The 72,089-nt window shown below is 40.6% G+C and overlaps 2 protein-coding genes across 6 annotated transcripts; one reads left to right on the top strand and one right to left on the bottom strand.

Annotated features, from left to right (window-relative positions):
* The first annotated feature begins 18,976 nt into the window (after nt 1-18,976).
* On the top strand, nt 18,977-26,015 carry shha (sonic hedgehog signaling molecule a). Its single transcript, XM_046053750.1, has 3 exons — nt 18,977-19,276; nt 23,055-23,316; nt 25,336-26,015. Exons 1-3 carry the CDS (start codon nt 18,977-18,979, stop codon nt 26,013-26,015), a joined length of 1,242 nt encoding a protein of 413 aa, XP_045909706.1.
* Nucleotides 26,016-29,660: 3,645 nt separating this feature from the next.
* Nucleotides 29,661-60,084, bottom strand: rbm33a (RNA binding motif protein 33a). 5 transcript variants are annotated; one of them, XM_046043760.1, is made up of 19 exons: nt 59,875-60,084; nt 55,387-55,465; nt 53,036-53,084; nt 52,546-52,619; nt 52,082-52,397; nt 50,057-50,215; nt 48,409-48,571; nt 48,006-48,220; nt 46,307-46,625; nt 44,757-44,818; nt 42,079-42,208; nt 41,267-41,631; nt 40,350-40,613; nt 39,797-40,081; nt 38,689-39,453; nt 36,806-36,982; nt 35,791-35,976; nt 35,312-35,400; nt 29,661-31,450 (listed from the first exon to the last, which is right to left on the bottom strand). In XM_046043760.1, exons 1-19 carry the CDS (start codon nt 59,891-59,893, stop codon nt 31,351-31,353), a joined length of 3,816 nt encoding a protein of 1,271 aa, XP_045899716.1. In that variant the 5' UTR covers nt 59,894-60,084; the 3' UTR covers nt 29,661-31,350. The 5 variants fall into 5 exon arrangements, with proteins under 5 accessions (XP_045899716.1, XP_045901317.1, XP_045900510.1 ...); XM_046045361.1 differs by having other exon boundaries at nt 41,279-41,631; XM_046044554.1 differs by having other exon boundaries at nt 46,307-46,622.
* Nucleotides 60,085-72,089: the final 12,005 nt, after the last annotated feature.

The raw sequence follows: 72,089 nt of genomic DNA, 5'->3' as shown, positions 1-72,089 counted from the left end.
TCTTCAGCTTCTGTATAGAGAAACATGTCTGCTGGAGCCATATGGGAGAAAGACAGGAGGAGAAAAAGGACTGCATTTAATGCTTCTTACTCACACATTCATACAAACACCAAGGGCGGCAGATCTACCTTGAATTTGTAGACAGGAGAAGCTTGAAATTGAACCACCATTAGCATTAGCATAGCAATATGTGGTGACTCTACTTCCTGCCTATCACCTGCTTTGATCCACTGTCAAACTCTCACAGGAAATGAAAAGGTGCCGGGCGTGTGCAAATATCATGTTACTGCTGTGAGGCAGACAAGACGTTACATGACAAAAGTAAGTGGATTCTCAGGACAATACTTCACACATAAACACACACACACACACACACACACACACACACACACACACACACACACACACACAGACTCACACTCAGACTTACTCCATTGCAAAAAGTGCTTTGTCATTTATTATTTTTGCAATTTATAATCCGTAATATACTTTCCTCTTTGGCAAAGGCAGAGCACTGGGTTCAAGCGAGGCATTTCTGAATTATGAGCCAAGTCAAAAAAAACAAACAAACCAAAAAAACGGTTTTAGAACTTGGCTGAAATTAAGTTTGCTTCGATGACCTCATTACACAATTTAAGTAATCACTGCAACTGAGTCACACACATTTAGAATAATGCTACTGGGAAGGCAAAGTATTGATCTTTCATTTTCATTATTTTGTAAATTTCTATTGAAGCGTCTTGACAAGACCGTGGATGAAAATGGCTATGCCCGAGTTAATTACTCAACTTGGAAACACATCCTGTGTTCAAAGGTTGGAGCAGAGAACATAAAAAAATCAGGCATGATCATGTATGTAAAACTTCACAGTAGCCCTTCATCTTCGACAGCAGCCAGCTCTACTTAGTAAGCCACAAGAAAGTGTGGCTGACAGTGTGCAGGAGCCCTCCTGTAATTCTCACTGATACCTGTGCATTACGCTACCTCTCCCCAGTGGAAGTATACATCAAAAGGAGATTAAAATTAAAACCAAAAACAAGGCAATCCAATGTATGGTTAAGTCTGCAGATGATAAGCTCTAACCGGAAACAAAACAAAACCCAGACTTGAACATTACCATAATGGAAGTGTACAAAACTGTGAGTGGTTGTTGTTTTTTCTCCAGCGTTCTGCAGGTGCCATAAATGATGCAATGTGGACAACCACAAAATATCAAGTGACCCTTTCTTCACAATGCATGACCAATACTGGATTCAGAGATGATGTCTGTTTGTTGTCACCCAAACCGAAAGATCAGAGAGGAAGAGGTGGAGGGGGGGGTCAGCAACAACATGTTTGTCTGGCGGAGTAAATTGATCACTGTGTGGATGTCACAGAGCTTGTGTTATCCCCCTTTTGGAGCCACAGAGAGGGTCATTGTTGTGTTGTGAATACATGAATACAGATGTATGGCTTCCTTCAGGGTTTTCTTAAGACCCTGAATGCATCAGTGCAGACTGTAAACATGCCCGGTCCTGTGCCGGAGCTCAAACATACAGGAATTATGAAGGGCAAAACTTAAAAATGTGCTGCCGCGCTGATACCCCCAGACACCATTCAACCACACAGCCATAATTAATACTTTATTCCTCAGCAGTTGCCTTCATGAGGAGCAGATGCAGGGAAGATGACCTGAGATTGGGAAACCACATGTGAAGAGGCAGCATGGAAGCCAGGTATCATGTTTACTTTCATAAATATGGCAATCCCCCCCAATCATCCCCCCCTCCCCACACCCCATTCTCCACCTAGCAATTAAATCCAGTTAGAGATTACTCTCAGCTGCATCCCGGTCTTCACAGGAGTCTCCAGCCTGGACTGATAATAACTATGGTCTGCAGTGTTTCAGCCATTCATTTGATAAAGTGCTCTTCCCCTTGCGGCTTTCATTATTCACACACCAGAAAGTGTGTGCATGTGTATGTTTATTTGCTCTGCTTGGAATGAGCTTATTAAACAAGTGTCATGTCATTACTCTGTAATCAATTTTCAATTATGATTGAGGCTCTATAATGCTATAATGGAAGGTGAACTCGGATCTATACGGGAGCAGCAAGGTGATTAGACCTCGCTGGAAGATTTCCAGAGAAGAAAAAAAATAGGGAGAGGCTTTTTTTTCAGAGTTAGATCGATCCTGTTGACTGAAACGGCCTTGGTTCATAACAGACCATGTCTGCTAGCAACAGCTTAGCTGGTCCACTGAGGCGTCTGTCCGCACATCTTTTTGGGGTGTTCTTTAAAGACGGTGAGTAAAGCAGTCTCTTAGAGAAAGAAGGAGAAAAAGATGTTTATTGTGATGACCCTGCTTGACACTGTGAGGCTGCTTCCATGGTGCAAAAACATGCTACTCCAGGGCTAGACTTTCAGACAATCTGCAAGACTTCTGAAACTATATTAACATGGGTATGAAGCAGATCACCTAATTTTTACATTCATGATATCTTCTTTTTTTTTAACTATATTAATGTATGAACACTCACCTAATTTTTACATTCATGATATCTTCTTTTTTTTTCAAGTTTATTCATTTATTCTATGAAACAATCTTTACACTAAGGATATCTAAAAATACATCTTCTTTTAACTTCCACCTGCTTAAAGCTGATTAGTGCTTCTTCTTCACGTCTGCAGCTAGGCAAACATGTTTTATCATATAACAGATCCTTGTATGACTGAAAAATGTGTCATAAGAGTTTACAGAGTGCCTTCCTAGTTCAACTTTGACCTACCATACTTACATTGGGTGTGCACAGTTTTCCTGTATGATGAGTGTGCTTACTTTTAGTTTTACCTCCAAACAAAGGGAATTAGATTAGATGAATAGATAACGTGTCTGACTGTCTGAACCCTCGTGTATCTTGCCCTGCGTTGCTGTGGTTCCAGATTGCAGCAATTACAGTACAGCTACAAAGTTATCCAAACCGCCAGGAATTATGGCCAAAACTATAAAATACTGTAAGACCCAAGTTGTGATTTGATTTAAAGAAAATGTATTTTCTTAATCCTACTATAAGGTTTTTTTTTTCCAACTTTAAACAGTTTTGGTTACATCACATGAGAGATTTTTATATTTGTGTTTTTGTCCTTGCTTTTCTCATTGGTTTGAAGTGGGCGGGGCATACTTGGAAAAAGGTGATGTCATGCATTTCTGTGCATCAACCAAATGTAACATTGATGCTTATTTAGTAATGAATTCAAAAGTCTTCAGTTGTTTGAAAAACAAAGTTTCAAATCAAGCCTCGACAAGACATATTTTCTTAAACTCATAATCTACAATGTAAGCATGGTATTAACATTCATGTACTGTTGCCTTGCAGACAACGAGCAGTGCCAACCTCACATATTAAAACAAAGGAACAGGGTGAATGATTAGCTCTTTAAGAGGGAAGGTTCAGCTATGGCTCGATTATGAAACACCACTAAAAGACAAATTGGAAAAACAAGAAAACAGCTCAATCGTTTCTTTAACCTATACTGACCAGTATCTATCTGACCAGGAGAGATGAGGAAGCACAAAGGTGTGACCGGATGTCAGCAACTATCATTTATAACCCTATTACACCCCTTCCTCCCCCCACAGACAAACACAGAGTCACCTCACACATAACTTGCTCCTCCTGAGAAATATTGCTCACTGTAATGGCATGAGTTAGCAAATAATTGCTAGTCAGGGGAGGAGGAAGCTTATAATATGCATTGGGAATTTTAATCTTGACTTTTAATAAGCTTTTGACCTTCTTGCGTCTGCAGCCTATAATTAGAAATTCTGGCTGGGCCAGATTGACAGAATGCTGTGTCTTAGGGGAGGTAAAACCTTGTGCCACTGTGGTCAGCAGACCTTCTAAATCATGCGGCTGCATGAGAAATGTTTAATCTAACAAATTGGTTTCTGTTTCCTCTCCTTTTTTCGTTTTTTCATGCAGCTGGTATTCTGAATATGGAGGTGATGTCATCGTCTCATCCTTTTAAGAGTGACTGTGGACCATATATTCTGAGTGGGAGGCAGAGAATAAGAACCTAATGGTCTTTCCTCCTTCAGCCAAATCTAATTGTGCCCTTATCTTCTCCAAGTTTAACTACCCCATTGAAGTAGATTGAGCTGTCTGGACTTTAACTGTTGACTTGCCTGTGTGTGTTTTTGCACATGTGAAGTAACATATCAAACTGGGCAGCAGCTCTTCATGATATTTCTGCTATTGACAGCGTGCAGGTAACCTGGTTTGAACCTCCTCGAACAGCTGCAGCTGCAGACTTCTTGTATCTGAGTTAAAATGAACTCTCCTCTTCTTCTTTGGGCTTTTGCATCTGTCAGGCAGCACTAAATTTAGCGGCTGGCGTTTATTTTCTTTATGTCCTTGCTGGTGTGTCCTTGCTAAATGAAGGCGAACAGGACTGTCATCATCCGGAGGACAGCGTTGCCCAGACCCTCGGGAGTTGATGAATAACGGGGGATGTATACTCCTGTGTGTGTGTGTGTGTGTGTGTGTGTGTGCATGAACAGAACAAGAATATACATGTGTGCAAATAATCTATGCACACACACTCCCTCAGCACGATTACTGTTTGCAGTAATCTACTCAGATCATACAGCACAGGAAGCTGGGTGCATGACCAGCCATCACAACAGGCCTGTGTGCCTCCAGTTATACAGGTATTTGAGTTTGCAGCCTGTGAAGGTATTCGCCTTCCAATGTGGCATAGTGGTATTTGCACCTTTGCTGTTTCTGTGTGTCGGTGTTGAGCGCTACACAGTCCTATGGATCAGTGCCTCTGTATGGATCCCCTGGAGCAGCCTCTTGTTCCTTTAACATTCCAGGTACATCTACGCCAGCTCCTTCCTGTCGCTCCCCTTGTGTGGCGCTGATTGACAAGCGTCCGCTTCTCTCAGGCGCGTAATCAATCTGCTAATTGGTGTCGGAGGGTCGGTTTCTGTTGAAGCATCCCCCACTCTTTCTTTGGCTAATTTATCTTTGTCACCGCCAGACTCGCAAAGTACATTAGTTGGGAAAGTTCAGTTTCTTCAGAACCTTGTCTCCCTCTCTCTCTCTCTCACACACACACACATAGTATGCTACTGTGCTTTGTTCATCCTTTTTTCCCCTACTGCAATACATCACACAAAGGAGTGAGGGTAAATGTTAGCCTTGCACTGTTTCCATTGGTAACCACAGCTCATGAGAAGGAGAGCAGGTCAGTCTCTCTGTGCAGGATAATTGGTGACAACAATGTGCTTTATCATAATTCACTACCGCAAATACATCACAGAAGCAGAGTGGAGTTATAATTAGATGGAAGGCTTCTCAAAGTTGCTGAATAGCATGAATAAAGTCTGATAATGATCAGATTTTATTTAAAAATTGTTAAAACTGCATAAAGAAGGGTACATATGTAGGAAAATGAACAGTATTAAATGCATGTGATTCCTGATGGAAGCAAAACAACAACAACATCTATACTTACAGACAGCTGACTGAGCCCTTGAAGCAGCACTTCACATCTGACTGATTTACAGGCCGTTTCTAACCAGGGTGCCAATCAAGCCCTGATTAGACATCACTGACTCGTTGATGATGGTTCAGACAGCGGTTGTTGTGTCCGCGGTCTCACCAAGCAGCAGAAGATTGATTGCACAAGGCCACCTTGCCCCAGATTAATCTCCGCAAATGACACAAGAGTCGTGAAGTTTTCGATTCTGTCAGTTTACCAGTTCAAAGTAGGTTCAGTTTAATAGTGGGGAAGTAAAAGGAAAGGCATCTGTGTGTTACTACTGCTACTGCTTGCTCCCAAACTTGTGGATTAGGCCCCCAGTGCCCCCTATTGGCCCCCAAATCATCTGTTGATCCTCTCACACACTGATCCTCCACATTCATGAGGGAAAACAAGACTTCACTCCTATGAGAAACCTAAGAACCTATGAATGAACTGTGAAAAATGATTACTTAGTGTTCAACATGACATACACATGCATCCATTTGGTATTGCTATATAACACAAACTAAGGAAATAAAATGCTTTTATGTATTCTTATTGACCTCTCTGTCTACATCTTCTCTTTTTTATTGTCATTTCTGATTGCGTCTGCTTTCTTTCTCCCTTTTTTTCTGATGCAGACATATATATATGTGCAGAAGTGAGGGTGGAAATTATGGCAAGCAGCAGGGGAGAAGTCCATATTCTAACCCTGCCAGCTGCCTTGCTCGCTACATGACAAGACTGGCGGCTGCACACTGATCAGACCCTCATTAAAGTTGTTCACTTTCTCCTTTTTCACTCTTTTTTTCTTTTTTGATGCACTCACTGCTCTTTAAGTGCTTTAAGCACTGCGGCAGTCGCCTCTCGAAAAGTCTGTCTCTGAGCTGTTAACAACCACCTTTTCAACAATGTCAGGACTATCAGAAGATGATTTTATGCAAACTTCTTCCGAAGATCGATCCACCTCCATTACCTCCACTTTTATTCACTTGCTACTTTTATATTAGTGCCTTAAATGGCTTTTCAATGCAAAATAAGGCTCTTAACATAGCTTTGGGATCAGAACAGCGCTGATATTCACATTATAATTATTCATTGCTGTGCTGTGAAAGCCTTACAACTCCAGTTTGTTGATTTTCAAGTTTAATTGTTACTTTTTGACTTTCAGTACTCCCCCCCCCCCGCTGTTAAATTATTGACATACAGAATGTGATGGCAGACGATTACATTCATGTTTTACGGTTTTTACAGCCAAACTTTAAGGTACAGAGTACAATAAGATAAGATTGAAAATAACCGTTTATAAAGGAAAACCGCTGTAAATGTAATGAGAGTTCGGGAAGACATCAAGGTGCTTCTTGTTTCACATCAAAAGACATAAACTACAACAGACAGCCAACGGGTCAAGACCAATGCTGAGGCCAGATAGCTTCAAGACACCTCTGATCTGCTGTGTTGTTGCCTTTTTCTGCCTGCTATGTGTCACACTGCATGTTATTTCAACCCTGACCCAGACATCTAGCCAGACAAACACACTGATACTGACAAGACAATACAAATCAGTGTTTCCTACTTTCATGCAGGTCTTATAAAAACTGCAGATTTAGATAAACTAGATTATGACAGACAAACAAAAAAATCACTGAGCTGTCCCTGTCATTAAAACACAATTAAAACCACCCTCAAGTTTAAGTCCTATTGACCGTTTGGACAATAACCCTTCTCTATGTGTCTCTGACTTTCAGTGTTTGAAAGAAAATAGCATTCAGGGCAGTAAATTCAACACATTTTTGAATGCCGAGCTCCAGTCCTTTCGGCAGCATACTCAACAATGTAGCAACTGAGTGAGTTTTTACACACTGCCCTGTCAGTTTTCAGGGAGCTACGCAAGCGGAGGACGTGGTGAAGTCTCACACCGGCCCCGACCTTCCCAAAAACTCAGGCGGTTGGAAGCCGGCCTCTGATAGTTTGGTGAGATTATAGAGGAACATAAGAGGGGCTGAAATGAACAAAAACACTTGAAAATCGGTAAAAACAGCAATGAGTCCACGTAGCTACTGAAAAATATCCTATACTATGACCATAATGTGGAATGTTGTTATGAGAAAGGACTGAGATGACGTTTTTGGAGAAACAAAAGAGGACCTACAGTGGGGAAACACCTTTTCTGCAAGAGCAGAGCATAAACATCAATTTGAGCAGCACTAAACAATAATCAATCTGTGCTACTATTAAATAATAAGAGCCTTGAGCGAGATAATCTCTGTGAGATTGGCTGTACTGCAAGGTGTAACTATCATCCTCACTCTGAGCAAGTCCATTTCCTGTGCTTTTGATCTGCAGATATAACACATCTTCACAAAGCTGAGAGATAATGTACAATATGATATTATGTTCATATGTACATGGTACTAAAACAGCCTTCAGTACACTACTCAAACACCTGCACAGTCTCCTCTGTGATCCCCTCACCTGTGATCTAAGCCTTTTATAAACCTCTCCACCCTGCAGTAGCACAGTCGAAAAAACTTTCAACCCCATAAACTCCTCCCCTGTGCTCCTGACGGTTTTCTCAGGCAGTAAAGATAAAGGATGAGGATTTTCCCACCTGCAGACAGGAAGTGGGGAGAAGTTCAGTTACAACCAAGGCTGCCAGACACAGGTTTGATTGTACTTTCACCTCTTGGAACTTTATCCTGTCCAATTTAAAATATAAATCAACATCCAGGACGACTGTTGGGCCAACAATAAAGTCTGACCTTCTCTGATAACACAATGAAATATGATGTTTGGGATTTGTTCTGACATGCCCGTGCAGCCCCTTCTTCCCCATTTATCCCACCTTAAGCAATGTTCCAGTTTCTTGTTTGTATTGTTGAATTAGCTCTTGGGGTTTTATTTGCAGTGGCAGTACGGGATTAGTCCCAGCTTACCAAGCTGTTCACATACGCATCGAGAAAGAGAAGCCGTCAGCTCTTTAGACTGCGTGAACCCTGTTGAAGCATGAAAGAATGTAACCAGTTTCAAGTTGTACACAGGTAAAGGGACAAATAAAGTATACAGATTATGTAATTTCATACATATCATGATATTACGGCAGCCGAGAGACCTCAACGCACTGCAACTTAAAGCTGCACTAAACGCTATTGTTTATATTAACAATGAATGAAATCAGTGTTATGTGAAAGGGATCATAGTGACAAACCCATTAGGCATCATCACCCAACTCTGCTTTTTGGAATATTTCTTTCAGCTCATTGTTTTGTGTTTCAGCCTAAACAGGCAGCTGTGTTAAGTGAAAAAGCTTTGGTAAACCCAATGTATGATTCCTGGACATGGCAGACAGACAAAGTTAGCAACTAGATAGTGAACATAGAGGAGCGCTTAGCAGCAGATAGATATTTCCCAGCTGGTAGAGACCAAAACACAGATTAAAGATGAGTGAACATTGGAATTATTCATTAAGTGGCCAGAAACACAGATGGTGCCCAGCAAGATGTTTAAATAGGCTACTGTTTGCTAACACGTTAACCATATCAAGTTTATAAGGCAGTAATATCCTGTTTATAGCCCATTGCGCTACCCCAAGTGACCATAAAATTAATGAATGCAGGTTTAAGATAATACAACCAAACAGACAAAACATTAGTAGATGAAGAAAACGACATAAAGCATGCCACATTTAACAAACGCTGGAAATATGTAAAATGCAAGCTAAGTGAGAAACACATTCACCAATGTCACCTGGCATACAGAAATGCACTATAAACACAGAAAACAAAAGCAAATAAAGAAACGTGGCAAGTCATCCACAAATCAAATCAAGGGATTTTAGAATTTTTATACATAGGGCCTACAGTTAATGGAAAATCTGAAAACATGTCAACCCTTCTACTTAATGGAGATGTTCCAAAAGTTACAAAGCCCTCGAGCGGCTGTGGGAACTATGACAGGAGCAAAGGAGGAAGTTAAGGTGGCGTTTTATTATAGGGTGACAAACTCATTGTTGGGTGAAGGTTGGGATGAATCAATGAGTCAACAAAACATCAATGTCATATTGTTGGCTAAATACAAGTCAGAACTGTCCCCCTCTGGGTGACGTTAGTAATGACCTTCCTATGCACTAACTCTAATTTACCGAAACTAAAAGACAAATCATATGAATGTATTGTCATATTGCCCAACACAAGGAGAGAAAGACAGATTTCCCCTTTTATGAGGTTATTATCATAAGCTGTGTGGTAAGAGGAGTGCGTCTGTTTTGTAAATAGACACACCCAAGAGTAATGCCAGAAGTCTGCTGTGATGTCTGAATCCATCATCCATCCATCCATCTATTGTATCATTTTATTGTATGTCACTGTAATCTATCAGACATCAAAGAAGTTTTAAGGCAGGTCAGTGACCCACATTTTCTCTCAGGGGACACAAACAGAAGCCTCCGCCACATCAGATAATTAACCCAGAGCCTACACAACCACGCCGGCTAAACAAATCATAAAAATAGGTATGAGAGCCCAGCGGCTGATTGTTTGGCACCTTTTTATGAAGCTGCCATAAAGAGATTTGGTCCTTCCTTCATTTATTTGAAGTTTCTTAGGGAGTTTTCTGCTTGTTAAAAAAAAATGAATGAAGATGTCTTGAGGTGGATTTTTTGTTATTCAGGGTGTCAGTGGAGGAAGAGGTGGGAAAGGCAGGGGTCATCGCCAAGGTGCAAGCGAGAGGTGCAGTGCACTCTGGGTGCTAATCAGACTCGTCCTCCGGAGTAGCGTTTGACATTTCCCATCAACACCGCCTCCCAGCTCTCTCTTCTCTCTCTCTCTCCTCACCTGGGCTCTCTCAGACGCTTAGCTCCCAACCAGACTGTCTTCCATACTCTGTTGACACAGTCAGGCTGCTCTGTCAGTCACTCGCCTCATTAACTCCTGTTGGGCTGTTATTGCCTGTGCTATAGTCGTACATGCACGTGCCCTCGCATATGCACAATCGCGTACATCCACTGAGTCGAAGTTTCCTGCTTGGAGGCAGTCGAGTGTGTGTCAGTTTGCACATTTTGACATGTTTTGACGTTTTGCTGCTTGTGTGAATCACTACAGCTGCAGAATTCACTTTCGGTCTGTTACCCTCTGATCAGATGAATTGATTTTGGAGTGTGCTGACAGGATAAGTGTGTAGCTTTTTCCTTGTCTGTTTGGATTAAAGATAAATAGATACATAACTTTTTCACTCTGACATAGATAAGGAACTGTACAAAAATGATTAGGGGGAGGGAAGTTCAGAAAAGGGGGAAGGTTATCTATTTTTTTTCTTTTGGCTAAAAGGCAAATTTTGGTGGGAGAGAAGGGGAAAGTCTTAGTTATTGAAATTTATCTCTCCCGAGAGCACATCATTTATCACTATTGTTGTGCAGCCCCTACCTTCCCTTTATTCTGCATCTCAAAAGAAAGCAAAATAAAAATTTTAATGTGTGGCACTGACAGCTGTTAAAAAATGAAGAATATTAAGTAAACAGGATGCCGAATTTGCCATGCCATAAGTTTGGCAATTTCTAATTCAACTTTTATTGTGCAAATTGGTGGCTATATGTAAAAAGTGCTTAACATATTAAAGGTGAACACAAGTCAGTTTCAGGTCTAGGGGGAAACGACTGCACATGTGAAAAAAAGCTGAATTAAGCCTTTTGTGGCGCTGGAGGGAGCTGTGTGAAATCTGATAAATTGCCTCAAGTGATGTCACTTGAGTAAATGCCGGTTGGTGCTGAAGACCACAAGTCTGAAAATAAAAAAAATCTGGGGGTCTTAAGTTACCAGACCTCTGTAGCCCTCTCCTCATCTCTGCTCGCATCTCTGAGACTAGCTGCTCGGGGCCAGAGGTGGGTAGTAAAAAGTTACATTAACTCCATTACCTGTACTCAGGTAACTTTTTTGAGTAAATTGTACTTGTCAGAGTACTTTTAATGCATCATACTTTTACTCTTACTAGAGTAGTTTTTAAGAGAAAAATAATTTACTTTTACTCGCTACTTTGCTACTTATTTATTTATTTACCGCAGTCAAGCATCCACATGACTCTGTTAGAGCAGAATAATGGCTAAAGCTACAGTATGGTAGTATGGCTTTCAAATAGCGCAAGCAGTGTACGAGCAGTGTGCATTTCACTAGTAATGCTCACTGGTGTAGCCTTATGAAGACAGACCAAATTATGCACACACAAAAAAGACAAACTACTATTATTTCATGTGGATGTGACTGATATAAGATGATCTTCCTCAGATAAACGTGAAGAAGTGAACACACCTGTATTTAATAGGGGAATAAATTATGAAACATCACAGCATTATCTCCTAAAGTGATTTGTTTGCCAAATCATAATTTAATATTGGGGATAACAAGAAAATAATTTACATTTTTAAACAATCTTTACTTATTGGAGTACTCACAGACTATAATGTTAATGCAATAATCAAACTTGATGGACACAGACTGGGAATATTGTCCTGGTGCGTATGTGGCAGGTTATCTATCTAATCAGGAGATGATATCTGGTCATTTCCTTACAAATAAGTGCATGTTCGCTTCTTTACCTTTACCTGAGGAAGACCATCTTATAAAATTCTATCAACATCCACATCAAATTAAAAAAATGACCCATTGTTTTGTATTTTCTATTTCTTAAGTTAATCACTAAGTTACTCGCTACTCAGTTAACTTTTTAGTACTCACTTACTCATGTAGTTACTCAAGTAGTTATTTTGAGGAGCACTTTTACTACTTGAGTAATTGGTTTTGCAAAGTAACAGTACTTTTACTTGAGTACAGTTTTTGGTTACCCACTTCTGCTCTGGGCTAGATTAGCCACTGCTAGCTTAACACAGCTGAATCCCCAACCGAAATGTCGGTGGTCGAGTTGCATTGTGAGTAATGTAGGTGCCAGGTTTTGACAAGGAAGGAGAGAATGTGTGGAATATAAAAGACAATATTTCTGAATATACTGCATCAAATTTTAACTTTTTAAAATATATATCCATTGTGCATCCAACAACTCCACCGTTTCAATAGTGTTAAATACCTTTTACATATTATGGGAACAGTGTTTTTGAAGTGGTTTGTTCAGAATAAGTTGTTTTACCTGGTATTTATCAGCCAAACCAGGTGCATTAACAATAAACCATCAGATTTGTGTAGCTTGATGTGTTTAATCTCCACATTTCAATAAATCAACCGATACATGCCAGAGGAAAATATCTGATTGATTGGGTTTCTCATCTCTATCATGCCACAGAGGGCACTGACAATCATGCAGTCCGCAGTTTTCAACACAAAATGAATTGCGCAGTATTCAACACAAACTTATTCGCCGCTTTCACTTTGAAACGCCATCAAATATCCAGCTGACAAAGATCTGTGTCCATCTGAAGTCACAACTCATAATTAGATATGAGTCAGTGTCACTTTTGTTCAGCTTCCACTTTGATCAGTGGCATCAATTTCCTGGATTAGTAAAGTTTGAATGAATGCACAGAGTGGGAAGGGTAAGTTGCTCTGGAAATGATCACTATCAACTTTGATTTAACACAAACTGTGACACCACCAAGCGTGCCAGCACTTCCTCTTCTTGATAAATGGGGATATCTGCAGCAAATCAATATGAAAGTGGTTTAAGTTAAGGGGAAAATGAAAAGTCAGAGCACAGGAAATGACGTTTATTGATACAAAATAAAGTGTGGAAAAACAAAATCCATACTGGAAGATGGGAAATATGCAAGTACTGTGTGTCACTTTCCTGACAAACGCAACGTTTGCAGACATGATTAAGGCAGATGAGAAAGAGCTGATTGAGGAGAAGGAATGCCTGAGCAGCACGTATAGCATATCATAATTGACTATGAGCCACATGGGTGGTTACTGTGGTTAGCATGGGTAGTGTAGTAGCCTGCTAACGGGGTGTGATTAAGTTTTCCTGCTGTTTGTTGTGTTCCTACACTCATTTCAGTCAGAAGGGAATTATAACCTCCATTTTTGTAGCCCGGGGTGAAATGGCACACACTCAAAAAACTCAGGGCTCATTAGAGAGATAGAATCAATGTCCTTACTTTAATGAAAACGAATGCTGAAGAGATCATGTTGGAGCATATTGCGAAGTACATTTGCATAGCTGATCTGCGCACAACTTCATGTCTTTGATACACTGGTGGTGTTTTGATTGAAACTGTTTCCTGTCACTTTATTGATCAACACATTGTTCTGAGTGGTACTTAAGGACAGACACACACAAATATTACAAAGGCACTCATATTCAGACTTTAATTAATTCTACTAGTACGGTGAGAACATTAATCTGCTGTCAGATTTTCTAAAAATGTGTGTCAACATCTTGAAACAAAATGTTGGAGTTCAGATTGCTGCTCTATAGTGTCACTAAAATTAATAAAGATAATTAAATAATCTCACACTAGGCAAATATTTTTCCAGTTTGATTTAAAGGGGCACACAACAGAAGGCTTGTGTTGATGAAAGAAGCAGGCATTTATCAGGCTGTGAGTGTATAAGAAAAGATGCTATATAATAGCACTATGGGAAGTGCAGGATCCATTATTTTTGGAGCATGACTCATACTAAATGCCAAGATATCAATTTTGACCATTCTGTCTCTTGGCAGTCCTCCAACTATTCTCCCAAGAGAATAAAATATTAGGGCTCAAATAAGAGACAAATCTACTTGTTAAGATGTACATTATTTGTCATTTCTCCTTAGATATTGTTAAATTGTAATGAACAAATTAAACAAATCAAAAATCTGCCACAAAAAGTGTCAAGAAAAGGAAAGTTTCATATTTAAGGTAAAGATGTGAGAATGGCATCAATCTTGTCATCTAACGTGAAAGCAAATTAGTCTATTTCCCAAAATGTCTAAATATTTCTTTAAGATGTTGATTATTTACAATGTATCAGAAACTTGTACAGTTATGAATAGAAGTGATATGAAATCAGTCACAAGAATATGAAACTAACAAGTTAACGAGTTATGGTAGAAGAAGGTGGAATAATCTTCCATTTTTAAATTTAAGACAATTCTGGAGCTCAACAGACAAAACAGACAAATCCTAAGAAATGTTCAGTTCAGTTATGTCTGAAAGTAAACAGCCACATTTACATGGCAATGAGCTTGTGCCCTTCCCTTCTCTATCATTGTTGCCACAGATTGTAATGGTGTTGCACGGCGGCCAGCACTGACTCACCTGGTGGAGTATCGCTCGCACACACGCCCCCCGCACACCACTCACTCACCTCCTTCCCCTCCCTCTGAGTTCACCCTGCACTGCAGTTCAAAGTGGTTTTGCCTGTCTAGCCTTGGCGTTTAATGTTTAAGTATTGGGAGCGGCTAGAGTGCAAATAAAATGCCTTGACAGACTCCGGGGCACGCCGAGGGCTGTGATTCCAGATACTGTATTGTGAAATGCTCTATTGTGCTTGACAGAGTATAGCCTCAGGGCACCTGAATGTGTTCTGCCGAATTCTGACTCTTTGCTTCTTCGTAATGCTTGATGCGTGCGGCTTAGATAAACCATTTAGAAGAAGATTATTCAAACTTTTATTATGCTTACAAAAGAGTACACATGTTCACGGGATAGACGGCAACGTGTCTGTGCTATAAAGCGTTTGTCAGAAGTTCAGAACAGGACAAAGGTTTGAATGCCGACCCCACCTGCAAGAGAAAACCACAATGAGTTGTGGTATTGCCGGCTTTTCTGTTGGGCTGGAAGAAAGGAAACCCGATTTGCAGCAAAGAAAAACAACACAGAAAGCCTGACACTACTTATATGTTTGTGCGTGATTATTCTGTAGTTCTAATCCGTCTAACAATGTTACAAAACATTCAGACAGGAGGAGGCTTTAAAAGCAGTAATTGGGGGGACTTAGACTGGTAAAACTCAGCTCAACCACTTCTAGTTGCATCTCGCTCGTGCTTGATCGAGACTGTGGCACAAGAAATCAAACATGGGTGTGTATTTAGTCTGATTTGAAGCATATCTCTTAATTCCCTTGAATGTTGAGCTGAAGAGGAAGTAGGAGAGTAATAGAGCAGACATCTCAGACTGGATAGAGTGTTGTGTGAGGGGATGTGGGGTCTGTGCGTTTTTTTTGGGGGGGGGGTACAGGTCTTGATGTGACACAGAAAGAGCCAAAACTGTTGACTCATTTTCACGCCTTACGCTGGATTAGCCATCACATGCAATCGGCTTCTTAATGTGAATTGCGTAATGCCCTCAATCCCTGCTGAATTGTTTCATAAAATCAGCCTCTGTTTTGCTGTGTCACCTTTATGCAAAACCCAGGCCAATGTAAATAAATGTAAATTTAACAGAACGTCAACATAGCACTAGACATATGGAATTTAGGAAGCTGTTTATTTAGTAAAGGCTTTCGTTTATGCTTTGCTTGTGATGTTCCGATGGCTTTTACAACAGAGAGGTTTCCCAAAAACGTGGGTAATGTTGTTGTATGGTGAGAAATATTCACTTTGTTTGTTCTAACGTAAATTGCAGGATTATGTGCTCCTTTGTGGTTTAGCTGTTGGGGTTATAAAATCCTTTCAAACCCAATTTGGCAAACTGAAAATGTCTATTTTGAAGCTAAAACCTAAATTGTCCATAGGTGTGTGACAATAAAAACTTGGTGTGTTAACCCTATGATTGTCTGGTGGCCTGTCCAGAGTGTTTACATCCCAGCGTGCGTTCACCCTGAACAGGATTAAGGCCAGAACAGGAATTAGCAGGTTTTGCAAATATTTTTGTGTTTGTCTTACGATGTTTTTACAGCATTAACACAAGTTCTCAATGAAAAGTTCATATACTGAATTGACCTCAGGTACTTTGATTAATTGTCTAAACTATATGCTGTGATCACCTTTGGTTGCAAACTCCACCCATCTGGCACTGGAGGCCAAAATCAAACAATGAAGTGTAATGTTTGCAAATACTATTTGCCCCAGGTCTGGCTGTTTTCCTCTGTGGAAGAAACTCAAGTTCAAATGCAGTCATCAGCACACATTGCTCTTTAGATGAATTATTCATTGCATCACATTTCGTCACTTGGTTCATTTATAAAGAACCCCTTAAAGTCTGTACAAAAATAATAATAATAACAATTACAACAACAACAAACTCGCATCCTTTTATGGATGTGAGGATGGAGGCCTCAATGGACTCTCACTGCCCCTCACCTCCCCCCATCTCTGTGGTTTTGAGGCGTTTGTGTGGCATGCCAGGTTTTATTCCAGAGCTGTGACACTTGAACCAAGACTCTGACCTGGGGCCAAACAGTGCCTCCAGTGGCCCTACGGGCACCGCAACTGCTGTCAGCTCAGTGTTTGAGTAGTGACTCTGAAACAGCACCAAAAATAACTGCTAAAATGTGTCTATTAAAGACATCTTGAGACATTTAGCTAAAACAGGGGGAATTCAGTGATATGTAGACTGAAAGCCATCACTGGAAGCAGAATATCTTGGTCTGGGTTACACAGTAGTGTGCCAAGTGCACAAACCATCTTTTGGCCAAGGCTTGATATTCATAGTCTCAGTGAGCGGCAGGTAGTCTCACCTGCCCTGGTTGCGGTGCCACAAGCCTGGCACAGACTGAACCAGACTGGAGGTCAGCCAGTGTGAGGTTTAATGAGACTGAAGCCACACCAAAGGCTGGGAAATCTGTCCTCACTTCAGAGCACCTGTGCCACACTGTCAGTGTGATGAGAGCTAAAGTTGCGCCACAACAGCCCTTCTTCCTGTAATTATTCTAACAGTTGGTTTGTTATCACACAAATAATTTGCCTTCCTGAAAGATTTGAGATACCTGTTTTTGTCTGGATGGATGGGTCTTTTATGTGTGATGGTGCCATGCAGTTTTTAATCAACAACACTAACATATTGCTTAATTGGCTCTAATCACATTAATAAATATGTGTGTTGGGCTAAAAACACACAGGAAGGTTGGAGATTGACATCCAAGGAACTGAGAAAAAAAAAAAATCAAAACACAAGTGGAGAATTAATTACAGAAGTGCTGGGTGTTACTGTTTGCTATGAGTACAAGAAGCCCTCCTCTTCCCTCTCCTTTAAAGGGGAAAGAGAAAGTTGCACTCCTAATGCAGGTAAATACAGTGCTTAGGAAGGTATAATCTGTCGATGAAGTGGACTTTGGAAGCCAGACAGTGTGTAGGGCAGCCTATGGGTGATCCTTGGCCCATATCAGATGAAGGCAGAACATTTTAGGTGCTAAATAGGCTGGTTCCAATAAGAGCTGGCATTGGATGAGTCGGACAGGCCTGTATCTAAAACCTCATGTTGTACTGTAAGTCAACTTTGTGGCGTGAGTCAGATTTGTGACAATATGTACTGTAATTTGATGAATATCGGACTAGATATAAAAATGAATCGGATTAAATAACAATTTAAAGAACCAAACCCGTGTTTTGATGCGTAAAAAGAGGGGTGTAACAAGGGCGCACTGCGCGGTTATTAGGTGGTTTATCATCATTATTATTAAATTTTACTAAAGTTGAATAAAGTTTGACCATTGTCAAACCAAAAGTAAATTGCGTTATGTTTGCTTAAGGTTTCTTTAGACTTTTATAAACCTGAATGGTACGAACCGTCTCCAAACTCATTTTTGTGCGTCTATTCACTTTGGCATGCAGCTGTTCTACAAGGGAAACGAGGTTCGAAGTCATTTCTTATTTAAATCCACCAATCTAATCATCTGTACAATAAGTAAACTCTTAATTATGCTTATGCGTGTATTTGGTGGAAACAGGGTCACAGCAAACACCATCCAGCACAAGCGTGCACAGTGCGCGTCCACGAGCTGTTTTATTCTCCTGGGAAATGCATTCTCTGAGGAAAGTTATCCCATTACCGCACATACACTGAACTCACTTCACCTAACTACGCTGCCACTGATTTGAGCCAAAGTGCTCCCCTCTGTCCTGCCTTCCCTGTGAAATCTGGAAAATGGGAGGGGGAAAAAGACGGTTTATAATTGATGTTTTCCCATGGAACAGCCCCTCCTCCCCGCAACACAGACTAACCCTCAGGTGAAAGAAATCTTTTAAGATTTTTTTTGGGATATATCAGGACATCAGGAGGGTTTGTCCACACGAGCCAATCAAATCCCTCCCCTGCAATAGATCGTTGCTATAATACAAAGCAGTAAAAGCAGTCGCCTCACACAAGCGGCTGCAGCTCGACTAGAGATCCCGTGGCTTTTAATTCCCTCAGTACTTTTTTTTTAAACCCTCCTTCGATGTGCCCCGTTATTAGCATTTGTCTGAGCCGTTCATTTTCGCACCTGCCACACTAGAGACCAGGCGAAGGCAAAGTAGAGGAGGAGACAAGGACATTGCGAGAGCCGGGAGAGGCAGACGGTAGAGATAGTAGCGGCGACTCGTTTGAGATCTTAAAAGGACAAAAATGCTGCTCTGGACCAGAATCGTATTGGTCGGTCTCATCTGCTTGTCCTTGGTGTCCTCTGGGATGGGATGCGGACCGGGCAGGGGCTACGGCAGGAGAAGACACCCGAAGAAGCTGACACCTCTTGCGTACAAGCAGTTCATCCCCAACGTGGCCGAGAAGACCCTCGGGGCAAGCGGCAGATACGAAGGCAAGATCACGAGAAACTCCGAGCGATTTAAAGAACTGACTCCCAATTATAACACAGACATCATATTCAAGGATGAGGAGAACACCGGTGCCGACAGGCTAATGACTCAGGTAAGGAGACAGAATAACCTTTCCCCCTTACTGCCAGTCTCCTAACGCACCATCAATGCGCACTGCAACAACCTCCTTGTCAGACTGATTGCGCACCTTAAGTGAAGTCTGTTTTACCCGCTGCTGAACTCTTCACACTGAGTCTTTTAACTTCACTGTAAAAGCAGATGCGCTTTATGCATCAGCATGGGAGTTTTCAAAGGCTGCAGGCTTGATGCGAATGTAGAAGTGATGTGCAGGCGGACAGTCAGGACACTCGGCCTTCATGATTGTGACAGTGTATTTAAAATATTAATGTGCCCCTCTCCTCATATCTATATTTATATCTTTGTGAGACTCTATATGTTGTTTCGCAGGCGCACATTCGTGTTACTTTACGTCACGTGAACACATTCAGTATATGGTTGCCTATTTAAGCTTTAAAATTGCAGCTTGTTTTAAGCGCATTTTCTTTATTCCGGCCATTAATACAGAGAGCTGGCGATGCGCACCGCTTCAAATAGCCGGGCTTATTCAGGCATGGCGTGGTTCATTCAGACATTTTCTCGCACAGGCTGCTGCAATTTAGCCTTTCGCATGGTGTGCATCAGTGCATGAAAACGGTGACATTTCTCTAAGAGTGTTCTGAACACTATCAGGACTTCATAAATGGGTGGGACTCGGTCAATTATAGGAGCAAAGGCGCACAATGGTGGTGGTGCCTTACTTGCACGGATGATGACATATTTTTTTAAATACCTCATCCTCATGTAGGCAGTTAATTATCAAACCTCACAGCTCGGTCTGTACAGATAAGCAGGGGCTCACAATACATCACAGATGCAGCCTTGATTTCTATCCAGGCTGCAGAATGCCGCGTCTCTTCAGCATGACTTTTAGCACTCAGATGCTGGTGAATTATTAAAAGCGCTTGGGTGATATTGGCTCAGTAATAATAAAATGCCGGTGCTAATGGTGGTGGTGATGAAGCCATGCGCGCGCTGGAGTCCCTGAACCCGTGCCTCGCACCATACATGAGCACGAGCTCCGATGAAATATTCACTGTGCGTGCGGTCTTGGCGTCCCTTTCAAGCCCTCCCCACATAGCCTCTGTGATACACCTATAGGTTCTCATACCCCACAGATCATGAAATTGCAGGCGCGTGGGGAAGTAATGACCGAACTGGTGTTCAGGGACCCCCCTCACGGATCCTTGAGGATGCGCCAGTGTCGCCAGCAAAAAGGGGGGCTAGTTTGATTTTACATTTCATTCATTTCTGAGAATGTTGAGTAACACACGTCTGCAAGGCTTTCCACTTGCTGTATGAACCGTTGTGTTTACAGGTTTGTATAAAATCATACAAACGAAGAGGGAGTCCTTCGATAAAATGTGATCTGTGGCTGAAGATTGTCTGTTTCCAGGGCTTACAAAAACAGGTCTGGGAACTTCACTGTGGTTTTACAGATTTATAAAGAGGGTCAGTAGTTGATGCTTCTGGTTCATCATTTGCTCTCCACTCAGCATCCTAGTGTTTACAGAAAACACAACAACAGGCTCAAAGTGTGACATGTACATGAAAGAGCTTTTCAGGCACCCCTCACTGGGCCTGAAACACAATTTGAACTTATGACCTTTGGTCAGCGGGAGGCCATAGTAAGTTAAAACAGGTGATATTGTCCCAATCGTACATGTCATTGCAAAGCCATCAAATTAGGGTTGTACATGCAAAAAAGGTGAGTGTAGTTGTTCTGTAGGCTACCCTGCCAGTGGCATAAGCATTATCACATGAGGATTTACGCTGTGCCAACGGTCTTTGTGCTTTTCCACGGCTTTACGCACGAACCTAGTAGGTTTTTACGCACGAATAATACTTAAGACTATAACGACTGATAGCTCGCTTTAACAAGCATCTACTCCCTTAAATATTAAGACACAACTCACTCATCAGGAACGTTGCCAACAAAGGCGGTTTTACAGACATATGTAGAGGGTGTTTCCTGAAGTGAGGGGGAGCTGAGATGAACAGGAATATCACTCTCATGCGTAAAATATTATCTGTCTCTGTACACGTCGAAATTGTATCTTGTGGAGCCGTGAGATTGCCCAAAATCCTCAATTCCACGTGTTTCCAATCAAGTTTGTTTCAAGGATTGTCCAGATACAACTTGTAAAGCAAGATAAGGTGTTGAGTAGTTTTGTGACTGAAAATTCCAGACCGTACTAGGTGAACTGGCTTTTAAACGCAGATTTGTTGTTTGTTTTTTTGTTTGCAGCATAGCACTGTTAGGAGCCTACAGTCTCTGCCCACAGTGCAAACGCGTCGGAAAAGAGATGAGCTGGCGGCTTGTTTGCACTGACAGGTAGCTGATAAGTGTTTCCTCTAACCAAATCATTTGTGAAAGATTAAGAGGGAGGCTGTTGAACAACTTTACCCGAGCACAAAGCGCCGGTCTAGGGCGCCCTGCTGTGCTTCACGGTGACTGAGCAGAATTTGGTTTGATTTGCGGCACACGACCTAATGAATTAATAAATAGGTTAAGCTTTACGGCTCTTGACTCCGACAGACCCACTCAGAATGTGGAAGTTTTTTTTTTTTTTTTTGGGGGGGGGGGGGGGATTTTTGTCCAACACATTCTACAAGTGTGATATCCTCATGAAACACCCACTGAAATATGTGGAGCTCCTTTTTTCCCTTTTGGGGGACTGTGTGAACATTCTTGCTGCAGGACACACATGCTGTCCATAAAAGGACAGTGGGTCGCACACATATACGCTTCTCTGTGCGCCCACACCACCCCTGGATATTTCACAAGTCTGTCAGTCAGCAGCCGAAACACCTCGACTTAAGGAGGCATGTCACGTCTCCAAGACTTTGCAGGAGGGGAATAATGAAAGTTTCCCTCCGCGTTTGGACTGAAAAGACTCTTTGTGATGTTTTATTTGACATATTGCTTGAGTGTCGAGAATAGTTGTCTTGGAGAAGGCCAAGCATCTTCATTGAGAGCGCGGAAAGGTTGGGGTTGCGACGATTTATTTATAGGACAAACTCCAGATTTTTTTTAAGGCAGCAGCTGCTCTTGAAGATCATCTTCATATCATCTGCATATCAATTATTGATTTAAAGAAAACAGACAAGTTGCAACCAACAAAGGACTCGCTCATTCCATGGCTTAATACAAACTCATGCATGTATGAATGTTGTGTTCGATGCAACACTTTTTAATAGAAAGGGATGCTGCTCGCACCTTTCCAAGACCAAACACCCATATGTTATAGGCCAGTGAAGCGAATGCGGTGCCTTATCAATATTTCATCAGCAGCTTTCTTATCCGAGATGTGCCCTCTGACGCTGCTGCTGCTGCTCACACTGACAAATGTAGCTCAGCCCGCAGTGTTTCACCTCAGCTGGGAGGAATCAGGGGCGTCAGATGGGGATGGAGAAGTGTGGGCGAGGCCTCAGTGAGTCCAAATTAGATTTTTTTTGTTATCGTTTTCACCATAATGGACAGCAGATATCAGGCAAACATTCCTGATATGTACTGGGAAGAGCTGTTTCTAGGGGGAAACTTCCATGTGTGGCGCATGCGGTCTAATGCTTTACTTGTCTGACCAAAAGATGTAATATTTTTGTCAATTATAGGCACCTGCTACTCTTTGCAATAGAAATGGTGTCAATATAAGAAAGGCTTTGGTGGCAAATTCTGTTCTAGATTCATACTTTTCCGCATTTTACACGCCTGGACATCTGCCAGCCATGACACAACAGGTGACTAATTGGTCCATTTCTCCTTCCCGCAGAGATGTAAAGACAAGTTGAACTCTCTGGCCATCTCGGTGATGAATCAGTGGCCCGGGGTGAAGCTGCGGGTCACCGAGGGCTGGGACGAAGACGGACACCACTTCGAAGAGTCGCTCCACTACGAGGGTAGAGCCGTGGACATCACCACCTCGGACAGAGACAAGAGCAAATACGGAACTCTGTCCAGGCTGGCGGTGGAAGCCGGATTCGACTGGGTCTATTATGAATCCAAAGCCCACATCCACTGCTCTGTGAAAGCAGGTATGGCTGCAAGATTGAGAGAAAACCCACCACATACATAGAGAAAATCTGTCATGCACACTGTGACGGCTGGCTGTGGGAGAAAATAACCAGATATATCCACCATTTCCCGTCAGATGCGATTGTAATCATCTAAACGAGCAGGTGCAGCTCTGGGAAGCTGCAGTCCTGCTTTATCTTGTAGAAAAGTTCCATGCACGATTAGAGTTCCCTCAGCAGTCTGCAAGGGGAAAGTACATTACACTAGATGTAATGAAGGTATCAGAGTCAAACAAGATGAGGCCAAAGAAAATGCATAGCCTGCAGGAAACTAAGCGTAACAGTAGAAATGCAATAAGACGTGATCCGTTTAAATGTGCAAAAATATAAATGCCATGCTTATCATTGAAGCCAAAACTATTATTCAGTTATAGAATAATCGCGAGAACGTGTAGGCCTACTCAGTGTTTATCTGATGAGGTTATCTGTTTGATTCTATCCATTAGTCTCGACGAGATGTTTCAATGAGGAAATACGTTTATATGAATGCTGTATGGGGCACATGCCAGCTTGTGGCGGTATATGAGCGTTTCCCATACAGCTTATTTCTTGATCTTACATCGCCCCATGCTGTCTCCTGGTGGGAACCACGACCATAATCTAACAAGGCTCTTCGGTGTGACTTATAAAACTCAGATCATTCTGTTTCATGGGATTTTGCGCATCAGTGGAAGCCAAAATAAAATGGTGTGATGATAGGTTTGGGGAATTAGGTGATATTTGGGATTTGTTCATAAAATGGAAAAACGAAAAAAAAAATTGCTTGTCAAAGCATTTTTCCCCCGGATTTTTTAAAACACAGCTTTGAGATGCAGTTTTTAATTTGATTTCATTTTGGCTATTTTTCTTTTTGTTAATAAAACCTTACAGGCTTTCAACTAAACTAAAGGACACCTTTAGGAAACATTTCTTCAAGCTGATTGATGAACCGTGGCACTTTTTCTCAGCTCAGACTTTATTGATAAATCCCTTACTTCTCATTCAACACACACGTTTTGAGATCACAGTATGGGCCAGGCCGACGTGTCATTAGGGGTCATGCGACTTTACCAAAAGGATTTGGCTTTACAATGTTGAATTGCTTGGGGTAAATCTGGTTTTCAGTTGTCACCTTATTTCATGCTTGGGAATCTTAAAAGAAGATTAAAAGCCCCAAATTCTTAGTAGGAAACCCCCTTTTCTGTGTGCAGGACAGTGTGATCCTAGAAACTGGTATGTGAAGAGCTCCACCAAGGCCAAAATTATTGTCATCAAGACTGACAACAAAGCAGGGAGAGGTGGAAGAAAGAGGGGACATTGATGTTGCACAACAGAAAGCATTTAAGAGTCCGGGCCCTCATTTAAATTCAAATCTACAACTCGAGAGGCTTGGAAAAGTGGCTCCACTGGGTAAATAGTAGTTGTGAGTCGCCTATTTGTGTGAATTGTCACATAGAGGTTTCTGCACCTGAGTAAATATGGGAAGAGTAGCTGGGAAAGGCGTAAGTGTTCTTTACCGAGAGTAGCTCGATCCACAAGCTGATTTAGAATAACAATGCCTGCTCTTTATTGGGTTTTTTAATTAAGAATAGATGAGCCAAGGCTTTGAGTTTTCTCGTCTCAGACTAACGTGGCCCTGGCCAATACGCATTTGGCATGGAGGAGCAGACAGGCATCATCATGCAAAATGCATATGGCCCACCATGATGTTTGTAGGCAGGAAAAATACAAACACGAGTTAAAAAGGATGGTTCTTGAATGGGCTTTTGGACGTGGCGGTGGTCCTGAACTGCTCAAAGCACCTGTGATTTATTATTTTATAAGCCCTTAAAGTTTTTAAAGGCTTTAAATACCGCTACTTTGGCGCTTTAATTTAAAATTACTGTGCATCGCCACAAAGGGCTCTACTGTGGAAGTCTTAAGATGAAACTGATGATTCTGATGATGTAAAAACCGTAGGCCTACATTATATTTTAACAAGTTAATCTTTTATTTTAACAGAAAACTCAGTGGCAGCAAAGTCAGGCGGCTGCTTCCCAGGCTCCTCCACGGTCACCCTGCAGGATGGTACCAACAAGGCTGTCAAAGACCTCCAATCCGGCGACAGGGTCCTGGCAGCAGATGACGACGGAAACCCGATTTACACCGAGTTCATCATGTTCATAGACCGAGACTCGACGACCAGGAGGATCTTTTACGTGATCGAAACCGACTCAGGCCAGAAGATCACCCTCACCGCCGCGCACCTCCTCTTCGTCGGCCACAACACCACGGAAGACGAGCGGATGTCGGCAGTCTTTGCCAGCCAAGTCCAATCTGGACAAAAGGTGTTCGTGTTTGACGCCGAGCGAAGTCAACTCGAGCCTGTGACCGTAAAACGGATTTACACGCAAGAGCACGAGGGCTCCTTTGCGCCGGTGACCGTGCAGGGGACCGTCGTGGTGGACCAGGTCCTTGCGTCCTGTTACGCAGTGATAGAAGACCACGACCTTGCGCACTGGGCCCTGGCACCTGTCAGGCTCGCCCACTGGGTGTCCTCGTTGCTTTTCAGTTTCCAGCCTCAAGTCAGTGCACAGAACGACGGAGTGCACTGGTACTCCAAGATCCTATATCAATTAGGAACTTGGCTTTTGGACAGCCACTCGATCCATCCACTTGGGATGTCAGTATACCCAAGTTGAAACCTCGACTACAGGAGCGGAATGAGACTTTAATGTAGGACACACGAACTAGATTAAAAAATAAAATAATAATAATTAAAAAAACGAGCGAACGAACAAACAAGACAAAGGCCCCAGCGGAGTTGGGATATTTATTTCACTGACTTTTCCATGTGTCCCCTTTCAAAGAATGAATGGAGCCTTAAAAAGTTTCTCTTTGAATAATTTATTCTCATGTGAACTCGCTGCTGTCACACAAATGGATTCTGACACGGTGTGAGCAGCAAATTGTGCATAATCTATTTTTGTATAGCTCAAATGCAAAAAAAAAGGAAAAAAAAGAAAGAAAAAACGAAGAAAAAATTGAAAAAGAATAAATATGGCAAAGAGAAAGAAGACCATGTAGAAAGGAGCTAACTTTGACAGGTTGTAATGTTCATATGTGCATATATGTGCAACTGACTGTTATATTTTGGGGAGAACAAACTTCGCGGGGTTCCATAAATTATATTTTTATACACAGAATTGTAAATTAGATTTTGACTGATCGCTACCGAATCACATTTCGTTATTTGAAATAGTGTAAGATATGAGAATATATTTTAATTTAAATACAGTAGTTGGGAAAGTATTGGAAAAATCTTGTACTGCTTGGTTTATTAAGAATTTTATTATTTTGGAAACTGTTCGTTTAAGTTGTCGGAGAGGGACAGATATTCTGCCTCATGTCTGCATTCTCTGCTTTTTATTTTGTTGTGTTTCTATTTTTCTGTTTTCTTCTGAGAAAAATATTAAATGCAGATTCTGACAATTCAGTAACAGTTAAAAGTAGTACTGAAACAGTTTCGTTAAATAAATTAATAAGTAACTCCTGTAAATGTACTAAAAATGTATTTTTTTTTTCATATTTTGTAATAGGGAAATAGTTTTATAGAAATGACCTGCGGCAGATGCAAAGTTTGGATAGTCTATATAGCCAGACCATACCAGTTAACTTTCATAACAGGGCGATGCGTCAAAAATGTCTAGAGTTTATTATTTATATGTTTATTACAAAATGAGATAAAGAAAATCTTCAAACTTGCAGTTGTTACATGTCTTTGTCTGAATGAGCTTCACAGGAAACACAAAGAGGAACACTTGAACGACATGATGTGGCCAAATTAAGGTCTTAAAAACAGCATACCAAGGCTTGAATTTATATTTCCCTTCTGGTCTAATTATCTTTAATAAGGCACACTGCCTTCAATTTTGGGTGACCGTTCTAATTATACATATATAACAATTGTTTTACATGGTAATTTAATGAGCTTAGCCCACTGGGAAGAGCTAGCAAACAGTTCCGCCCTGTTTGCTAGCTCTTACAAAATGGAGAAAATATTGCGCTTTGAACTCCCTTTTGCATGCTTGCGAAATGTTGAGAGTCCATGTCAAATTTAACGAGGTTTGCCCTCCGCAAATACCTTCTAACTTGCAGACAAATTAAACAGAAGTGTGTTTGTTGGCCCTAAATCTGCTTCACGGTGTCTGCTGGTTCGAGGTCACATTGCTCCATCAGTGACTGACAGTCCGGTCCAAAACAATTAATAGTCTAGAGCCGTTGTCTAAATCGCAGCTTAGTAAAACATTTGTCTGTCTTAACAAATAATCCTCCAATATTTTCACAGGGATTTAATAGTGTGCATGAAGCATTTAATAGTGAGGTTTTAGTGATGGGGTTTTGTCCTACTGAGGTGTGGTGAGGTATTAGAAGGCTACACATCTTTCATATGAAATTGATCACAGCATCAGGTTCTCCCAGTCACTTAATGTTATTAAGTTGTGCAAGTGCGACACCATATGGTGAAATAAAGGTAGTGCTACTTTGCAATATTGGGAAATAGCTGGGAGTAGTTGTAAATACTTTCATATGACAACTTTCAGACTCAACTCACAGGTAGAAAGGAGCAGTAACTGCTTTTTATGAGTTAACTACTACATAAATTAATTTGTGGGTAGACCTGTAGGCTGATGGAACAAACTGAAGCGGCTTTCAATCTGTTGTCAATCGTTTTTAACGATTTAAGTTTAATGCATCAAATTTTTAAAAAATGCACGTGTAGTGACAAGCACAAGTGCAAAATATATGAAAATACAGATGAATAACATAAATGTATTATATTTTCCTGATCAAAATCACAAAAATGATCCCATCCTTCACCCAGATTTATTAAAGGTAAAAAGGAGCCATCGAACCGAAGTTTCTGACCACTGTAGCAACATGAGCAGGAATTCCCATTTCCTTCTTCCAGGTCGCCCACATTGTGTTTTGTTGTTGATACTGTGAGGTGGAAACTTTAGAGAAGGACAAAAGCGGCCCATCTCGGCCGGCGCTGTGACCTTGACAGATACAAAAGCATTGGTGCAGGGCAGCATTCCTCAGAGCAGGTAAACAGAGGCTCCTCTAATCCCTCTGGGGGCCCTCAGTCTGCTGGAGCTCAACAACTGCTTTTACAAAGGTTGACATTTGCAAACATGGAAAGTCTGGCATTCTGGAAAATAAAACTCGCCGCCTCTAAGAGAGTTCTGCAAATGGCAGCGCTCAGTTCTTTCCAGGCAACATTTACTCCTCCGTGGCAGCAACCAGCAGAGCGCTGAAGATGTGAGTGGTAAGTTGGAGGGGAAATTATTTTCTTTTACAAGGATCTAGTCCTAGACATGGTAACATACCTTTACTACTGCCTCCTCTCTTTACTGTCAATAAACTGAATCAGAGATCTGAAGTACTGAAGACAGAATAATTAAGATGCAAATAAACTCATGATAGATGGATGGACAAATGGCTATATAGATAACACAGCAGATGGACAGAAGTAAATATGGATAGATGTACTAAAATAAAGAGAAATGATCAGGGTTGCCAGATGGAGTAACAATGTATGGCAACTAAAACCCTTCGATTTTAGTGTTATTTTGGAAAGTTCTCACAACCTTCCGTCTATGAAGAAGACTTGGTGGTTCCTTAAGTGCACATGGTCTCAAATCTCTTCAACTGCATCTCACAACATCTCAATGAAAAGGCTCAACATTTTTGGTCTTCAGTTTCATATGAAGGCAACATGAAACCAACACAAAAACTTGATATTATTGTAGTCGCTGCTGGTAGGAGAATTTATATAAGTAACTTATACAAGTATTATCAGAAGAAACTGCAGTTTATTTGGATTTTAGATGACCTTCTTGAAGATCAGTGGTTTCCAACCAGGGGATTGGGATCCCTAAAGGTTTGTCCAGATTAATCCGAGCGGTCGCAGGATCTTTTAGCAGAAAAGGAAAGAAAATGTTTTTTTCCTGACTTTTCTCCAATCTTTCCTTGTACACTAGATAGAGGCCTGAAAAGGTTGAAAACAATAATAAATCCACCAGTCAATCTGAGAGTTTTAATCATTCACTGGTTGATCTGCTCACAATTTAAAATATATTGAACCAGTCACAAGAGATCGCAAGCAGACACTGCTTCATTTAAAAGGGATGAAAAAAAATGAAGTACTGCTTTAGACGAGACCCATTCCAGTCCAGGCATTTGCCTCCGACTAAAGTACATTGGTGGTTTTGATCTTAACTGAAGTGATTTTAAACTCACCTGCCAAACATGTCCAATCTCGCAATAAAAACAAACAATGTCAGTGATGTGTATATCAAAAAGTTTATTTTTCTCCAGCTTCTGGTATCAAAAGTAACACATTCCATCTCTTTAAGACATTTTCACTTTTAGAAACATCCAATCTCTTTAGAAAAGTCACATAATTTACAATACCAGAACAGATTTCACAGTGATCTCAGAATGTTCAAACACAAAACCCGATTACTTCATGTTACACATCACAGTGTGAACACACATGATAGGATGGATCGTCAACAGTTTCAGTCAAAACTCGAGGTTGGATTTTCAGGCATTATTTGGTGCACCGTACTGTTCGAGATGAGGTAACCACTGCCGTGTCTTTTTCAAGATCCAACCAAACAATGCATGTCAAGAGGCTGGGATGACCTTTGGTGCAGTGAAAGCCATAAAGCGGCTTTAGAGTTACGTGTCTGCTCTGAGAACCCGGCTGTCGTCACAGAGATGGAAACCTCCATCCACTGGGCTAACAAACAATGGTAATCCAGGTAGGCCACCCTGCTTGATACAGAAGTCTTAGGTTCATTCAACAACGTCAGCGTCAAGGAACAGATGAGCAACTGTCAAATGTGTGTAAATTGGAAACAGCGATGGCAGGAAAAGCAGAAATGGAAGGAAATGTGGCAGGCCCAATGCTGTGAATGCGGCAACATCTATTAAGTGAGGGAAGTAAGCGCAAGTAAAGTCTTCATCCCGAGGCCGGACACCACGTGGCTGTAAAAGAACCTGAAGCGTTAAGTGAGTGAGTTAAAGCACGAAAAGTGACATAGCAGTATCATGGAATAAGCTGGCCAATGGCTGCCCTCACCAGTGCGCTGTTGAAAAATGAATGTGTTAATACGTGGTGACACCTGTCGTGACTGGGGGCCACATCAGGTGAGTTTTTCATAAGACAGATCTATTTAAAGCCATCCAAAACAAATCCTCTGTGCAGTTACAGCCTCAAACAGCCCGATGTGTTTAAACCAATAGCACCTCAAGTGTTGGACCATGCCAATGGTTTTGCATACTCATGTAATCCAACTTCTGCAATGACATTAGAGTTAGATTTAAGTCACGGCTGTCCTCAAAGATAAATACAGTTAACAGGTAAATTAACTTAAAAAACAAATGTAGGTCATTTGACAAAACGTGACGCTGCTTTTTGCACAAAAAAAATCCTATCCATCTGGTGTAAAGTAAACTTAAATAAACAAGGTGCAACTATTAATTAAACCAACCAAGGAAAACAACTGGAGATGACATATTGCATCTTCTTGTTTGTTTAGTACAACTTGAGGAAACACTGGATAAATAAAACCTGATTAAAAACTTTCAGTTTGGTGAGGTGATGAACACAACATGCAGCAAATTAATTATTTTTCATACCAGCAGGATAGAAAAGTCTTAAAAACAGTGTCAAGTGGTTTCAAATGACCTGCTTTGGCTTTCAATCTTAAATTATTACATCAGAGGAGCAAACTATAAACCACCCAACTCAAATATCAGATGTTGGATCTTTGCGAAAGCGCCTAAACGCATCAACAACCTCAATTTTAACTTTTGACAAAACATAAGCCAAGTTCAATATGATGGATTCTACAATGTAGTGCTAGCATGAACTAAAACCAACAGCTGCCTTTGAATTGGGAAAAGCTGAAGCTATAAAATTCGTCAGTAGCAAATAACATATTTATAACCAAATTTGTTGATTTGCTAAAACATGTTAAAACCTTGGCATGGTCCCTTAACGTTTGGGGGCATGCAACCACACTGATGACAGCTTGTGGCACCGCTCTGTTGAAGGAGCTGTGACCTGAAAACAAAGAAAGAATTAAATGATTATTTCAGCCAGTCTGCACCCTTGATAACTAAATGGACCTGTTGAAAAAGAAGCTGTAAGTTAGTGTTTTGTAGAACCCAACCCCAGTTGCCCCAGTGTTGTGTATTTGACCCAAAGCTAGTGTAAACATTCAGATACTGGTAATTAGCGGCAGCCATAATGAGGGTCTCTTATACAAGCACAAGAAAGCCCCATAGACATGTCACACACATCTAACACACATCTAACTATAATAACCTACTGTGAACCATTTTCCTCAAGGAAATTATTCTGAGAAATAGAACATGATATCTAAAAGTACAAGGTACATATATACACATGTACGAAATTCTTAAAATTAAAGTACAAATAGATTCAATATGAATCTGTTCTGTCATTACAAGACCATTTGCCTTATAACAATATTGCTATCACCGGCATTGCCGATACTTTTTCAAATCCACAGGATTTACCACGGCACTAAAAACCAAAGTGTAACGCACAACATAAAAGACATTAAATACACATTGTTAGGGAACAAAAACGTCTACACCAGTTCAACTAAAAACAAAAAGGAAAAAAAGCACAAAGAAGTCAGTTTAGAGCAACTGTACAACATACAAAAAGGACGTGAAACCACGCAACCTCAAGTTTTACAAGAAGAAAGAAGGAGTTTTTAGGGGTTCAGACATTTGCAAACACCCAATTTGACCCAGTACTTGTGATATTTGAAGCAGAATCTAGTGACCTTTACTGGCAAGAACCACGCATGTGCAGCTCATTTTCAGACTTTCTGGATTTTGAGTTATTTCAAGCGATAGCTATTGAAAAGGGAAATACCACTACATTTATTAATTTGGTTAACACATGCAGTCAAGCGCAGAGGCCAATAAGTACTTATGTATATGAACAACTCTTTTCTTAAAACCAGAGAACCTAGAACCTCATCTGTGATGTCATGCAGATGCACAGCCAGGAGTTGATTTACTAACAGGAATCAATGTGTTAACGCTCCAAATTATCTTTGTATTATGGCTTATTCCAAACAAAGGAAATTCAGTGAAACCGTTTAAAATCCTGCTACATTTACTTTTCCTATCGCTTTACCTCTAGCATGTCAGGGCTGTGCGGAGCTGAACATTAGTATGACATCACAGGTAAATGGGCAGGACAAAAATTGTCACGTTTCTGGTTATGAAGCAAATCATTTCAATCCCCAAATTCAGTGGCATCCCTCTAAATCTATTTGGAGGAAGTATTTCTTGCTATACAAGATTTTTAAAGTATATGTGATATGGTGCAAGTTGAATACCCGGGCACTTACAGAATACGTAAAGTATAATTGAAAAAATTGCAGCACAAATAAGAGAGATTATTCATCATAAAAAGGCACCAGACACATGGACATCACACACAACCACACATCTTTGGGCTAAAGTTGAACTGGCTTCACATACCTGCATGCTCACGGTATATTGGCCATATTTTTATTTTCTTGTTTTCCCTTTAAACGTTTTGTCAAATGTCTTATAAACAGAAATGTGGCCCAGTCATTCTTCATTTTGGCTCTAAGTTAGAAACAAAACACTTGTAAAATGATGCATGTCTGGACACATCAGCATATGCTTACATCTAAAAATATTTAACTTGATACAACATAAGTAAAGAATAACTCAAAAAAAAGTTAACAGGATAAATATTGAGTGAAAGTTCTGGTCTACTTATGTACATGATCACTACATAGATAATGGTTGCCCCCTCAGCTTCCTGTGTCACATTCCTGCGAATAGCGTCCATGACATGAACTTCAGTTCTTGGTAAACACAGGTAACCATGTCTGAAGATTTGAGAGAACTGCTTTTGTTCACCAAACTTTAAGCCCAGAATAGAGAAAAAAAGTTGTGAGATGAAGAAATAAATGGTGGAATTATGGAAATGGAAATGAGCCTAAACTTGCTATATTTCCTTTAATAATGACATCTCATGAAATTAAAACTGAGAGCCAGACATGGAAATGAAGTAATTAGAGAATGTAAGGTTTTCAGTGATGTGGTAGCACTCTCCAAACAAGGACATATGCTCAGAGAAAAGTTAAATAAAGTGATGCATTAGAGATTGCGCAACAATTTGTCACACATGTGAAGAAGCGTATCTTTATGTACGAGTAAAATATCAACATGAGTAAGAGCCCAAAATTCACAGATGATTATAATAATAAGGGGAATTCAATTTATGGGGCAAAGTGTTACTATGGATGAATTTTATTTTTCTGCTCTGCTGACAAACATTTACATTATCAGCTCAGTGTGAAGGCAAACTGCTCAAAGTGCTATTCCAGGTACACTATGCAACTCAAACTACCCACATAGATTCGAATCACAGAGCGGAGTAGGCCTAATGTATACCCTAGCAAAAAATATACATTAAGTGTGTGAACCCTGCAGAGAATTGTTACCAATTCTCTTTGATTTACCAAATACATGGTCATCTTTAAATCCGACAATATACATTTAAATTGTAATTATAATAAAAAAAATAAAATAAAAAAAAAAACTTACGTAGACATTCCCTCAAAGCACTCGACACGGATAACAAACCTAACTGCTCCATACTCACACATCCAACTAAAATATACATCCAAAAGCATGACGGATTATCCCAAAATGGATTCCATATAACAGTTAAAAGAGTTAATAACATTTAGAACAAGGGGCAACGCTAACGGACCTGTCAATATTAACCTAAACGGTAGATGATCTGGACAATCTGTCCCAGAAGAAGCACTGAAACTGAAAAAGCACCACAAAATCTACACAAGAGTCATGACATTTACAATTCTCCAAACCACTGGGAATTTAGAAAAACATGCATTCATGTTACATCCTATGCCAGTTTGGTCCAAATCACTGCTATGTGTCAAATGTTAAAATCATCCACTTCTGTGCCTGTATGCAAGTTCTCCACTAGGCAGTGCCATTCACCCAAGAGCTGCTTGGAGACTCATCTGTACCTGAAAGCAGGCTTGACTTGGAAAAAAATTAAGCGCCATTCGTGATGAAATGCTGCCATCTACAGAGGGAGAGAAATACTGCTTTGGGAATAGGCCAGCCAAAGTTGCCTCAACCATTTTCTGCAACCGAAACCTAACAGCGAGCCACAAATAATGAAAAACGACCATGAAATGGTCACATGAGAATTTCAAAGTTAAAGTTTTCTTTCTGTTTTTATAACGAATCTAACTGAAGAGGGGAGCAACCATTATCCCATGATACGTCTTACTTGGTGTAAAATGCTCAAAACATTCTTCAAAATCTAGATCAAAGAAGGATTAAGTGTCCAGTGTCTCTCCAGTGCCATTTTACAACAATGGACAATTGGTAGACAAAGTCAATCAATGGCATGTTTGCAGCCAGAGTCTTAATGTTCACTGTTCCAAGTTGAGGCGATGAACGATGCTTCTGTGCAGAGGAGTTGTGTGACCCCAAAAGGGCTGAAGAAATATTCCTGTGCCAGGCAGATTGGAGCAACGCACGAGAGGCTCTCACGCTGGGAGAAAGCAACTTCTTCTAACCGGACTCCCTGGCTCTATTGGGCTCCGCATCCATCAATCAGCGACACGTCAATGTGGGACAAATCAATCATGTGCCTGCGTAGTAATTGTGATATTGTTTGAACCATTCAGTCTCAGAGGCAAAGACACTAAAATACAATTACACTGTCCTACGTACTGTCTGTACGGCAGCTAAACATCCAAGACGATCACACTGGCAACATGTGAAGGCTACTAACCACTGCAGGTAATCATTTCATTTGTATCTCTATAAAGATGATGAAAAGTAAGAGGAATGTGATTACCTGTGGAAGCTCATTTGAAAACTTGCTGCATGCTGGGGACTGGAAAATGTGGCGACTGCTTTCCTCTGCTGGGGCATCATTTTGAACATCTGCAATACATAGAAATAGTAAAGTACAGCTTGAGTACTACTAGATTCTCCTCTTATCCACAAGAGGGAGTGAGGGTGGTGGATGGAAAATGATTGATTCATTCACTCTCACACTACGACAGAGGGCGCTATGGGATCACACTGAAAAACATGTCATCACTGCCAGACTGGGGGGCGTACTTTATGTTTAAGTTCATCTTGACGTACGTAACTTTAATATAAAATTGACATAAGAACATACACCATTAGTTACAGCTTTAACTTCTGAATGAAAATTTGTTACGTCTTTATGCAAACTGGATGCTTATTTAACATATTATGAAATCATAAGGTCCTAGAAAACAAGAAAATGTACATGCAAGCATCAAGATGCATTGCATCAGTACCTACCTCTATGGGGCCAATGGACCTAAGAAGGTTCTTCAGCTGAACATCAGTTGTGGATGAGGAGAGGCCCTCTATGGACACAGTACAACGTTCGCTCTCTGCACTTCTTTGGGTCTGTCTGGTGGACATCGGACGACCTCGACCCGTCTGACCGGCCCCTCTAGCTCGGCCCCGGCCCGACACGACAACCTGCACACCAATGCCGAGTGCAAGAAAAATTACCCACATGAGGTTAAAAAATGCGGGGAAGGGTTAAGAGAAAGACGGGCGAAAACAAAAACTGAATCTTTCACTGCTTAAACAAGCATGTTGATGTTTTAATCCTGCATTCAACCGTGTGAAGAGGAGGTATACTGTTTCTCAGCACAAAGGAAATTTTAAAAACGCTAGGTTTTCCTTTCGCACCTCTCAAGACACGCCAAGCTTTCAGACGATTGACTTATCATATTTCTACATAGAACATCAATGTCAGAACATGATGCATGTGGCATGGCATATCTTCATTTGAGCTTGAGAGTGAGAGGTATGTTTCTTCCGCAGCAGAGGAAGAGGAGGTGGAGGAGGGAGAGACCCCGAAAAGAGCGGAGAGGAGGTGGAGGGAGTGTGTGTGTGTGTGTTGGGGGCGGGGGAGCATAAAGGGAGCGAAGCCATGCAAGCGTTATGGTGACTGCCTTACCCTGTCAGCGTTGGTGAGTATGGTAACTGTGACAGCAGCCTGGTGGTGACAGGCGTGCAGAGAGGCCAGGGGACCTTGTGTAGCCCCCCGTGTTACACTGCTTTCAGCTCGTCAATACTCCTGCACCTGGCATACTGTCCTGTCTTATTACCACTACTGCTCGATTGGTATGTCTACTGAATGCCAGGGTAGCGCCAGCGGCACAGGACAACTTTACAGGAGACATTTCAGCTTCTTTTATTTCAGAACTGCCATTACCCCACAGTCTGCACTATTAATATATATCTTTCAGGTGAAATGGCTGCCGGTGTCCAAAGAGCGGAGAGTTGATATATGACTTACCCTGTTTTGCTGTGGGTTGCCCATGCCCCCTCGGCTAGCCTGCGGTGTTCCGCTTGGTCCCTGTGGCTGCTGTCCTGTCATGGTGACCTTCCGTTGGACGACCTGGTTGAGCGGGGTTGCCGACCAGTTGCCTTGTTGCTGCACTGGGCTGTCGGCGGCCACAGGCACCTTTCCGCTCTGGGTAGGGATGATGGAGGACAACACTAATTTAGCACCTCGTTAAAAGCCTTTATCTCCATTTCCAGGCATCACAAACTTCACATTAAGCATTTAGGCTCAGTGTTTTTACGGACAACAGGGAGAAAATGCAAGGCCGTATCTACAAAGCAAACGAAAAATGTGCCAGCATTGGAGCTGGATCTGAATCAGACATGCCGTGGGGAATAAAGATCATCCCAACAAGGTGATGGTCTCATTATCAAATAAAGTCACAGCTCAACTCTGTTGACATGCGGGGAGGAATTGAAGGTCGTCTCTTCCCCGACTCTGCGGAGAGATGTGACAGATCAATACAGGGGAAGAAAAGAGGCGATATCTCTGACCTGTCCCCAGTTGAGAGTAAATGGATTAATCCCTCCTATAGAAATCACAGCTCCTGATTGCACCCATCAAATGCTAAGCTGCATTACACTGGAACGACAGCAGCTCGATGTGTACCCCATCCCCCTTATACCCCCCCCCCCCCCAAGCTTTTGTGTCTTGCGCCGCTTTGTATTATTCCTGATGAAAATATAATTTGCCTCTTATCTGTGTGCCTAAGCTATACAAATCCAAATCCTCAAAAGTGGCAACTTTCTTACACAGGTATTATGTTGTCCCCCCCCCCCCCTCCCCCAAACACCCTGTTCAAGCAAGAAAGATTAATTACAAGGGTCTTGGATTGGCATTCTTTTGTTGCCTCGCACCTGAGAGATGGGATGATGGAAAGGAGCAAGCGAGGGATGACAGAGAGGGAGAGAGAGAGCAAGAAAAAAAAAAGAGAGCAGATAACATTGTCAAGCGCCCATTGATGACAGCAAAACAATGTGGAAGAGGGAGCATCTAGACAATCTTCTTTTCACAACAGCTATAGGCCTTAGCTGTTTGTTTCTGTTTCCATCTCTCTTTTCTCCACCTCACATCCCACTCCTCTTTTTTCTCTAAGATGCGGTACATCAGATAGCTCTGCGCAGGTTTCCATTAACGCACTGACACCCAGTTATCTTCATCTGCAGCCAGCCCGCGATTTTGGCTCTGCGGCTTGATCCTCTGGGATGAGTTGGAAAGCGGCTTATTTCAAATACTATCACATCCCACCAACATGTCTCATCAGTGACAAGTATGAATGTTTAACATGCATGCCTTTGTGGTTTTTCAATAAAGATTAATGTGTAATTAAGGCCACAGCAGTAACTTATCAAGTGAGTATAAAATAGCCGGCAATGGTAATTCTAGATTTTGTTGGTGTTACTGTCATTCTTGTTTTACCCTCTCCAAGCCTCTATCTTTAAAAGAATACTCTTCTGCCCTTAAAAGCAGATACCAACCTTTAAGAGCAGTGATGAGGTGTCCAACTCTACAGATAAATGTCATTCTGCTCTCTCTAATGCCTACAGCCTTTCTGTGTTCTAAAGGTAAAATGTGCGTAAAGGCATTAAATACCAGTTCCCAAAGCTTAACAGAGGAAACTCTTAACAGATCAATTTTGCCAAAATGACACAGACATCACCTTGTCATTCCCATAGGTTAGATATCTTTTAGATTACAAAATAGACAGTGTGAGGGCATTCAGTGGCATTTCTTTTCAAAACTGTTTCCCTTGTGGGTAGAATCCGTTGAAGAGTATCAAATTAATGTCGGACCCAACACAAAAGGAGGTGTCTCATAAAAAATGAAATGCTCACCGCTCCTGAAAGTTTGACGACTCTAACTTTTTGAGGCACCTGCTGGCCTTCGACACCAGAATTCTTGGCTCGCTGCATCACAGTTCTTTTAGCTCCAGGTTTGGGTCCTTGAGCCTGAGCCTGAGCCTGGCCAGGGACCACAGAGGGAGGTATGTTCTTTTGGGGCACCTGATTGGACTGGATCTGAGCACCAGCTCTGTTTACATTCTGCACGGCACTGTTCCTTCGCTGTGCTTGCAGATGTTGCGGATTTTGTTGGGGCTGTTTCCACTGCTGGTCTGGACCAGGTCCGGGGGTCTGTAGCTGCTGGGCGCTACCTTGTACCATCTGCAGGCGTGTCTTGACATTAGGACGTGGTGTAAGGGTCTGAGCGCTGCCATTAGGAGGGATGGGGGTGCCTTGATTAGGATTCTTTAATGATTGATTTAATGATTGTGGGGGTCTCTGAGGAAACGGTCTCTGCTGTTGTGGCTGTTGTGGCTGCTGCTGTTGTTTTTGTTCCTGCTGCTGCTTTGGATGTGGCTGTGGAGGTGGTTGCTGGACAGGATGTGGTGTTTGCTGATTTTGTTGTGAGGGCTGAATCTGTGAAGGAGCCAGGCCTTGGCTCGGAGTATTGGTATTGAGCCTGTCCAGCAGCTCCTTCTTTCTGACACCAGCTTGCATCTGCCGCCGCAGCTCCTTTCTCTTCAGGATCTCCTCTCTTAGACGCTTCTGCTCCTCAATCTTCAGACGGTACTGCCGTGTCTCCTCATCCTCATCAGGGTCCTGTGGCACAAAACACAAACGGACGATATGACTGTCTCCACTTATTGGAAGAGGAGCCATGAGCCACGGTGTCCTTGATACTCAAATGTAATCAAAGACAAAACCCATGAGAAAATGCAATAAAATTGCTGCCGTCACTAACAACCTTATGATTGAGTTTTTAATAAATGGGAGTCCTTATCAGCACACTAATTTCCGGGTCACTGAATTTAGCAGGTTACAGTACCATTTCAGAAGAATAAAAAAACATTATACACATTTATCTGAAATAAATTGCCCGTTATGCCAGCAAACAATGTTTTTCCGTTACTTATTTTTTCCCCCCACATGTTGAAAAGCTGACCTGTGGTGCCACACTGGACAGTGTACTCGGGATTTCCTTCTGAACCACTGTCCTGCCTTCTCCCCCAGGCTGTGATTCGGTCTTGCCAGCAACTAGGCCTCTTCCTCTGCCACTGCCAGGCACCGGCTGAGTGTTCTGTGCAGGACGCACCCCCTGTGTTGCCTTGGCAACAGGCCTAACGTTGGCGGCGGGGCGGGCACTGTTCATGTTTGTGTTGCCAGGTGCTACAGGGAGCTCCCGTAGGTTGCTGTTGCGCTGCTGCATTTGCTTGGAGATAGGCGTGTTCTGCAGAAAAGGTAAAATATAAACATTTCATGTTGCATTTATAATCAATCTGATCTTAACTAAATATTATCTAAATCTCTATCTATCTATCTATCTAGAGACACACACACACACACACACACACACACATACATTTTGAGTACTGAGGAAAGATGCTGACAGAATAATGTTCAGTAGTTAGCATGGCACTGACAAAACAGAGACCCCATTTTACTGTACTTCATCAGTTTGACTGGAAAAAAGATGAGCTAATATGTTAATCTCTCACCGTCCTCTGCCTGTTGGACATGTTTCGCTGTTGGAGGTTCTGAGGGCGGGGAGTCATCTGCCTGGGGCTACCATGGGCCTGCTGTTGATGGAAGGGATTCTGGCCATGGTGCATCATGGGGCGAGGCACATTGACATTTAGCTGCTGCTGCTGATGATGGGGTAACTCCTGCCTATGATGTTGCTGGTGCTGGTGCATGGGTTGATGGGACGGCAAGGGGTCGTGGTGCTGAAGCTGGGAGACAGGAGGGCCGTGCATTAAGCCCTGAAATAACAGCGAAAGAAGACAAACTACAACATGAGTAACCAGAAAATTCTGAAGCTATTGTTACATATAATGCAAAATGTTCATGTCATTTTTATCAAATTTGTACAATAGCAATAGTCCAACTTTTTATGAATTTTAATACCAACACTGAATCAGGCGATTCCTGCATATAATTAACCTCAAATGGATGTCCTCAAGTATCCACATAGTAGTACAACAATAGTGATTCAATCACTAGAGGGAGCTCTTGTCTATGACTCCTGACAAAATGCCAAGGTGCCAAAGAGACATGAGTCTTTTTCCTTAACGCTTCAGTAGCAGTCAATATGATAACTAGTCTAGTTTATTCGTGTGTACAGTACTCCAGTCATTGCTCCTGCTGCAGCAATATTAATAATCTACAGCAAAGCTGAGAAAGATTCATATATTCATGGCAGAGAAAGCATGTGAATCGTTGCCAGGCTCCTTTACAAGAATTGTCACAGGTAAGAGAGGATGCTTAAAAAATATCAAGATACTCAGATCAATACCATCTTTAGCAAGCAAATTAAAGACATAATTGGGTAAGAAATACAGAGAAAGAGCACATGATTGTTGCACAACAAAGACACAATTACACAGGTGTCTTTGGTTATAAAAAAATCACTTACTCTTAGTCGTACCTGCATCCCAAACTGGACTGGCGGAGGGGGGAAAAGGTTCCCCTGCTGACCAAACGGCTGACGAGGGCCCATGAAGGGTCTTGGCTGGTTGGGGGGGCCACCTTGTTGATTCAAGCCGACCATCCCCTGGTGACCTTGGTGGGGAGGGAGGTTGGGTCTTGGGGGTTCTCTCGGAAAAAGTCCTAGAGGACCCTGGCCTGGCTGGTTGAAGGCTGGTCCTGGTGGGCCGAAGCTCATGTGGCCCTGGCCGGGCAGCTGCTGATGGTGGAGGTTGTGGCTGTTGTTCATCAGAGGGCTAGGTCCCTGGTGATCAAACATGTGCTGCCCTGGAAACCGTGTTGACTCTGTGCGTTCTGCGCCCATACGAGGAAGACCAAAACAACAACAGTTGTGAGCCAATTTCAATACATCACTAACTCCCTCTCCAGATGTATAGTGATACGGCAAGGGAAATGAAAATAGACAACAATACAGTTTCCAAGGCTCATTCAGATCTCTATCTATCTATCTCTCTCATATATCTATATATCTATCTATCTATCTATCTCTACATCTCTATCTCTATCTCTATCTCTATCTATATCTATCTATATCTATCTATATCTATCTATATATATCTCCATACATACACACACACACACACACGCACACACACGCATGCATTTAACATGAGTGCTACTAATAGATCAGCACCAGAAAGCTAGCTGCATACCCTGTAGGTATACTGCCAGAGGTGATGTTGAGGATTAAATATGCTAAGAGACCTTTGTAACCCTTGTGAAGGCTGGTGTGGGACTCACCTCCCATAAAGAGGGGCTCTCTGTCTTGAGGGCCTTGAGGTGGCTGGTTCCTAAAGGGCTCCATGTGATGAGGGGGCCGCTGGGGTTGACCAAAATTACCAGACATGTGCTGCTGAAAGTCTCCCGGTCCCTGGAAAAACACATAATTCATGAATTATGGGCCATACTGGGAACTCAATAATCACAAACAAATTAAACTAATGAAAAAGAGAATTTGTTGTATTGTATCAGGCAGGTAGCGCTTGTAATTGAAGGGCTAGGGTCATTAAAAAGACACACAATCTTGAGTTGAAACATCAATATGCATGCCAATATTAAATAAACCCTTCAGCCTGAATTTGTGAGCAAACCTGCATTAATGCTACTTGAGGCTTGTTTGATAAACCTAAAAGCCTATCTCTAACAAGGAAAGGGTATTTCAGGAGGGGATAAGCGCCCTCACCTTTGTTTCAACCACTTCGCATGTTCGACAGCTTTCTCCTCATTGCATGCACGTTACTCCCTATCTATCTTCTAAGGAAAACTAGATAGCAACCCTTTAATCCCTCCTTGGAATTCGAATCCCCCTCATAACTGTCTCCTTTATTCTTTTAAACATCCATCTCTGTTGAAAAATTAACCTGCTATTCAACACGTGGCACTTCCACAAATGGGCTGCTTGCCTCCTCCAAGCCTATTGTAAATTACTTAAGATGCTATCAAGGCTTAATCCATCTTTATTCCACTGCTGCGTGGAGGTATTTAGAGAGGAGAGGTGTTAGAAAGCTAGAAGGCCATAGTCCCAAAAACTTGCTTAATAGAAAGTTAATCAAAGGGGCTTACACAGACAGGAGATCACAATGGGGGCGCAATCATACTGTTCTAAAAGGTCAGACAGGCAGGTTTGCACAATGAAGACTCTGGTGTCCATATAATACCTCTCTAACAGCTCATCCTCCCACTTTTAATCCTTGATAAACAGGCTGCAGGCTGCTCAATATGTAACTGATGCTAGGATAGTGCTCACCAGTGAGGGGATAACCAAGACATATATAATGAAGAGGGGCCAAAGGTCAAAGTATTTAATAAAGAATGGAAATTTGAGTTTAAAGAGATGTTTTGTTTCTGGGTAATATGTTTTTACAGCTAAAACCAATAAACTGCTGTTGGCACTGATGCATATTCTTTGTTTTTGGGATATGGTACTGTTCACAGGAGAGTTAGGGAGCTTTGATTGCCACCAAGTGCCATTAAGGAACAATTTAATTATGAAAATGCAAAAGAAGAAATAAAGGGTTTCCAAAAAGGTATTAATTACTGGAATGTACAGTTTTACTGACAGCAAAAATGTGGATGGTGGTGTCTTTATTTCATGGTTAAAATGAATGTCATTATCTAAATAGGTTTAATATTCGAACAACTTTAATTGGCGCTGAGATTAATATTTCAAAACCAGTCTCCACCAGTTAAAAATGTAATGCAGTAACACTAGAGGCTATGACCCCCCCATTCGCCCAGTCTTTTAACAATTAATAAATTTGATGGGATGATAATGTATGATAATCATGAGTAATCAGGTGCCCAATGGTAAATGGGATGTTGCCGGCTGGTATGTCACCTGCATTTCAAATTGTGTCCTTGGCAACAGCAGACTAAATGCGATTGACAGCTGGGGAATCCAACACTATGCTGTTCATCAGCCCGGTTGTCTGCATACCCTTCCAACTCTACCTTCTACTGTCTGATAAAAGGCAAAACAGCTCCCTGCTACTGTGCTATCAATATCTAGCATAATCACAGACCTCAGGGAACAGGAATTGCACAATACTGACATTGAAGACTAGAAAAGAGGTAAATAAAAATACTGGTTTGTTTTGGGGGGTTTTTTGGATAAAGATTGACTCCTGTATGAAAGTCTGCCTCATTTGGCAACAGTGTTGTAAATCCACATGAATGCAATTGGTTACAGCTATTTTCCAATGGCTAATTTGCATAAATCCATATAAAAGGCACTTTCCAGGAAGATGTCAGTCAGTACCAGCACCACCTGATGCCTGGGCATCATTAACTAGAAGGACTGAGTAACTTAAGGCACTTTGGTTGACTTGCTGGCAAGCAATTTCCCTCAAAACAGTAATTACTTTAAAGGCGTTTCCGTCATCTCTTGGATGGATTCTTTGTGAGTGAAATAAAGGACGCTTTCTTACAGGAAATAACTGACTTAAGACCCCTTTTCTCTGACGTGAAATTCAGCCTTTGGTGCAAGAGGCTCAGCCTGCCCCCATCAAACCACCACCACGTTTCATTAATTCAAATACCATTCAAAAAAGGTCTCCATGCCTTTGGGACACAAACTTGGGAAAGTGAATTTTAACTGGCAGTATATCCTGGTTTCACAATTCCATTATGTTCCAAGCTGGCTAGTCTGAGCCCCAGTCCATCCATGAAGAGCTGCTAACTAAGTCCCGCCACTGCAGCCCCGACCTCCAAATGTCTACTGCCTAAAGCCCCTATCACGCATTTCCAGTTGTGCAGCCAGACTCGTATCAGTGTTTACAGATTTACTTTAACAGTATTTGGCCAGGGCAAGCGGTCTAATTGCTGTAATGATATTGCCCTCACAAAAAGCGAAGCTAACCGTGAGTAGAGGGAAAGAAAGTGAGGCGAAAGGGAGGGAGAGAGGAGCAGCTGCTACTCACAGGGAACCTCTGAGGACCCACAGCAGGTCTGGGCTGGCTCTGAGCAGGAGGCATCAAGGGCACTGCAATGAGATAGAGGGGGAGAGAGAAAGAGCAAGAGAAAGGGGGGTTGAGGGATGAGGGGGAGAAAAATGAAAATGAGGGGCAGTAGGGAGAGACAGGGTGGGTATAGTAGAAAGGGAGGAACCTATTAGACATCTCCATACTAAAGGCTGTTACACAGACATACATGTTAAATTTTATATCACTTGCTCCTCGTATCTTTACACAGCTGGGAACAGAGCAGAAATATTAAATATGTGAGAATAATATGCCAAATTCACCAAATAAAAATTAATAAGACATTTGCTGTTTGACAACATTCGGCACAATTCAATAAACTGGATATCACATTGCTGGCATACTGCTTCAAAACAAGAGTTACTGTATTTATATGTCAACATCTACAACCAGAAAACATTAAATTGGAATAACTTAAATAAATACATAAACTAATAAATATACACAGAAATATATATAAACAGATGCGCACACATACACACTTAATCATAACCACAGGCAAATCAAGATTTTCAACAACATGTCTTCCCCTCAGGAGGAAATCCAAACACCATGTGTGTGCACACGTACACATCCACATCCACACACACACACACACACACACGTTAACATGCTTTGCTAACAAAATTTCAATCTTGGCCTGGACCGACAGGCCAGATAAACCCATCTCAGGGAATGAAATGGTGATGCCGCCAGAAGAAAAATGGAGGATAAACCCATTACTGGCTGAGAGAGCTATTCACTTGTCATTCAACCAAACAACAAAATGACATTCTAATCCAGACACCTTTCAGGACAGTGTAAGGATAACTGCCAGCCGTAGCGGCATCATGCACCTCAACTGTGCAGCTTGCTGATTAACTAGGGCTGCACACAATTTGACAAAATTTAAATGATGATTTTCATACATTTATATTATAAATCTTAGAGAAATAATTTTAAAAGTACACATTTGTATTTATAAAAGAACAGTTGTGACTGGTGTGGAACCATCAGATCAACTTTGCACAAGACAAAGGGGACAATGATTTATCTTAAAAGAGACCCGCTGTACTTAAATGCTTAGACCAAAACAAAACATTTAAAAGTTAGAAAGCACAGAAAATCTCTGGATTTTACATAAATTATCCAAATATTTCAAAACAGAGGCAATTTAGTGAATCTACTATATCTTTACACAATTTGCAACAGTTAAAATCATTAACAGCAACTATGGAAAAATGTTGCTTATAAATTATTTGCTTAGACATTACCCTTAAATCCAAAAGGTCCCACAGACCAAACATGACCCGTTTCTTGGTATAAGCACTTTTACAGTCTCTCTCACACAATTTACCTCATGGTTTAAACTCAGCCTTGTCATTTATTGAGGCAACTAGGAGAGTTTGGTTTGATGCAACATATCTCCTTGCTAAGGCATAGGTGGCAGAACTGTTATTTATATAAAAATGTTTAATAAAAAGCACTTGAGTGATAGTGGATTAACCTACCTTGTACTGAGGATGATGTGGGCCCTCTGAAATGGGGGTTAATGTGGATATTTTTGGGCTGTGGAGGCTGCTGCTGGTGATGCTGGGGGAAGTTGGGTGGTGGGGAGCTCATCATTCGTGGTGGCGGCTCCATCTGGGGCCGCAACGGTGGGGAGCGGTGAGCCATGTGCGGGGGGATAAGGGGCTGAAGGGGCTGCTGGGCCAGCGGGCGCCCATGCTCTTGGAAGGGAGGAGGTCCTCTTGGACGTGAATGGTGGTGCTGCTGGGACTGCAGTTGCTGCTGATGTAGCTGATGAGGAGGAGGCATTCGGGATGGCTGCTAATTGGAAAGAGATGGAGAAACGGAGAGGAGGGAAAACCAAAACAACCTGTCAAAACACATTTCTTTCTGGGAAGAATCTGATATCACTGCTTGCAGCCATGTGATGACACACCAACAAGTCAATTCACCAGCAAGATTGAAGATGGCATCCTAAAGAAATGTAATCCAAGGCTCCACTGGAGATTAAAAGTACATGTGACATACTGTACATAGTCACATAAAACTGAAGGCTGGATCACAGTCCATATTTTTGAAGTGAGCTACAGGCATTAAGAGAAGAAACAAAGACCAATGCCAACAGCCATCTGTCTGCAAGCATTGGAATATATGAACCAGGGATGCACCAACTGATGAATGAACAATAATTATATCGTCAAGTCATGTTTCAAACCTTGATAATTGGCCAGTCTATTTGTTTAAGCTACCAAACAAACAAACAAACAAACATGCCAGTGACCAATTTAGTCAAGTGATGAAACACAAGTTATGTTGCAAAAAGTACATGCTCATTAACAGCAGTCAGCAGAATGTTTGTGGTGTTGGCATCTCATCCATTTGTCATTAAATTTTTTATTTCCAGTCCTTATGTTTTGCTTTGAACTTCACAGCCTATTATCATTAAATAAATAATAAACTTGGTATATTGGTATTTTATCATTTATACTTTTAATACTTTTACACATTGTAACCTTGGGTAAAATGCATAGTTTCATTACAGTAATCAAACCAAAAAGAAAATGTGGTATCTTTAACATTGTGATTAACAGGAAGTGATTATAGTAAAAACTAGTCGTGGCCCATCAGATAACCTTTCACTGTGTTACTGGAGATCACCACCACTAGTTCTTTTTATTTTGGTTACATATTCAAAGTGACTTTTTCCCTAGACCTTCAAAAGGTCTTGTATGAACTGATGAACCAGGTAAATCAAAGGATTAACTGCTTGGAGAGATATCTAATAATAAAAGCCTGCAAGAAAATAAATCCTAGGCAAAGAACAAATTTAATTTTGTATAATACTGTCTAAATGGACTACTGCCAAATGATTTGCTATAATCCGTATATCAACATTGATATGGGTGAGTGTTTTGACTTTTTTCATGCGTAGACGACCATAGCGTGGAGGTCTTAGATAGTAAAGAGAGCAGCAGTGAACAAAATACAGGCACAAAGACACCCACCGTTGTTGTTACTGTGACAAATACAAGAAGGAAAAAAGTCTAGCCATTTCAAATCATCTTATCCAGTGAAGCCCTTATGCTCCCTTTAGCTACTCTCCAAGTGGAGTGGTTCAGATCTGAGTGATGCGTTACTCAGTGCAGCCAAATAGATGATCCCTTTAAAGTTGTTGAGGTGGATGACTGTACAATGGCCTACCTGCATGCCCATGTTTCCCATCAGGGGAAGCCTCTGGTCATTCATTCTTCCTCTGTTGCCTCCTCTAAAATCCACCATTCCAAAAGCTGGGAAGCCTCCTCTTCCTCTGCCTCCTCGCCCTCCTCCTCTGCCTCGGCCTCCAAAGCGGTTTTGTTTCTTTTGCCGTTCTTGTTCCTCAAAGTCCATCAGATCTTGCTTGGCCTTCTCTGACAGTTCTAATGATATGTTGAACGGGAAAACAGAGCACTTGTTCATTAACCGTCTGGAAAAACTTGAACTTGGGGTTAAGTCCATAGAGATGTAAAGCTATTTTTGTGTAGGAGAGATTCAAGATTATTAGGGGGATTCACTCTGGCTCTAACTGACTACAGTATAAATGACACCCATCAGGAATAATATGTACCTAATGTCTCCGGGATATTCCTCCTTTTACTGCATGCATCACCCAGCCGCACAACAGCGCCATCCTTTCGCTCAGATTTGAACCGTATCCGACCAGACTCTTCATCTTCCTCGTCCTCTTCATCCGATTCCTCCTTTGTTTCTTCTTCATGCACAGCTTCAACCTAAGGACATTTTCAGGTGTTAAAAACAAAAGTCTACCATTGTAACACATATCCTTCACCATTTTTACTTTGTGCAATTTTGGGTCAGTGGTGACTGGGGCTGGCAATCTCTGGGCACCTCATGATTCGATTATGATTCAGAAGGCTGCAATGCGATTATAAAACAATTATTGATGAATCTTGATGTAAAAAAAAACATACAGGATCTCTGGATAATTACTAAGCATTTGATTTGCACATTAAAATCCAAAAGAAACATCTCATAATGATTTTAAAAGGACTTGTTTGCGTCAGTTGTCAGGCTCAGACAGCTGAGCTAATTAATATTACTTCGTTACTAATTTAACTAACATTATAAACAGCCAAAAACGTGCTGTCCAGGGGAGATGTTAGCTAGCGCTAACAGATTTGACTTTTCCAGCAGTTAGGGAAACGACAGACTTTTATTAACGGACACACATTGACCTATACTGTGCATTTACTTTCAGGCTTAAACTTATTGCTAATATTTTACATCGCCAACTTTCACCGTCATGTCCTGACTCTTCTTCGCTTGGCCTCACTCTTAGAATACACAGAGAGCTGCCAAGCGTTGCGTGTCACCATGCTCACACAGTGTGCGAGTTAAAATCATTACTTGCGCTTAATGATTGTGTGACATTTAAGTAAGGCGGTTAATCATTCCGCATCAGTGGTGTGCCGAATACAGGGTAACACTGGTCTCTCCGTTATGTGCACGCCACAGACAGTCCGGGCGTTACCCTTCCGCGAGTTCCGTCTTTTACGTTCCGTCAACATTACAGTTATCAATCAACATAAATAATCTATTTTTTGACATTTGATAATAGAGTCAGAATCTTCCACGTCTGCATTGCGATGCATCGAAGAATAAATTTTTTCTCCCACTCCTAGTGGTGACACTGTTCACTTCCTGTGTGTTTAAACTCCATCATGGTTTGCAGTGCATCACAAATTCTCCCTCCTGTACTGTTGTCTACGGTTTAAACAATGAGTCAATTAACCCATTAGTAGATTTAATTTTAATCTGACACAATTTTGATAATCAAAAGCTTCTAAAATGTGACTGCTGTCTTAGTCATCCATGATATTAAACTGAATATATTTTTGGGTTTTGGACAATCAGTTGGACAAAATAACACATTTGTAGATGACATCTTTCGTTTTAAGGAATAGCGACAGACTTTTTTGGACTTTTAAAGAGCAAATAATTAACCGATTAATCGACAAATGGCGGCTTAAGCAATAGTACACATGCTTGTTAGTAGTAGTCAACATTTTACACAGTATATAAATCCAAATCAGTCTTTGAAAATTAACTTTAACCATGAAACTACACTGCTTTAAATGTACCATATAACAAGAGACCTGTATGTTCATGCACTAATCTACGGGGATGAGTAAGTCAAATTCAATCATCTATAGCAACAAAAAAGTGGACGGTGTTATCATGGAGGATCTTAGCACCTCTGTGTCAAAGACCTGTGAGCCCTCAGCTGCGTCATCCTCCTCCTCTTCCTGCTGCTCTTCTCCCCCTACCTCCTCCTCCTCCTCTTCGGGGGCCTCCCCCTGTTGGACTCCACGTTCATCCACGGGCCGATCATTATAGGTTTCATATTCATCATCCTGTAAAGATCACATGATTAGTTAAATAATAGGCAATAGGCATCTCTTAGTGTCTCTGTTCAAAATAAAAACATCTATATATCTCTGTCTCTCTCTCTCTCTCTCTATATATATATATATGCATAAGAAATACATGGTTCAATGGTGGTTCAACAGACATTCAATATTTTTAATTTATTAAATATAGGTGTATTTATACATTTTTATCTAATCTTAATGGCTGAAATAAATAAAGTGGGCTTAACAACAATATACTCAAGGATATGGAAGGATAGTAATGTTATCTTTTTATATGAAAGACAAAAAAATAAAAAATATCATACACAGCATAAAGGAAAACATTAAAATGTTATGAAAAGGATTTTAGGGAGACACCATGTAAACCCCCCCCCCCACTCTAAATTACCATAACAGTGGGAGCCAGGCTTCATTACTATTCCTGACAGCATTTGAAATTCAATGAGATGTAAATGTTTGACATGATATACAGAAATGCAGGCACAGATAAAAACACTCCTCCCCAGTTCAGTGATGGTGAAAATATCATTGACTGACTCCTCGCAAATCACTCTGTTATTGGCTGCACTGTGAGTTCATGACTCCATGCCCAAAAACATCACACTGACATAAACATTTGGGGAGATGACAAATCAGTTTGTACTACTCCATAAGAAAAAATTCAGTTCACCTCATGATGCAATCTTTTCATATAATCCCAAATATACATCTCAATTGTGACCAACAAGCTCCTACTACTGGTGTAGGGGTATAGTTGTTCGCAATTCAAACATCCTATCTGTTAACACCCTCTAACAAAAACTTGTTGCTAAGGAGGTCAGAGTGTAGGTCACACCGTGGTGTTTGGTGTTGCGCTCCATTAACCTGCCAAACAGCAGCACATATTAATGCAGAAAAGAAAAAAAAATACACTCTCAGCAAACCAGACGGATGGACAGGCCGCCCCAAGGGAACACAACAATTTAATCCTTTAAACTGTTCCACATACTACTCATTGAATACCACAGTAAAATATCAGGGCCAGGCAGCAGCTGCAGTGACCTTGTAAACAGCTATTACACATTTTACAAATACACATCTGCAGACATTTCCCAAAATCCAAAATAGACATCCACCTGTGCTGCACACCCTCAGTAAGAAGGTCAACATCTTATCTCTGTTGGGAGAAAAGACGTAGGGTAATATATCTCTGTCAGGTGCCAAACACCATAACACCCTGGTAAATGGACCATAACGGACATTTGCACATGTATCTGGTCTTATCTTTGATCCTCTTAGTCCTGGCTAAGAGGGAAGGGAAACGAATGAAAGAGAAACTCACATTAATCATTAGAAAACTGTATGGGGTGTCCTCAGGAAGGTCAATAATCTTTTCACCTGCATGAGACTTTATCAGATCCAGTCTAAAGCCAGAGATAAAAGCCCCCCACATTAACCTCCACCGATTGGCAGCACATCTCCACAACACAAAGCAGCTTCTTACTCCCCCAAAGATACAGGGCCCAAGGTCACAATGGCACGGGGATTTGGAGGCGACAGCAGAGCATTACCTCATGCCAAACAAGCTGTCAACACGAACTTTGTCAGCAAGATGGAGAAATTAACTGGCAGGAAGTGATAATGAATCTAATCATCCCCCTGCCCAAAATCACCAACCAACATCTCCTTCTCCTGAATAGATTTTCAATCCTGACTGCCCCTTTACTGAGACAAGAAAATTGACATTATCTCTTGGATACAAAAGAAATAAGACAGAAAAGGGGAGTGGGAGGGTGTGTGTGTGTGTGTGTGTGTGTGTGTGCGCATCCACAGGCTTTTACGTGTGAGGAAGCAAATGTGAGAACTCACTTGAAATTCACCATCTATGGGCTCATTGATTTGTATGTCTAGCACTTCATCCTGGTAGCCATCGTCACCCTCAGCCTGCTCTCCAGTGTAATCCATTTGGTCTTCAGGGATGTCTGTATTGCCGTCCTGGCTATATTCCTCTGCGTAATCCTCTTCCCCCTCTTGCTGGTACCCCGCCTCTTCCACATCCCCTTCTTCACAGCCCTCTGCTCCCAGGTTCACAACGTCATCTGTGTAGTCTGCTTCCTGCAAGTTGTCCTGCTGGCCATAGGATGTGCCCAGGGTGTACGTGGCATTGAGGCTCACATCCTGACCACTGACATTAAACAAAATATTGGGACTTTGAAGGAAACAGAAATTAAGTATGATGATAAAATATCCTAAATTTGGAGCTTTACTTTGTCAGATTCACAACAAAAAATGTCAAAACACTTGAACACATGGCACTTATGTCATTAGCTTACCTCATATTTACATCTTCATCATCACTTTGCAGAAGGTCGTCATTCAGCTCTTCATCTGACACTTCTGAGGGATTCTGAAACAAAAATAAAAAGGAACATTATGGTTTGCTCTTTTGAATTCCTCAGTAATTTGTCTGTGTGGAAGGTGTGGGGGCAGGGGACCACCTCCAACCCCAAAGGATGCTCTATTCCCATGTGGTGAAGGCAATCTGGGCAGGTCAACACTGTTCTTTTTTGTCCACTGTACTTCCTCCTGGTTCACATCAACACTTCCCCCTGTGGAGGAGCCACCTGCTACAAGTCAACTGCTCACTTCTGTTTTCTAAATCTTCTACCAACACTAACACCCGATGTTTTGGATATTATTTTCGGTTTCCTACTTGTAAGAAGAGAAACCATACTGTCTAGCCAAGTGTGTTTTGGTACCATGCACAAAATCAATATAAACAAAGCAGTGAGAGAAACCGAGAGAGATTTTGTTTTATCTTACCTTTTTACCTGACAGCCAATCGTCTTCCAACAAATCCTCTTCCAAATCACTTTTAAGTAAAAAAGACAACAAATAACAGGTTAGAAGACTCTGATAATAGCACAGAGTAATATAAGATAAGATGTTCCTTTATCGATCCTCCATAGGGGAAATTCAAATAAATTTCTATTTACATATCATTCAGAGCTGCCTTATTGTGTTTTCTTAATGGTAAGTTATCAGTGTTTCCTCTATATGCATTCAGCAGCGGCACACCGCCGCGAGCACGGCAGCACTCAATGCTCGGCTCGCTTCCTCTTCTTGTTCTATGCAGAACATACGTGACAGATGGTGTTATAAGAGCAGCGTAACTCTGAATCAGGAGGTGCGTAGCGAGTGTTTGATAGTCAGAGCGGCAGAAAGTGACAGTGAACGCAAGCGGAGAAAAATATTCTGGCAGTAAATGTACGGTTTCTGTTACATTGTGTTAGCTTCTCAAGAACAAGAAAAGTCTGTTGTTTCCCACCTGCTGGAAAAGTGAAGCCGGTTAGCGTTAAGTTAGCTAACATCTCCCCTCCCCTTCAGACTGCGCAGCTGAGCAGGAAAGCTTCTACAGCAGCTACATAGCTGCTATGTAACTGGAAGCTGTATTTTATTACTGCCTACTTGTCCAATCTTGAGAACATCAGTTACAAACAGACTAAACTGACGTAGCCTGCAGCTCTGTCCTGTACAGACTGATTAAATTATTTTGCAGTATTCAGTCTGAAAAAGTGGTTTTGGAAAAGAAAGGACGGAGGTGACCGGAGGAGCTGAGGTTAGTAAAGCTAATTAGTGATGCAAACTAGTCCTTTTAAGCTATTGAGGAGACGTTTCTTTCAGGATTTTAATGTGCAAATAAAATGCACCTCAGAAGGGAGGGGGTTTCTCATGTTGCCTATTTTTTATATTAATGTCTACAGATAAATGTCAGAAGCTGTAAAATGAAGACACAAAAGGCAAACATTAACAGTCGTATCTATAATGATTCTGAGGTCATATTAACAGCGTTTTCCTGCCATTAAGGCTTAGGGATGATGCCCAAAACATGCTGTGCCATCACTGTAAAATCACTGTGGAGCAACAGAACCAACCAAATTACTTTCTCCAGATCTAAAGGTTGTAGTTCCTCCAGTAGACTGATGTTTGGGTGTTGTTTATTTATTATCTGCTCTAGCTTCTCCAACTATTTGTTCAGAGATATGGTGAAAATAATGGCCCAATATGATGTGAAATTACATATTTTTCATTGGAAAACATACAATTTTCTTGGGGGAGGACCCCCAAACCCCCCGACCAACACCAAAACATTCATCTAAAGCTCACATTAAACTGGGAAAAGTTTCAGTTTTAAGCTATTCAAAGGTGCACCGCATGCTTATGGACACAAGAGCAAAGTTGCTGAGACATGTTGTGTTGGGGTTTTATATTCAGACAAAAATTGTAATTGGGGGGGTGCTGTTTGCCCTGCCCCCACTGCTGAAAAAAATCCTAGAGGAAACACTGGTTATGTCTATTCCAAGAGTCTGAAATCCAGGGAATATTAAGCAGCTGCAATACATTGTAATAACAAAACATTTAGGTTTTTCTGAGGAGCACTTATTTTATAATATTCATCATTGATCATCATTTTCTGCAATAATAAAGTGCTTGTTTACACTGTATGTCCTAGTGAGGTATATCAAGTGCTTTGTGTATACGTGACCAATCTCAGCCTTTAACAAAAAAAAAGTAAAGACTACATTATAGTAGACTAAAACAAAGGCTAAAACAGTTGCAGTTTGCTCTGAACAATGCATCTGGCCTGTCAATAGCCTTAAAACTGACTATCACACCACTTGAAGGTAAACTGATGTGACTGGGCACATTTTGCTACAACAATATTTTTGTGACCTTCCACAGTAAACTATGTATTTGTATTTGTTATGGCTTCAGATAAAATAAAGGATTACGTGTTTCTTCACGGGGTGAGACAATTATTCTACTTCTTCAACTAAATACACACTTCAACCCATCGAAATATCTGAAAAAATGCATTGCCATGAGGCTGACAGAGCTATTTTTCTTGGCCCATGAAAAATGTATGTTTTTTTTTGTTTTTTTTTACAGCATAGTGATTTTGTTTATATATCTGTATTTGACCTATCTTGATTTTGACTACCTTAGCATGTAGTAAATTACATACACACATATATATATATATACATACACACATATACACACACACATATACATATATATATACACATATACACACATATATATATACACATACACATATACATACACACAGCACTCTTCCTGTAGAGACATGAGAACATATGATGATTTACCTCTCTAGATCGTCATCTTCGCCTCTCCTCCTGCGTGACCGCTCAGCACCGGGTTTGTCATATTCATCGAAGTCATAATCTGTAACACAAAGGCAGTTTTGCTCCCATCAGAACTATGGCCTATGCTAATAACAAGCACCAACCTCATGGGTTGGCATCAGTCTGTCCTACTGGCCTGCACAACTAGAAATGTACAGAGAAATGTATTAGCACACTGACACAATGCCAATATGAATCAATAACTTGTGCAGCAAGTGCACAAATAACACGTGAACCAACAGCATGGTACACAGTAGAGATTGGTGAACACATCGTTCTGACTCCAAACAGAAAGGTACTATTTTATATTTATTTATATTGTCAGTGTTTAACAGCAGTCCAAACATGAAACTAAAGTTAGTTTGGCCTTACGGTATAGTTGTATAGGTTTAAATGTTACCCTTCCAGATATTTATCTGTTTCTAGTTATTAACCAAATCTTCAACAAAAATGTGTTACCACAGCACCTGCCAACCCTCCTGCTGCTGTTGTTTGAGAATCAGCTGATATAGATAAACAACAATCCTTCAGCCTCATGTGCCCCATTCAAATAGTTTTAGTAGGTTTTCCCAATCTTGCTGTGAAAATAAAAAAATATTTCATGTCATACGACACAACGTTAGAAAGAATGTCAAACTGAATACATTTACTCCCAGGATTAGGCATGGGTTGGTCATGGGTTTCAAGGTATTGCACTGTTTGAAATAATCAAGGTTTTAAAACCACTAAAATTTCACGTTATACCATTCCTTTGTTTTCTCGTCTAAGATGGAAAGTGCAGGAATCCCGCAGGTTGTGTGCAGCGTAGAGAGTATAACGACCCCTTTCCCTCCGGTTGGAGCGAGCAGTCAGTCACCGGTGTGTAGGATGGCCGAAGGAGGGGATTTTCCCCCATCGGAAAAGACAAAGTCTGCGGTATGATATGCTGTCAAATAGCGTGGCACGGGTGAAATAAATATTACTGGCTTTCTACCGAGGCAGATAACATGGCTAATTAACTAGCTAACATCAGCTAGTTTCACCCGTCACGTTATTTCACCAAGCGGGGAAGAGCAACGTACTACGTTTCTGCAATTTAGTTCAATAATTAAACTTAGCTGCTATCACGTCTATACCTTTGTTTAAATCTTCCACCATTGTTTACATCTTTTAAAAATCACAATTAAAAAAAAAAAAACCCTGCTGCTCTCAGTCATCTTTTCCACTGTTTGTGCTGTACAGAGAGAGACTGTCTGTGTTTGTGTGTGAGAGAGAGATACTTACACTCTCCCCTCATATGTATATGTAGGTCAAAACTGAAAGAACAATAATAGATTTTATAGCATTATCTGATATTATTCTTAACAGCAGTAATATATGTTGTTGCCTTAAAATAAAATATATAGAGTTCAATGGAAAAACGTTTAAAGTTGAATTAGGGCTGGTATTGTTCAAAATATTTTCGATGCCGATACCAGTACAAATACCTTAACTTCGATACTGGATCCTGAACAATACTTTTTTCTATACCAATTTTATAAAAGCCATTTAAGGGGTGCAATTAGCTCAGTTGGTAGAGTGTACGCCCCATGTACAAGGCTGAGTTCTTACTGCAGCAGCCCGCGTTTGAATCCAGCCTACTGCCCTTTGCTGTGTGTCGCCCCCTATCTCTCTGCCCCTTTCCTCTCACTTTCCTATTATTAAAGGAAAAAATGCCCCAAAAATATTCTTTAATTTAAAAATAAAATAAAATCCATTCAAAAAGAAAAGAACACATTACAATACAATTACTCATTTCAAAGGAGGAAACTGTTAAAAGACCTGAGAGCAGCTGGAGAAACTCAACCTGGATAACTGGATCTAAAATGAAGAAACTGATGGAATACCTTTGCAGTATTATAACAAACAGTATGGCAGTAAAACACCATTTTTGTTTCTACACTGCCTAGACGAAGACGAACAAGGGGATGGCGGCTGTGTTGGTGACATTGGTGTGTCAACCTACTTTCTCTGTGCTAAAGAGCAGCTAGCCCAGTCCTGACAACCGTGACAACTTGACACCACCGTGTCAACTTCAGGAATATTTCTCTCCGTTTAACGGTCGGCCTGTAAGCAACAGCATGTTTAGTCGGCGAGAAGAAGATGCACCGGGGCTTTCATCCCGGTGAACGACGCGGTGTGAATGGACTCACCAATGAGCAGATACAGGTTAGCTGCACTGGCTAGCACAAAGTTCACTTATCTGTGCAGATAAGCATTCTGAGAGCTTAAGCACAGTGTTACAGTGAGCCAGCATGCACAACACCAGCACCCTAAAACCAAAGCAACTAAATTAAGTTCCATCCATCATTATTTCTGCAGCAGCTGTGACACATCAAAATCTTTTCTGTAAAAAAGGCCTATTACCAGCTTTAAGATGAAGTCATGGACCTGGCCAAGATTTAGTCAAAAAACAAAGTTGCTATCTGATCGGCAGTCCTCAATATCCCACAATACATTTGGCACCAGTCAGTTGTTTACTCAAACTCCTGCATTTGGCAAATATATGAAAATACCACTTTTTTGCATCCAGTTGATAAACTGGTTCATTAAGCATTTGCACTTGACCAAGAGAAAAGCCACTGTATGACGTAATTACTGGAATATATGTTTCTTACTAGCAGCCTGAATATGTTGTTTATCAAAGGGTGACAACTCTTAGTTATATAGACATATTACTATCTGACTATTTGCAAGCTGTCATGTTTGAAGTTCAAATATCATACTGTAAACTGGGGTGTAGTGAAATGGCTTTCCATTTATTATTGGTATTCACACTCATTTTCACATCATTGGACAACTTTCTTATGAACATTACAGTTTGATGACTACTAAGTTACCCAAATACACCATTAGAAGTTGTCTCTGTGAGACTATCTCAATTGAGGAAGAGGCGAAAGTCCAGACTGACCTTTAGGTCCCCTGAAGGACCCACCTTAAAAGCCACATACTTTGAAGGATCCATCTTGGATGCGCTTAAAACTACCTGTCCCTTTTGGTAAACTAATGTGTTACCATGTATGGACAGACTATACATGACATGGCAAGTATTTTCTGAAGGCCATTACAGCCCAAAGCTAATCAAAAACGACAAAGCATATGTGTGCAGTATCCAATACTTATGCATTTGACTTATAACAGTTCAAAATAGCACTGTAGCAGCAAGACAGAGGATCAGTGACCTTTGGGGAGGTGTTCTACGGGGAGAGCAGTGATTGGTGATTATGTAGGGACTGAACCCTGAGAATTTGACCTCTAACCCCTTGTTTTGTTACTTCAAGATAGTACTGTACCCTTCTATGGGTTTGACCTTCTACTTTGCCGACACAAACCCTTCTATGGTACCTAACAGATACCTAAACATATCCTATATAAGCTATGTTTGATGTACAGAGAGACAGAGTGGTCATCGGGCTGGGTCACTCTCCAAGCTGCTGCAGAGCTTGTAATTGATGCTCAACTCTTTGATTTAATAAACTTTTATGATCAAGAACAGTGTCAAGCGGGTTTCTTCTCAACACATCATCGCAGCATTATTGTTCAGACACCACATGTGGAATAAATAAACCGCGTAAACTGCGTCATATACTGGTACCCGTATAACGTTACACATGTGCCGAGTTCAGTCCCGACCCTGGCTACAAGGCCAGACAAATCAACACTGCATGACTACAGTTAGGCAACATAAGTTAAAGCGGCCAAAGAACTGCGTGTTCTTTCTAAGCGATTGTGTCTGTTGTGATCGTGTTAAGGATAGCTCCTAACGTTAGTATTAGCAATGTTGCGGCAGCTAACGTTAGCGTAAATTTGAGCCAAAACAACTGACGTTATTGAGCCATTACTCATATTAAAACATCATGTTGGCAACTATAACACTGTACGAATACTTTAACATAGTGAATGGTGCCAGTGCTATTCTCGATCAGTAATAGTTACCATTAACGTTAGTATGAACTGTTTTTACATCCTTAGTACAAGGTGTCTAGCTAGCTAGCTAGCTAAATTCAAACCAGAAATTTTAACTGAAATTTTTAATGCTTAGGTTAGCCCTCGAATTGGCCATGGATTAATTTGCTTAGCTTGTGGGTTACATCATTCGGTGAATATAAAAACTCTCATAAATGTCAGTACGCTATGTTACGCTAAGTTAACTTATAACGTTATATTATTGATAGCTTAGCTAGCAGCCAAGCTAACACTAACGATACCGTTCGCTTTAACGTATTTATGTATATAACCAGGAGTGTCAATCATTGGTAGTGACGAATTATTTGTTAAAGCTAATTGAGCAAACCACAGCTGAGGTCCAGATTGGGGCCTACCTTCAATGCAGTCATGTTTAAAACTGCTGTTAATGGTAGCTAGCCATGTTAGCTAACTTAGCTACATAGCTAACTCAGCATCGTCGACAGAAACATTATCGTTACTCACCCTGAGCGTTGGCTGACATGATGCAAAGCGCGTCCCGCGTAGAGTCGGACTACAAATCTTGAGAGTGCATTTAATCTTTAGTTTTTCACCATTATCACGGCATAAAACGCGAAACTGGCAAGGGGACAGCTTCTATGCGGCAATGATTTCCAACCACGACCAGAATGCAAACATGGCAGACCTGTGTTTTCAGCGATGATGCATTGTGGGTGGGAAACACCAGCTCCCCCGGTCGGTTAGCTGCACAAAAGCGAGCTGCCTCTCAGGTCAGGTAAACACACTGGCCATTATCAATCTGACGTAAATCTGCCCTTCATAACTGCATTAAGTCCACAGGTGCTTGTTTTTGTAAAATCTGTGTGTTGTACAATTGGATAGGTTATACAATTTTTTATATGTATTTACATATGTATAAACACACGCCTTGGCTTGCTTCATTAAGAAACTGACTTAACCTCTTCCTTTATAAGTTTTGACATTCTTCTAGGATACACATGCTGGGAGGCTATGAATATATATCCTTAAGAGTTTCTTTCTTTACACCTCTTGGCTGAATTGGAAATACAATATTTTTCTACACATAGGCCTACAGTTAATGCCTTGCATTTTGGCATTACCTTTGTTGTAATTGTGACTACAGTTAGTGTCTTTATAAAAATTATAGCCTACCATTGAAGATAATAAAACTAACTGGTTCAATTCACAAATAATTAAACCAACTTGTGTAATCCTGGCTGTCTAGTGAGTCCACTGTATGAAAAGGTATGTTTTTCTTCTGTTTCTTCTGTCAAACTGAGAAGGTGGGTCATACAGATAAAACACTGATTCTCATATAATATTATTACAACACTATTATGACCTGATTTATAGGTGCATGCTTCATACACATTTTAGCGGGGACATTTTCACTTTACATCGACACATTTCAACTGAAATATCTAGTTCTACTTCATTCAGTGTTGAACAGTATTAGGTTGGGCTCATTACCAAGCTGGGTTAACTGGTACTGGTCAGGGTTCATAGATGAGACATACTGTTGGTTGTTCCTACAATGGGGTTTCTGGTCTGCTTTGTGTAGAATCGTCTGGAGGTGCTATGCATTTGACACATCTGTATGGACTTTTTTTTCTACACCAAGCCCACCTTTCTTTACCATTGGAGACAAGTTTAATAGCACAACATAGCTTTGCATTCATCAGACCCTGAAAATTGGTCAAAGTTTAAAAGTATGACCATTATTGGTGTCCAATTTTAGTACTACACCAAAGATGTCATATGTATAAATGCTTGCCCTTTTCAAATCTTGGTTTATTTGGCTGAACTTCAAAATGGTGCTTAATCTTTATTCAAGTCAGTCCTTTGATTTTTCTTCCCTTTAAGGTCAAAGCCTTTTTTTTTAATCTCTGACCATGTTTTTTTCTCTTTCGTAAGTCTGGGAGTCAAAGTTGTTGTCTGTCTACAGCTAGACTACAGCAGAATTCTAACCCCCAAATTCCTCCCGGGCTGACAAACGTCAACAAAGACCCAGAGAGACACCAAAGAGAGGTGAGCAGTGAACTGAAGCCTCATTGTATTGGCTCATTATGGGGTCCCGCAGTGAGGAAGAAGCTATTTTGTAGCACCACAAGGTCAATATCTGAAAGCCAGTGCAATGGAGGGGATCAGCCGTGAGATTTTTAATTTGAGAAAGTGTAAAGGGGCTTTCCTGAAAGACAGTCTGTGAATTCTAATGGACTGTAGGGATTTTACAGACAAGATGTTGAGTTGGCAAATGTTTTGCTTTTTGCTTTAAAAGGAATGCAAAAATGCAATTTATCCACAGTATTGCACGCTCCAAGACACTTGTATATCATTTGCAGTTACTGCTGCATTCAAGGTAATCAGGCCAATATTCATGTTAAAATAAAAAAATATGGCAAGGACCAGTGCTGCTGCTCCTTTACGATATGCTTTCTAAACTTTCTAAAAGCCTGATGTTTCAGCCTCCCAGACTTACATGGTTCATGTTGTTTGTACCTGCACGAGCTTGTGGATCCAGTTCTTCTCCTTGAAATGAATGCATGTGCAATTCATATCAATATGTATTCCATGCCCTATTAAATATTCACTCTAAACAGCTGTTTCCAAAGATGAATGAGATATGTTTATGCTCCCTGGATTTCACTTTCCCAGGAATTTTGATTTTACTTCCAAATAGATGTGAAAAGGGGAGCTGTCACACTCTATTATGCTGACCTCAATGATTCTGTGCCCTATCCAAATCCAGCGGTTTTCCATAACAATGCAAAATAAAGGGTGCAAAGCCGAAGGAGACAAAACTTCTATTTTCTATCCAAAGGACAGAGGTTCTTTACAACAAACTTGTCTGTATGCTGTGTGTATTCTTTGACAGAATTTAAATCCAACTTGGAAGTTGTTTTTGTGTGAGACAATAAGTTTTTGCTGTCGACTCATAAGGATCAGCAACTGTCTTGAGAAAGTGACAGTGGAGTTGTGGAGTGGGAGTGTAAAGGCCACTAATATGTTATTTTGTAAATCAAAGAAATGTAATCATTTCATTTCTAAATAATTATGTAATGTTTTTAGCTGCAGACTGATTCTGTCTGAGACCTTCTGAGAAAGATTTGGTGTCCAAATTGGAGCAGTTTTTCGTAATGAGGGGAGGTCAAAGGAATGTGTTACTACATGGCCATACCCGATAAGGGAAGGGAAGATTTTTTGTGGATGTCTGTTTAAATCTCAAAAGGGAGACTGGGGTTTCAATCCCCTATCTGTCACTGGACACTGGTAAACTTCCATTCTGAGCATATTTTATGCAGAAAATCCATTTCTATTATTTTTGGAAACATCTGGATATTCATAAAAACAACTTAAATGCTAGGATTATTGCGAGAATTTCAGTCAACTGTATGTAGTCATGTGTAACAAAGTAGAGCATGTATTTACACAATGACAATGAATACTTATATGCTTGTATATGGTATGTAATATGGTATATAATTAAAAAGCATATGGGAAAAGTCAAGTGAATCTAGACCATGTGATGTACAATTACCTGTATATTTATGCACATGTCTGAGGTAATAGTATGATATGTAATACTATCATGCTTCTGCAATTTTCCCATAGTGAATAGGCTGCAGTCAGTGACCCACATCTCAGTGCAATGAACTGCTTAACTCAGACTGTTGTTTTATTCAGTGCACTGTCAACAGAAGGTTTAGGAGGAGGGGGGGCGGGGTTTACACCTATCGGCCACTGCGATTGGATGCTGGATTCGGCTCCTTTATCGCCATTGGATGCTCGCGCTGTCATTCTGAATCTGTTATTGCCACTTCCCGCGCCATTCGGCGTGCACGCGCAAGACAAGCAGGCACGTAACCGCTTGGAGACTGTCTGGAGTCTGTCTGAAATTGATAAAATTGGGAGATGGAGTTTTGCATGTCTTTGCACATATTCAAGGAAGCCGGCTATTGGAAATGGGATTTTCTTTGCTCAATCCTCCTCAAACGCCTTCGCCCATGAGTCGCCACGCTCAGACAAAATATTTTTTTAGATAAACGCTGTGAAAGTTTTTTCTTCTGCAGTCTACCAGCAGACAGCTCTGCTGTACAGGTAGGTAAGACAAGCGTGGGATTGCAAGTTGCCTAATAGTGGATACTGCAGCATTACACGTTAGCCAAAAAAAAAAAATGTTTGTTTGTGTGCATTGGCTGTGCGGTTTTTGGAAACAAAACGGTTTCCTATCTTAAAATTTAAATAATCCTGTTTTTTACCGACCATTTAACAGACCATAAGTAGCTCGATTATTTTTACTGTTAATATAAGATGTATGATGTGTTTTCTTATTTCTTATGAATCCACACAGCAGCTTTTTTGTTTTGGAGGCTTGACCTCACAACTCAGGAGGATGCGCAGGTGACGCACCTTTGCTGACGTGAGGTTGTTGATTAACCCCACGCGCGCTAAAGCTAGTAACGATACCTTACTCAGCAGACACCTGCGGGGAAAAGCCCCATCTTTTGAGGACTCCCCAATTATCTTTTTAACCCTTTCAGCTATACCACTGTAACAATTTATGATTACAAAGCACACAACAATACCTTTTCCAGGCACCCGTGCAGTTCACAAATCTATGCGACCCTGAAATGAGGCAGTATGAATTCTGTATGAAATGTGTTTTTTGTCCTATCCTTGTTTTATGCTCTGCAGGGGAGCAGCCCTCAGCTCAGCACCTGGAGGTCAAGAGGAGTGCACCATCCAGAAGGCAGCCTCCAACAGCTCACAAAGGTCGGGTTGCTGCACACATTGTATGTTGAGACAGAGGGTAGTGTGTTCACTTTTTAAGGGTTAGAGTCATGTAGGTTGATGCTGCATAGCTTTAATAGGGGTTATCAGACCATTGCATTTATTCATTTGTCATGATTGCATCTATCTACAACAATTTTAGCCACTTGAACTCCTAAACTCCCCACAAGTAGCTTAAAAGTACAATGAAAGATTTTTCCACACTGTCTGAGAGGATCACACAAAGTATATGCCTCAGATTTTATTCACACAATATTTAAATCTATCGCTATAACACATTTCAAACTGCATTTTAAATCCTGCTGCATTATCACTTTAAATGGAAAATTCAAGATGTTTTGTGCAATTTTATTTTATTTTTTTACAGTCTCAGTGGTTGAGCCTGACATAGTGGAAATATTCTGATGTTCTGAACTTCACAAGAATTCAGTTCTAACGATGTTTACTTTGCTTAAGAGGTTAATTGTGATATTATTTCATACCCAAATTGATGAGCATTGCAAGAGTGTAAATTATGGATTTAACAAAAAACAAAGTGGAAGTCAAAGTAGGTTGTGCATGTGTAGCTGATTTGCTGCCTCAGACTCGTCTAGACGCTTTTGCTCTGTCACTGCAGTTGTCTGCAGACTGTGCGGTCATATGACTTGGGGCACCCTTCCTCCCTCCTCCCAGTGTCTGCTCTTTTTGGGCAAGATGGCTGCTATAGTATTGTTGTTACACATGACGTATATGAATTCATGTGAGCCGACAAAACTTGGCAAGGCCGGTGATGCATTCATACTTCAATGAAACAGACCACGGCTGCTCGAGCATGTATTGCACATAGACGGGACAGTGAATGTTAACTCCTTTAACAGGTTTTTCTAACCTAAATGTGTTGCGTTTAATCGATTGGATGATTATTAAACACTAGTAGCCATCCTTGTGTCAACGTAACCCAGTAACTGGACAGTTACAATGTTATTATGTATTTCTTGACTTGTTGGAAGTTTAGTCCTTACTTGTTTCTCTACCAGCGCGCATGTGTCTGTTATTGCTTGGTAGCCATTTTGTCTGATTCATCACTGCCAATTTTTGCCATAGGATTCCAGGGTATCCCAAAATTTGTTGTGGGCAACCATAATGTGTCTGCATATTTTATATATGTCAGTGGCGGCTTCCCATTTTGAAATATTTGTTTTTTTAAAATAGGTATACATATCCTTCTGTGAAAAAACTTCTTGTGAGGATTCCATTGCATCTGTTAAATATACTTAGAGTATCGTAACCACCACACACAGTATCAGTAGGTATCTTTTAGATAATTACAATATCTTTCTAGGCAGCTTGAAAGGAATGAAAATAAAATCTATTACACGTAATCAGCATTTCATAACATGCGGTGAAGCACATTGTGAAGGCAACAATGTGAACACATTTATGCAATGTGAAATAATGTATGAATTAGCAACTGTGAAAAAAACCTTTTTCATATTTTTGTATAGATGATCATATTCGGTGGATTTTGGAGTAATAACTGAAAAATCAAGTATATTGCATTACTCATCAGTTAGAAGATAGTTACAGGCTACATTTTGTTATCACTTATTACAGCTTCGTTGTGCTGCAATAATAGCCAGTGAAACTTTTTTTATAAACTCTTTAATATCATTGTGTCTATCATAAAATGTGGTGTGCAAGATGAGCCTCTTATTTTCACATAAACGCAACTTGCCATTTAGTGGAGTGGCTGAAGTACAATGCCACTTAGCTAAAGTGAATAAAATATTTTATATAAACCTCCACATCTTTAAAAAGACAGGTGTTGCGCCGAGCAGTCAGATGTGTTTTTAAAAAGTCAAAGCAGCTGCCATATTCATTTCACAGTTCACTTTATCAGTGAGGGACAGTACAGGCAATATTTAAGTTTGTCTTCTAAAAGTGCTTCAAGCTTCACTCTGACATTACAAGTTACTTTCACCCAGGAAGTCTATGATGTTTATCAGTTTGCCATATCAGTGACCAGCCTGGACAGATCTCTTCATTATCATCTACTTAGTGCATACTCGTCTGCTGTCAGACAGTTCCTTTAGTCTCGTCTTGTCATTTTGCTTAATTGTTTTTGAGTGCTTGTTGATTATGTTTTCACTGGAGCGTACAGCCACACTTAAAGCATGCAGTATCTTTGCAGGCCTGTCCCAAACCTGATCCAGTGTCTGACAAAAATGATTGGAATTGCAATTAGAAAGGTAAGAAATGAAAAGCAGAGTTTTAGGATCACGCTTTTATTATTGGTGTAACTTGTTGCAATTTTTAATTGCAGTTCTAAACAGGCATTTTCTGGCTACTCTGCTGAATTATATATCTATATAGATATATGTACAGTTGTTGCATACAGTATAGCAATTTATTCAATGTTGGGGATCCTGTGCTGTTATTTGTAATAGTGACCACAATGCTGAGTAAATGAGTATGTGTGTGCTTCCTGAATGCAGATTATCAATCAAGTGATGAATCACAAAATACTACCTGAAAACAATTCTTATTCCTAATTTATGTGTCTTAAAGTAGATATAATATATTTTAAAGAAAATATCATTACAATCAAGTATAGCTCATACATGTTTTAGAACAATAAAGTACTGTTACCAGTCATTATTTACTTTCAAATTGTTTTATAGCATTTATTAATATATTGTAGCGTTTTGACCCCATATTTAGCTTGAATGTGTTACAAGCCAAATTTCCCATGTTGTAAACACAAAAGTGAAAGCACTTCTTCATTTAATGCTTGGCCTTACTTTTCTTTCAGTTTTCTTTTCTTTTCTCAGTCTGTGCATACTGCATAATGTTTATGTTGACTATTACCAAGCCGCCCGCACAGTTGTTTGATGATTGTTTTCTTTTGTTTTCACAGGAGATCCATGGCGTCTTGCAGCCTTTCATGCCTTCATGTCTTCGACGCTGGAGTGTGTCCGCTCAAATGGTAAGATCTGTGTTGACCTGTTCATTAAAGCACATTTGGGCACGTTAAAAGTTGAGAAAAGCAATTCTAGGAATGTTTTAAGGTGCTGCAGTGAGTGAATGTGATTGCCTGAGGGAAATATCGGTCCGCTGCACAGACCAGTATTTACAGAGGCTGAGTTCTGGCTTGCAATGCCAAGTCTACATGATATGATGCTGAAAAATGGCTAATCAAATTCAGTGCTGTCATTCACTCGTCAGCAGCAATCATTTTTTATTAACACAGATTTGTGATCTCTTCATAAGATAATCATGGATATGGATCTCGTAACTTTCACTTGAGGCTTAGCCGGAAAATGCTGATGCAAGAAGGGCTCTGAATCTTCATCCTGTTTTTCCATTGGCTCATTGTCTCCACCCACAGTGCAGTCACGAGGTCTAACATCATGATGATGTCTTTAGAAAACAGGCTTTCATCTAGGCTCTAATGCTGCCTGAGCTATAATGAAAAGATTTTTTGGGTTATTTCTGTGCACATACAGAGTACAATTTCAGCATGTTTAAAAGCATTATTCTGTACAACAGCAGCACCTGCCATTGTCTGTTGTAAAATGTAAATGGTGGGTTGTTTATCTCACCAGCCTCTGCTACGTAATGACGCAGTTTCCTTTGACATTGGTGTGCCATATTTTAAATCAAGGCCTTCACTGTATTTTAAAGAGTCTCCTGGCAGCCTGCCAAACCATGGATCCAATTGCCTATTCCCTCTTAAAAGCACAACTGCACATCTGTGACCCTTAGCTGGTCTTAGCCATCGATATCTCAAAGCCAGCAGCGTCCATTTTAGGTTCAGGCAGTGGTGAAAGAGATGAACTATAATGTAGCTTGTGGAAAAGGAAATTTGAACTCACAGTGTAAATCCTGTTAGGAAATGGCTCCACTTTTGTGGAGTAAACAAACTTCAGTGGAGCAGATTTGAAAATAATATTGAACAAACAGGTCCATGTGAAAACGACCTCTTTTGAATTACAGTTTATGATTTAAATGTTTACTTTTTCTCAAGTGCAGCGCGATTACATTTTTATTTGGACAAGCATTTGGATTTTGTCATACAGTTTCCCATTTATTTTAATATTTTTTAAAGTATCACAAATGCTTCTGATGGACTATGATTTACTAAAAATGCACATCGATAAAGACTTTAATAAAATGTTAAATTACACTCGTATAATAATGTACTATAAAAACATAATATTAACAGTATAAAGCAAAATAATTTGCATTGAAAATGTGTGCGATGCACAGTTTGTTCTTTTTGTGTTTTTCAGTGCAAAAATGATCCAAGCTACAGGTTCATCAAAAACGCAAGGTGCTGAGTAAGTCATGCAATATGGTTTAATAAAAATATATTTTCTAAAGAAGAGATTTTTTTGATACGTTTTGATGATTTGATCTTGGAATTTGAAATTTCCCCAGCTGAAAACTGGAAGTGTTATTAGTTCTCACTGTAGTTAATTTGTGTTTTACTGTATTTATAAAACACTGACATCAAAAGAATGTACACATTATATAATAAGCGAGTCAGGCATTATAAAAATGATTTTATAAAAACATTTTTTTCAGTATTTCACCAGAGTAATTAACAACATTAAATTGTTAGTTCGCTATTTTGTCTGATTTGTACGATCATATTAAGCATATTGAAATGATTTCATTTAACAAATATTGATAAATTATGCACCATGCCATTTTTGTTGTATAAAGCTAACTGTATACATATGTATATTAAAATCTAATTAATGGAATAAAATATTTTACACTTTATGATTATTACGCTTACTGAGAATTAAAGCGATATGTAATGCTTTATTATTTGTACGTTATATTGCATTCATTGAAAATTCTTGAAAAAGTCTTGAAAGTGATCTTTATATCTTTATAATAAAGTTGCACAGGATGTAACTGCAAATTTAAGATCCGCCCATTGCAAGATTTATTTAAAAGTACTGTATATTGTGATGTAGAACTGCTATCTTGACTGCTATCTTGAAAGGTTTTGGTGACCTTTACCCTCTTGAATACATGTTTTCGTCCACTGTTAAGACCTCGTGTGAAAGCCAGACTGTGTTCTGATGCCATGTAACACAACAGTGGCTGTCAGTAACATATTAAGCTGGGCCTCTGCCCTGTTGCCATGAAAATAGAGAGAGAAAAGGCACTTTAGGGTTGATGCATGTGTTGTGGTTTCATGAGGGAATGGAGGCAGGTCGGAATTATTTAGATTCTTTATGTTTTTGGATTGTTTTTTGTTTTGCAGTCTCAAGCCTGTTGACTTTTGTAGATGGTACAAAACAAGTGAAGTCTACGTCACCATATTGCAAGTTCCACTAATGCAAGCAGGCAGTATGGGCAATTTGCAGATGTAATCGTGCTCAAACTAAACTATTTCAACTGTTGTTAGAAATCCTGATTATATTAAATAGTCATTCGTATCGTTGCTTCAGTTCACTTTTGATAATATGTTCTGTTTTTTTATTTGTTTAGACTAATATTTCTGCCGATCAGCTACAGTTGAGTGTGTCTCTTTTATTACTGTATTCATGATGCCCTAATAATAATAACATGAGCGACTTGTTTATCGGGTGGATTTAGCAAACTATCTTGTTCTCTGCTCAAACACAATTTCTGAGGTATGAAATTGATCTTGGGTTAACAATAAAAAAATTGCCTGGAGATAGCAGACCTTTGTTTATTGTTAACACAACCACAACACTCCACTCACTGACAGAGCAGAGCTTTTGAATTTCAGGTGCAGCCACAACATCATGTCACATGAATATTAGATCCTCATTAGAAGAAGGCTACCTTTCTGAAATTTCACAGTGACTATAATGTTAATGGAAGTTTTTAAACACTTTTTGGGGGCTTTGTGAAAGGTAAGTAAATAACTTGATGTCTTTCTCTTACGGTGTTGTGTGAATATTGTGCCTGCATTTGTTTTTCACTGTTTGTGACCCAGCCAGTCTTCAGATGTGCACATGCAGCATGTCCGTTCCCACTCAGCTGTGTAACATTGATGGCTTCAGCAGTATTTCCTGTTTTAATTTGACTGCAACTCCACCACTGACTTTCAAATGGAGTGTGCTCATCTATAACACTCTCATAAACGTTACAAAGAAGGCTGTAGGCCTGGGTGACCACTGTTTGACTGTAGTGCAGAGCTGCATGCACGCTTACACTGAACAGCAGCCTGAACAAGTACTTACATTCAATGAGAAACTTTTGGCCAGATATGAAGTTCTGCTATTTGACTTAACTCCTAATGTTCACTTAGTTCTCAACACATGCTGCTGGACTGAGGCCTTGCAAAGAGGAGACGTCCAGTCTAAGTTACCATATTCCTGCAAAACTGTTGCATATAAGCATTTAACAAAGCAGACATTGTATTGTTCAGTGTCTATTGTAATCTAATATATGTATGTTTGGACTTTATTGTCAACTAAAAGATTTTTTATGTTGGTTGTCGTTGGTGAGAATAGGTCAGTGTCGGGTCTACCTTGCTCTCAGCCACAGTTTTTATGCAGGCCAGTCCCTGCTCAGCTTTAGTATGGATAGTTAACCATAGAGTACATAGCGTCCTTGTAACCCAATAGTCCCTATATCTAGATTGACCAATACTGGATTTTAGAGCTGGATATTTAAGAGTACAAAAAACATTCTGATAATGATAAATCAGCAGGTATTTGTTGACTTCCTACACATTTTTCTGTTATCAAAAGTATGGCACAGTTGAATAATAAAGTTATTGTTCTTACCAGGGTGATTACAAACATCTGTTCAGAGTGAATAGTAATGTAGCAGTGTGTAAATTTCTAGTCCGCTCATCTACGTGTATATCTTTCCAACCCTAAAGATGCTTGAATGAAAGTGTAACATGTTGAATTAACTTATATATTTTTATATACTCAAATTAACTAAATAGTTTAATCTCAGATGTATAAATGATGTTGCAGAGACTACTTTCAATGACGCAACAACCCTGTTTAGTGTCATTGAAGAGGGACAATCTACAGTTGTGGACTTGGTCTTGTGTAAAAGCAAACAACCCAGTATTTATGACATCCATACAAGGGCTTTGTGTGTAAAAGTTATTTCTCTCTGTCATACTCATTTCTTTCTCTTTATGTAATGAATGTGTAAAAAAGTACTCAAACATACCACGGCATTAGAATTTCCCCTAGTTCAGGAGCTTTACTGAAAGTTTCCTTCCAAGTTAGACATGTGAGACTTGAGGGTGTGCTTGCATTTTTCCCTAATTGGGGCTTATTTTAACACACCTGGAATACCTACTTTCATTTTGCCATTTGACCTTTTGTGAATTAAGACGGCAAAGGCAGAGTTGGAGCTCGTCAACCCTGCGGTACATCATAGCGAGGGAAGGCTGTGCCATGACTAATTAGTAAATCTCACTCCTCTCAAAGGTGAAAAAAATGATTTCCTTTGCAGGGAGGTTGGGGGTTGATGAGTAAATACCCACCTGCACCAAGTTGCAGTAACCTAATAAGTCTCCCTGGACTTTAAAAGTGAATATTTCATATTTCACTGATCTCTAACAGCTTTTCTGCATGTCTCATATTTGACTCTCCGTAAGCCATCTGAAGATGGGTATAAGGGAAACAGACTGCAGGGTCTCTTTCCTGTCACACAATGGCGTGGAAAGGTCAGGCCTAATGAAGTCGGGGGTGTGACCCCTAGTATTCAGTGACTTTGCATGGGCCCCCATCCTACCGCTGCAACCATGCCAGCTAATCCCTTTTTGATCCTAATTGATAGGCATTAACATGATCCTTATCCAGGAGCTGTGTTTTGTCTTCCACAGCCCTTCTCTCTGGGTGTCAGTGACACAAAGTGTGAAAGCGTTAAACCAAATGTGAAATTGATATTTTTCATGTTTGTGTGCTTAA

Source organism: Micropterus dolomieu, linkage group LG01 (genome assembly GCF_021292245.1).
Source record: "Micropterus dolomieu isolate WLL.071019.BEF.003 ecotype Adirondacks linkage group LG01, ASM2129224v1, whole genome shotgun sequence".
NCBI lineage: Eukaryota > Metazoa > Chordata > Actinopteri > Centrarchiformes > Centrarchidae > Micropterus > Micropterus dolomieu.
Note: the sequence above shows the minus strand (reverse complement) of the source record. Positions and strands in the feature narration are given on the sequence as shown.

Excerpts from the sequence above, each read along its gene's own strand:
- shha (XM_046053750.1), top strand. The coding sequence starts at position 18,977 with ATGCTGCTCTGGACCAGAATCGTATTGGTCGGTCTCATCTGCTTGTCC. Across the intron at positions 19,277-23,054 it reads CCGACAGGCTAATGACTCAG|AGATGTAAAGACAAGTTGAA; the intron begins GTAAGGAGACAG and ends TCCTTCCCGCAG. Across the intron at positions 23,317-25,335 it reads CCACTGCTCTGTGAAAGCAG|AAAACTCAGTGGCAGCAAAG; the intron begins GTATGGCTGCAA and ends TTATTTTAACAG.
- rbm33a (XM_046043760.1), bottom strand. Across the intron at positions 48,221-48,408 it reads GAATATCCCGGAGACATTAG|AACTGTCAGAGAAGGCCAAG; the intron begins GTACATATTATT and ends ACATATCATTAG. Across the intron at positions 46,626-48,005 it reads TGGGAAACATGGGCATGCAG|CAGCCATCCCGAATGCCTCC; the intron begins GTAGGCCATTGT and ends CTTTCCAATTAG.